Source organism: Pithys albifrons, chromosome Z, assembly GCF_047495875.1.
Source record: "Pithys albifrons albifrons isolate INPA30051 chromosome Z, PitAlb_v1, whole genome shotgun sequence".
In the NCBI taxonomy this organism is placed as follows: domain Eukaryota; kingdom Metazoa; phylum Chordata; class Aves; order Passeriformes; family Thamnophilidae; genus Pithys; species Pithys albifrons.
Genome location: NC_092497.1, coordinates 50528042 through 50600130, shown reverse-complemented (window position 1 = coordinate 50600130; position 72089 = coordinate 50528042). Strand labels below are relative to the sequence as shown.

Here is a 72089-nt window from a genome sequence, read left to right as displayed (position 1 = left end):
GGCGGCACTTTTCCTGCCATGCAGCCCGGAGAGTGTTGCATCTCTCGTAACACCACTAAGCAACAGCGTTTATCCCACTGCCCTGCTAGGTGTCACCTACCCCTCCCGTGGTGGCACCCACTGACTTAGTGCACCCCACTGTGTCACAGAGTGCTGCTGTCGATCCCTCCACACCGCCCAGGGTGTGGTGTATCCCATCGTATCAAGGGGAGGAGCAATCCTCCCCACAGCACTGCACACAGGTGTGGTGTACCCTGCTGCGTCACAAGGCGATATTGCCCCCCCTAACCCCCCACGGTGACCCCAGGTGCCATTTTCTGTGGTGCTGCCAAGTAACACTGCTGCTTTCCCAATACTCTCGAGTGGCAGTTATTCTGCTGCCCAGCTAGGTGGGACTGTCTCCACAGCTGTACAACTGAGTGGCACCCTCCCGCAGGAGGGTGGGCCACTGCCCCTGGCCCCACCCACTTCTCTGTTTACAGAAGTTGTCATCAGCCAATATGGCGGCCCCCATAGCTACAATCCTCCTAGACCTGGTGAGCAATTATATCTGTGGTCTCACATCACACAGCAGGCAATGGCAGTAGAAGATTTAGAATTAGTGAAAGCATTCCCTGTATTTTACTACCCTAACAGCCCAACTGCCTATGAATCTGTACCATTTCTGGTTCTGAAAGATGTGAAAAAAGCAGTTTCTAATATAGTCTTAATTCGCCTTATGTTGTAGGTGTCTCAAAGTCACTTTTTGTAGCGTACACATTCACACCAAATGGCATTAAAACACAAGCTAACATGTATTTCACACACATACCAGCTTCCCTCTTTGAAGGCAAATGGGAAAGATGAATTAGGAAGCAGGCAGAAGTTATCTGCTCCACCACTGGTATGCCAGTACTGGGCACATTTAATAGACTGTTTGGAGTTGGACCATATATTTCCAATTTAACACAAAAAAGAATTCCTTTACATGACTTAGGCATATCAAAGAATTTGGCTTTCAGAGCAATTCAAACCATCGCTAAAGTGTCTGAACCAACACCATCATTCACCCAAGTACAACAGAAACCCATAGAGCCATTCATTGATTTTGTTGAGAGACTGAAAGATGCAATTTCAAAACAAATTAAAAATCCACAGGCACAAGACACACTGTTTTTGAAATTGGCCGTTGAACAAGCAAATTATGATTGTCAAGCAGTATTAAAACCCCTGAAAGATCCAACTCCAACGGATATGGTCAAAGCTTGTAAAAACATAGGATCACATACATACACTAAATCCCTTATAGCAGAAGCCACGGCAGTACAACAGCAACCTAAGGAAGCTACCACTGTAAACAGACTGGACATTTCAAAAAAGATTGCCTGATGCTGAAAAAATAAACAGCTGCAATACCACCCAGTTCATGTCCTCATTGTAAAAGATTGCTACTGGGACAGGAATTGTAGATCATGTTTTGATATAAATGGGAGGTCACTCTTGCCCAAAGCAGTTAAAAGTTGACCTCAGACACAGAGAAAGAACACTACAAGAACAGAAAAGCATTTTGGACTCAAGGATTACAAAACAGAATCCTCAAGGCCCTCATAGATAGTCTACTTACTCATGAAAAAACTGCAAAAGCTAGCCTGCACCTGCTTGAAAGCAAAAAGACACTTATAGCCAGAACATATCATCAGTTTCTGACCCATTGTTTTTTACATTTTAACACTGACCCTAAAAGGAGTTGGGTAAACTTTTATTTATAGCCAAAAATATTCAGAACTGTCAATAAAGAAAACTTTTTTGACTATTGATTCTTTTCCAGGTAACTGCGGATATTATCTGTGTTAGCATGGTCATATACCCTAACCACTCTGTTTTAAGCATATGTTTTACAGCTTTGCCAGTCGCTGTGTCATGATCATCTCCATCATTGCCATCATCCTGATCCATCCGGTCATGACTTCATCACAACCTTGTCCTACACTTCCTCCTCTCCCCTTTTAGCCCAGGTTTATTTTCATTAAAAGCAAAAAAGAAAGAATTGTGGGAGAATGCTGAAATGGACCTTGGAGGAGAACAGCGCGAGCAGAGCAGACGTGACCAGCCGCATATATGACTTTGGTTATGGGAGTTTAAAAGATATGCATTTTCTCTGTACAGGTTTAAGTTCAGAAAATTTTCTGTATCACTCCCCTTCCTGCATTATTGTTACCCTGTCCCCTGTCTTCTCTGGAGGCATTGTTCACCAGTGACTCATTGTGCTGCTCAGGTGCAGGCATTGTCTCTCCCCAGGCCAGGATAGCCCCACCTGGAAGCGTTCCCCGCCCTCGCATTGCCAACGCGGCAGCAGCGGGAACTTGCCAGGGCTTGCCCCTGCTGGTCTGAGATGAGCTGGGGCTTGCCCCCGCTGGTCCAAGCTGGGGTGGGACCACTCTGCCTCGTGTCGCTGGTGCTGCCTGTCAGTTTCCACCCTTGTCCTAACCATATTAGTTATTGCACCAGTCTATCACCAGTTCCTGGGTTTCTATTTGTCATGGGTTCACCTAGGTGGGCCTAAATTTGGTTTTTTGAAGTTCAGACTAGGCCTGGAGCTGTCAGCTGATTCGAGCTGGGCTGAGCTAACAGCTGACTTCTTCTAGCCGATAGTAGTTTATTCCATACCATATTACAACATCATTTTCCAGGAAAGTAGAAGCCAGTGGGAGTGGTTTGGTCAGTCACCCCACAGCATTCTTGCCAAGAGGACACACACGGTGCAGTCCCAGGAGAGATGGGGAGGACCAGGCCCAGCACTGGCCCAGCAGTTGTTTTGGGAAGTAAAATGTTTGCTGTGGGTTCTTCTCTTTCTGCTCATGTCTGGCTCTCTGGGGACTGAGTCTTTTAAGATAATTTGGGGTTAAAATAGTGAGATTTGTGTGTACTGAGAAGTGAGAAATTGTTCCTTGCTGTTTCTAACTTGTGTGAGTGTATATTTGTACTTTCTTCTAATTGTCTCTTTCTTTCTGTAAAAATGTATGTAGTTTTAGCATAAATGTGGCTTGAAGGTTTTTTTTCCCCTTCCCCTCTCCTTTCCTCCCTTTCCTCAGTGTTGTGAGGGAGGCTCTGATCCTGTACATGGAGGGTTGGCAGTTTGCCAGCTCAAACACTATTGGCTTTGATCCTCTTGTTTTCCCATTCATTAAACGAGCACTAAGTAACTCAAGCCCTTATCCTATCCTGTCCCAGTTCCAGCACCTTCCCCTCAGGGCCTTATAAAAGCCTCATGATTGTGCAATAAACAAGTTCTTACTACGAGTCTCTTCTGAGTGAACATCTCTTTGTCTTGCCCCCCGCTCAAAGGACCTGTGGGGACCATCTCTCCTACCCCCCAACACTGCATGTCTCTTCCTACAAAAGTTGGTAGCATTTAGACATTGGATTGAGATTCCTATATGGTACTCTCACTTGTCTTTTCAACTCTGCTGTTTTCATAAATTACAGATGTCAGTACAAGAATTCCCTTAGTTAATATATTGACTTTCATTTAGTAAAACAAAGGGCAAGCAATCAGACTTGATAGTAGCCTCAATCCTGACCAAGTCTGGGTAACAAGCCTATGTTGCTTTCCTTTCCATTTCACGTACGCCAAAACTCACTCTATAGGCCAAATAATTAGCTTTAATTCAACATGTAAACTTGTTTTGATTTTCCCCTCTTCTCAAAATTTAATTCCATCTTTGTCGGCTCAGACTACGCAGATATTTCCAGCTTAACACAGACCAGTTGCAATTTCTTTGTTCCTCTGACCCTTGCACCCATATATTCCACCTGCCCATTCTTCCAGAAAGCAATCCATCAGGACAAGTTCTGAAGAATAGAGAGAGAGGAAAAAAAACCAACAAGAAGGTGATAATCTCTATGAAACAGATTTCTGTATTCTATTTTTAAAGCAGGGGCTTTGAAAAGGATATGCACGTCAAGCTTTGAATGGAAAAAATAATTAATATGTGAACTGGTGAGCTGCAAGGGTAGAACAGGAACCGTTCTCTTCTGTTTGTTCCTCAAAATACAACCAAATGCCACAGTTTTGTTAAAACATCAAAACTAGTCCAGTCCTTCTTTGTGAACTAGTTTTCTTAGCCATCTGTGGCAGAAACAATCTGTACTTCCAATGGGCTCTTCATACTGCAATAGACAGGAAATGTGATTGCTGGAAGGACAGGGGTTCCTCCATGAATTTCTGAGATAAGGGAGTAAAAGTGATGGAAGGTGCTCTGCTGTAGAAGGTAGAACTTCTAGTATGTTCTTCAACTATTGGTCTGGGACTCCTCTTGCTAAATATCTGTATTAGCGGCCTAGACACACATTGTAGAAGGTGCTACAGAAATTTGTATGTAACAGATCACAGAATTGCAGTCTCATTAAGGTTGGAAAAGACCTCTAAGATCTATTAAGTACAAGTTTTAACCCAGCATGACTGTGTTCATCACTAAGCCATGTTCCCAAGTGCCACATTCTCACAACACTTCCAAGGATGGTGACTCCACCACTGTCCTGGGCAGCCTGTGCCAGGGCTTGACAACTCCTTCAGAGAAGAATTTTTCTCTAATATCCATCCAAACATCCCCTGGTGCAACTTGAGGCAAATGCCTGTGGTCCTGTAGATAGCTGACTGGAAGAAGAGCCCACACTTGGCTACCGCTGCCTGTCAGGGAGTGGTAGAGAGCGAGAAAGTCCCCTCTGAGGCTCCTTTATTCCAGGCCAAGCTCCTCTAGCTCCATCAGCCAGTCCTCATCTGATTTGTGCTCCAGGTCCTTCCCCAGGTCCACTGCCCTTCTCTGGACAGTCCAGCAGAATCCCAGAATACTCTGACTTGGAAGGGACCCATTAAGAGATCATCAAAGTTCTGCTCTTGGCCCTGCACAGGACAGACCCAAGAATCACACCATGTGCCTAAAAGCACTGGCCAAACATTTCTTGAACTCTGTCAAGGCTTGGGGCTGTGACCTTCTCTCTGGCGAGCCTGTAAACTCCATAATCTGCAAACTTAATATCCCTTTAAGTGCTGCATCAAAGTCATTCATGAAGATGCTGAAGAGCAGAGGGCCTAAGATGGAGTCTTGTGGAACCCCACTACTGACCAGTTGCCAGCCTGATGTGACCCCATTAAATGTAACTCCTTGTTGCTTACCCGTTACATGATGTTTATTCAGCTGAGGGCTGGACATTTTGTCCAGAAGGATCCTGTGAGAGGCAGTTGTGAGAGACTGAAAAAAAATTTTACTGACTCAAAACAAGGTATGTGTGGAGGTGTGGGCAGATCAAGTTCCATGAAGGTGGAGTGGTGCTCTAGCCCCTAACCCACCTTCTTTTGACCCTCTAATGCATCTGTCAGTCACTGACACAAGGCAAGAAATTACCTACCTCCTGTCCCCAGAGCCCTATCTAGCCCTGAAGTGGCTATCAAACCAGAAGCCACACCTGGGTGGTGGGTGACCCTAAGAGGATAAAGCAGATCAAAATCACTGCATAAAGATGCGCATGGTCATGTCGCTATTCTCTCCAATCTATGGCAACTGACACTATGCTGCATCCAAGGCAGTAGCTGCCTCTCTCTCTCTCTTCTTTTCCTTCAAATTTACTCTTCTTGAAACTTGGGTAACTTAAAGCAGGGTGGGTTGGAGTTTGCCAATTCAATGCTTTATTAAATCTTTTATTTTGATTGAACATTGCCTTAAAATTTGCCAGCTTCCTCTATTTTATGAAATTTGCCAGTAAAAATGTTTAATCTCCTGAAAATGTTTGTCACGCTTCTCCCCTGAGCCTTCCTCCGGTGTATAAAAAACCTAAGCCCCTTTAAGGAACTTGGCGAATGAGTCTGGAGCTTTACAACAGTATTGAAGCCTTTACTGAAAGGCAGAAAGATTACATCCACTGGCTTTCCTTGATGGAATAGGTGAATTAACTTGTCATAGAAGGAGATCAGATTTGATAAACAGAACTTTCCTCTTACTAAGCTGTGCTGGCTGTGACCAATGACTGTGTTGTTCTTTAGGTGTTTTTCAACACCTCCCAGAACAATGTTCTGCATAACCATACCAGGCACTGAATTGAGACTGACAGGCCTATAGTTTCCAGGGTAATTCTTCTTGCCCTTTTTGAAAATTGGGACCTTAACCAACTTCCAGTCACCTGGGACCATCCTGGATTCCAAAGACTGTTCAAATACCAGTCAAGAGAAGCCAATCAATGACATCAGCCAGCTCTTTGAGTACTCTGGGATGAATCCCATCAGGGCCCACAGATTTATAGGGATCCCAGCTGGAGCAGCAGCTCCCTCACAGTTTCAGGGTCAACTGTGAGTTTATCATTCTCATAGTCATGGTCCTCCAGCTCAGCACACTGGGACCCTCTTAGCCTGTTTTCAGTGTTCAAGACAGAGGCAAGGAAAGCATTAAACAGCTCCACCTTATCAAAGTCCCTGTTTGTGAACTGATTAGCCTCTTCCAGGAACTAGCCAATGTAAATTTGACACTGCCTTTTGACATTAATGTATTTTAAAAGCCTCTTTTTCTTGCCCTCGAGTTCTGGCAGCTTCAACTCCAGTTAAGCTTTGGCCACACATGTTTTCTCCCTACTGAGCAGCATCTCTGTCTTGCTCACATGTCACCCAACCTGCTCCTGTCAGGTCTACACCTTCCCTTTTACTCTGTTTCCAAAAGAAGATTCTTGTTTAGCCAAGCCATCCTTCTGCCTTGTCTGCTTGACTTTCAACATTTTGGAATTGCCTTCTCCTGTGCCCTTAGGAGGTGGTTTAAAACATGACCAGCATTGATGGACCCCAGCACCTTAGAAAGCACTTTTTCTCAGGGACCTTCTTTACTAGTTCCCTGAGCAGACTGAAGTCTACACTCACATCCAGAAGTGGTTTTGCTGGCACTTTTCCTCCTGTCACTAGAGATTTGAAATGCTCTGGGGTTCCTGTGGCCAAGATGGTCACCAATTTCCACATGGCTCACAAGATCCTCTCTGTTAACAAGCAAAAAAAAAACCAATGAAGGCATTTAATAGTCAGTTCTTTTAGCACCTGTACCATGAAGTTGTCATCCACATGTTTCAGGAATCCTCTGAAGCTGTTTGTGCCAGCTATATGGTGTTCCCACTTAACATCTGGCAAGTTAAACTCTCCCATAAGAACACAGGAAGTTGATTTAGAGGTGTCTCTTAGTTCCTCAAAGAGTAATTCATCAGTGTCATCGTTGTGGCTAGGTAGTCTATAGTAGACTCCCATGATGACATTGCCATTATTTGTCCCTTAATCCTTATCCAAAGGCTCTCAACTATGCCATTGCCCAGCTGTGAGCTCTGGATATTCTAACCCTTCCATTACATACAGTGCCAGCTGCTTGCCTCTTTTGACCTGCCTATCCCTCCTGAAGAGCCCATAAGCATCCAACATGGCACTCCAGTCACAGGAGTCATCCTATCAGGTTTCACTTTTGACAATGATGTCAAATCTCTAAAGACAGGGTCAAAGATTCAAGCTCCTCTTGTTTGTTCCTCATGCTGCATGCATCAGTATAGAATAATTTCAGGTGGGGTTTGTTGTAGCTGACATCTTGTGGAGCAGATGGAGGGATCCCACTAGCAGTCAGTTCCTCAAGTTTTGGCACAACATCCCATTGCTCATCACTGGCAAGCCTGGCATTTTCCATTTCCCCCATTTAAGCTAGTTTAAAACTCTACCAAGTCCTGCTAGCTTCTACACTAGAAAACTTCTCCCCCTGTGAGAGGTCCATCCCATCAGTTGTCGGTACAGTAGGTGTTGTATAGACCATCCCATGGTTAACCTAAATTTTTCTGATGACACCAGTCTTGGATCCACATGTTGATTTTCTTCTTCCTTTGAATATTATTCCTTGCTACTGGGAGGATCAAGGAAAATGCTACCTGTGGTCCTGATCCTTCAACCAATCATCCTGAGACCCTGAAATCTGTTTTAATTCTCCTTGGACTTCTCTTTGTTATTTATCTTATCATTGCTGACTTGAAGAACCACTAACAAATAAGAGGACCTTAGCAGATTGGAGAGTTTTCTAATAATGTCATTACCTGAGCCCCTGAGAGGCAGCAGACTTCCCTGTGAATTGGGTCCAGTTTGGATATCAGGCCCTCCATTCCTCTTAGAAGAGTGTCACCTTAGAGAACGATTCTTCTTTTCCTCTTAACACATGGGGTTGTGATGTGGATGTAAATGTGTTGCCCTAGCTGGCCCCTCCATCCAGAAGGACCTTCATCCACCTCATCAGTTGACTGTCTTTCTGGTTCCAGAGCTTCATACCTGTTGTAAAAAGTGCCAGTCCTATTTGCCATTGTCTTGTTTTCAAGAGGAACTTTCCTCCTAGTAGAAGCATTGACCAGCTTCCAGCCCTCCTGTTCAACAGACCTTTGACTAGCTACTTGACAGGGTCCACCTGCCTCTCTATTACAATAAAAGTTAGAGACTCCTGAGACTGTAATGCCTCTGATTATGAGTCATCAGTCTCTCACTCATGCTCTCAAATACTGCATAGTCTATGCACTTCTTCCTATAGTTCCTTTATCTGACAGTGCAGCTTATCCACAACAGCACATTTTCAAAAGGAATGATTGTTAGCATCAGATGCAGAGAGCCATCAGGCACTTCTGATAGCTTGAGACCTGGAGAACTATTATCAACTATTAGGTCTGATTGGTTGGAGACCTCTGATACAGCTTGTGCATTGACTCCAGCAGCTGGAGAAATGAGTTCTGTGGCATGTCAAAACCATAGCTGAGAGACAGCACCTTATTAAAAGTGGGGCTGAAATAATCTTTATGCCTTTCTTCACCAACTACTGGGTCTGTTTGTTGCCTCTCTTGACTGCTCCAAGATAGTCAGAAAGGACCACTTGCTCCTCACTTTTGCTGTTCACTATATTATCAGGTCAATTACACTCCTTAGAGCCATTTAAATCTCCCTCAGATGCTCCTGGCAACACCCCCTCCTTGTCTGATTGGCTGCTAAGGGCTCCCAAGTCCTGATGAGGCTGGAGGCTGCTGGTTGGGTGTCCCTGAGCTTGGAAACTTCCCTGTACAGCTTAATCCAACGCCCAGCCCCCCAAGTTACCTCAGTCACCACTTCTGCTGCCTTGCCAACTAACAAGTGTTTCCTGTGATGGGCCAAAACCCGAACATGATCAGAGATGAACAGAAAGGAGAAACTGAGAACATGCATGGTGGAAAGAACACAAATATCCACAGCAGAGTACTAGGAGCAGTAGTTCTGGCAGAAAAACAATTGTTGCTATTTGTTATGGGTTTAGCCAAGTAGGCCGAGAAGTTAGGCTTTAAAGTTCAGATTAGGCCTGAAATTGTCAGATGACTTGAGCTGGGCTGGGCTAGCTAACAGCTGACTTCTTCCAGCCAATAATATTGTATTCCATACCATACTACATCATCTCAAAGAGTGTAAAATCCAGTGTGTGGGAGTGGCTTGGTTCGTTCCATCATGGCTGCACTAAGAGGAGGACATCTAGCAGCTCCTCTACTACGCTAGGCCCTGCTCCTGTTGTCTCTACTTGCATTTTGTTTGCATTCAGGGAAGTAGAAATATTTTGTTGTTATACTTTCTCTTTCTTGCTGAGTGTCTTTTGGAGTGCTTGTGAATTTAGAGTAATGGGCTTTGTATTAATTGGGGAGTGGGAAGTTATTCCTTGTTATATATGCATAACCTGTGTAAGTGTGTGTTATATTGTAGTTCTCTCTTAGTTTTCTCTTTTCTGTATAAATACATGTAGTTAGTTTCAGCATAAACCTGGTTTTGAGGGTTTCTCTTTCCTCTCCCTCTTTTTTTTCCCTTGGCTGGTTGGGGGGCGGAGGAACCCTTTTCATTCTGTCCTGAACAGTTGGTGTTTTGCCAGCTCAACCCAGGACACTATTGCATGAAGTCCATACAGGGATTTAAAAGAATAGGAACCATTCGATCACCTGCTTTTATTAAAGGAAGATGAACCAAGATCACCTCAGCATCAGAATGATGAAAAGGGGAGTTAAGAGGAGACCCCCAAAGCTTAGCTAATTCAGTCTTACAAATCATATGTTGCGAAGGCATGGTTTTTCATTTATTTGGACAAATGGCAGCATTGTGGACAGGTAAGACCCAAGCCAAGACAGTGTTCATGTACAATTCTCATAGTTTCATCCCAGCCAGCAACTCAGACACACAGAGCCACTTGCTCACTCCCCCACAGTGAGATGGGGGAGAGAAATGCAAGGGTAAAAGTGAAAACTCATGGGTTTAAATCAAGGCAGTTTAATAGGTGAAAAAAACCCTGTGCACACAACCAAAGCAAACCAAGAATTCATTCCCCTCTTCCCATAGGCAGGAGGGTACTCAGTTATACCCAGGACAGCAGAGCTCCATCATACCTTACTGTGACCTGTTCCCCACATCATCCTTCTTCCCCCAGTGTTAAATGCTGAGCTTGATGCCATATGGTCAGAGATATCCCTTGGGTCAGTTGGGGTTGGTTATTGCAGCTTTGCCCCCTCTCAACTCTGTGTCCCCTGGACCACTGACTGTCAGAGCTTGAGAAGCTGAAGATCCCTTGACTTAAGTTAAGCACTGCCCAGTAAAAATCTAAAACATCCTTGTTCTCAACGTTATCCTCATCCACAACCCAAAACATGGCCCTATAGCAGCTTCTGGGAAGAAATTAACTCAATCCTAGCCCAAATCAGCACAATAATCAATGTAAACTGAGTATAGACTCCAAAAGACATTTCTAGCCAAGGGAGAGAGGTCAGTACAGGCTCCTATATGTAGCATACCAAGCATGTTTCAAGACTGATATACATGACATTGTACAAGCTGGCTGCCTGAAGACAGGGAAGCAAGACAAATCTTCCAGCCCTCTGTTCCTCCAGGATTTTTACAAGCTTGGTACACAACCCATGCGTCTCCTTATCCACATAGCTCCTTTATCTGTTCACCCTTGAGGTTTTTTTCCCTCTGAATTCCACCTGAGGTCAGCTGAAACAGATTTCCAGCAATCTTAATAAAAAGAGTTACAGATTTAGTAGCAGCAGTTTGGGTAAAAAAAAAAAAAAGTCGAAATGTTTCTTGTTCTTGCCCATTTTCTGATTCCTGTCACCAGATTGTGTGGAGACATGGCTAGCTGAAAAGGGACATGTAGGTATGGAACAGTTAGATATTTCTGGTACACGGACCACAGAAATGTAGAACTTAGCACATCCATTGTGCAGACGAAGCAGAACTAACTACCAGAAACCACCAGCCATTGAAAAGCAGGATCTTAAAACAAGAAAGCAGGATCTGCGAGCAGACAAGTCGTCTTTAAGTTTAGCAATGTTTAACCATAGGAGTCTTAAGGTTGCATACCTTTGCTATCCAATCAGGGGCTTAGAATTATATTATGTATAGCTTAATTATCATATGCATGAAGTAATTATCATTATGACATAAAAGAACTTGTTGCTTGATAATAAATCGAAGCTTGCTGATTCTCATATTGAGTGTCTCATGCTTCCCGCGTCGCGACAAGATTGCAAGCATTCACAGCAAGGAATATTAGCAAAAAAAGTCAACCTGGTAGCCTATGATGAGGAACCTTATTTCACACATCAAATCTTCTAAGCCAATGTGAATCAAATTACTTACTTTTACCTTAAAAGGAACGAACAAGACATCTTCATTACCGTTTGTCCATTCGTAACATCAGTTTTGTCACCACAGTAAGGAGATAGTTATGCAGAACATGATACTGAGCAGTGGCAGTTATGTTGTTCAGGATACTTCTGAAATCCTTCCTGAATTTAAAACTCAAGGAGAGCAAAGGCAAATGAATGTTTCGATTCTTCAGCCTTTGGGCTTTACAGTTGCGACTGGTGATTTAAAACACATAGCATGCTATTCATTAGTGAGACTGTTATCAGTATGTCTCCTTCAATCACCCCTTTCAACTTCTACCCTTGTTTCAATTCTGATCAAGTTCCAGACAGAAGCCAAATTCTTTAGGAAAAAGTTCATACTGAAAGAAGAAGGCAAGGAAAACTTGTCCTCACACAATTCTGCAGCACTTCAGATAAGCATCAGCTACAACCCTTAGTTGCTCCACCATTTGCAGAAACAATTTAAGCTGGTGCTTAAATTCAGTTAAAGCTGTCACTGGATTCCTTGGTGACAAATACCTTCTCCATTCCCAACAGTTCAAAGGTACTGTTTTTCTTCAGTGATCCTCATATCACCACATTAACATGAGAACATCAGGAAGTGCACAGACTTATTAAGCATCATCAAGGCTTTGTAATGAGACACAGCAATGTTTTATATGAGATCACAGTTTAAATCCAAGCACTGTTGACTTCACATTTATTGAAACCAGTCCTATTTTGTACAACACTGAGCATATAGTGTAACTCTGGGAACCACAGCTGTGACTTAGTTAATGATCTCAATAAATCCTACTTAAGCAGAGACAAGAGAATTATGCAAATGACTATTTCTGTGTCACATGCACTTGATAACTGAAGACATACCACAATAAGCTTCAGTACAAAAACCACCACTACTTTTTACACCCAGATATGTGAAAAACCTATAAGGGAAGGAATAGCATTCAGAATTCTACTTCAGAAAAGTTGCAGTTGCAGAACATTTATTCAGAACCTAATATTACAGGAAGCATACAGAAGGTATATGTACAAAAAATGTTGGTTAAAAACCCAAGAAAAATGACAGATTTTTCAAATTTGGCTGTGACTGTGAAAGAGAATGACTTCTCCAAACAGACCTTTCTAAAACATCGTGATAAAAGTCTCTGTCACTCACACTTGGCAGCTAGATAAGATGTCTTCCATCAGTCTCTTGTAGACCCAGGCATCACCTTTAAGCCGTTGTCGCCGGATACCCACTGCTTCAGATTTATTGAGTTGACATACTTCTAACTCAAACTCCATAGTTACTTTACCAAAATCAGACCGAGTTTGACATTTCAGGGTATAACTGTAAAAAACAAGAAACAAAACAGAATAATCATTGAACCATTTAATGGTTGTTTTGCAATGCAATTTTAAATGAATAAAAGAACTTTAAACAAAATATCCCATTGTTACTTAAAATATCGGGAAACAATTCACAATTTAGCCAACTGAGAGCTTTGTGAATACTTTATTCTCAGAGCACTATTGTTATGTGCAAGGACCAGCATGCAGCTACAATGTCCTACCCAGCCACAGGAACCCCTGCTAGCCATAGACTCCCATCCTATGAGCTGAAATGATGGAAAGTTTCCATGTTTTTCCTAGACAAGACCACTCTTCTCTCTGCTGGTTACAGCTCAGCTGGTATGAAAAAAAGGAAAATCTGAATGCACAGTTCGAATCATTACAATGGGAGAAGGTTCTGCTGTGCATTCCAACATCCTTCCAGATTCTGAGCGTAGAAATGCATCAGAAGCTCATGTATACTCTGATGTTTTACAATTCCCATTACTGAAATACTCAAGAACTCGAGAAAATGCATACTTGAAAGTGAGCACAGTGTTAATTTCAAGTATTGGGAACTCAGGAACCATTCAGTTTGATCTCAAGTAAGAACCAGTCTAACCAATCAGTACCTTAGTTAGTAAAACCTACAAATTAAAATAATCCACACAACAAGCGTGTGGATTCTGCACAGCCTTTAAAATACATGGATTTCTTGGCTAAAGGTTAATGTCTCTTAGCTGCCAAGAGTGAAGGTTTAAAGATATCTACATTACTTCTCCAAATTGTCCCATTTGGTCATATGCCTGTACCTTTTGTACTTAAAATTTCACAAGACACAGGCCGATGTGAATTTTGCCTAAGAGCTACCTCACTATTATCAGTTGATATCTGTCAAAGAGGTCTGCTAAAGCTCACTTAACATAGTTTTGCATTGTGTCGACAAGTTTTATTGTACACATTCATTTAGTGCTTTGTACTCTTTCTATAAGATTATTTTACAATGGTGCTGAGAAAGTTTAAATACTTGGCTTTATCAAGGATTGGAGTACCAACTATTTGAACAAATGTAAGTTGAAGTCATCATATTTACACATCACACTTACCCCTTCTGAAAATATTCCACATGCTTCTTTGAAAGAACAGTGATTATTTCATTCAACAGTTGGTCTGGATTCAGTAGTTGAGTAGAGGTAACATTGCAGTGTGCCTAAAAGTAGTCAGCTTGTTAAAACAATTTAAGGAATAAAACCATAAAACTATCTCTCCTAAAACTGAAAACATTGCAAAATGTTTTCAAAGAAATTTTCAGGACAGCTAACCATAGTGACAAATGCTTCAGCTTCACAAAACTATCACCCTGCTGCATGCCCAACAGTTGGGAGATGGCCTAGAGCTGACACTGAGTGCTCCTGATATCAAGGAACAGGCACGGCATCATGCAGCAGAAAAAAGGTGACTTACTACTCAAAAGTTTACTGTTATAAGGGCTTTCTGCAACATCTAGTACTTCATATAATGGGTTTATGCACCAAGTGACCTCTTGAACACCTTGCAGACACCTTCAAGTAACAAGAGGAAGCATATACCAATTATAACATACCAACACATCCTACCTAGCTTCTGAAAACAAAAGCAGCTGAGAGAAGACAAGATTGTAAAAGTGCTTGAGAAACAAACGTACGTTGAGGATGCAAAGTGGTGCTTGAGGTTCTTGTTCAGACTAAAATGTATGCAACTCTCTGACGTAAGTGCTGTAACACTGAAATACAGTTGTGTCTTGCCATGCTGTACTCCAGCGTCTCTAGAATTTTTCATGAAGCCATCAGGAATTTTGCATATACTATAGACAAAGGAACATGAGGCAGGAGGCTAAATGCATTTAGAGACAGAATATCTTCCTGTTGCTCAGGTTCCTGGACTATTTGCCCTGTCTAGACTCCTGTCCAATGAGTGGGGTCAGGTTTGTAGCCCAACATATGTCCTGAACTTGTAAGAACTGCCACCTTGCCTTTTGGAAAAGCTTGCAACTGGAATACAGTGGCTAAATTCCCTGTACACAGGCTGCAAAGCGAACAATGGGCTTATGACTGACAGACAGCTCTCCCTGTGCAGTTGGTGTCCCAGCAGCCAATCAGTGGACGAGACACATCACTGGCATCTACAGAACCATTTATGCCTTGGTTAACTACCTGCCCTCTTTCATGGTAATCACATTTTTCAAACATGTTGCCTACAGATTCAAGTACAAATTCCTCCTTGTATAACATCTCAAGTATCTATGTTGCATTTGAGTGATGTATACAGAATAACAGAATAGCTACATTTGGAAGGGACTCCTGTAGATTATCTAGACCAACTCTCCTGCCAAGGCAGGGTCACCCAGAGCAGGTGACAAAAGAATGGATTCAGATGGGTTTGGAATGTCTCCAGAATGAGAAACTTCATGACCTTTCAGGGCAGCCTGTTCCACTGCTCTGCCACCTTCAGTGGAAAGAAGTTCCTCCTCATGTTGAGGTGAAACTTCTTGTGGTTTATTTTATGGCTATTGCTTCTCTGTCACTGGACACCACTGAAAAGAGTTCAGCATCATCCTCTGACACCCCTTTGTGGTATTTGTATGTATTGATGAGGTCTCCCTCTCAGTCTTCATTTCTCCAGTTACTGGGCCTAGCTCCCAGTCTCAACTCAACAGAGACGCTCCAGACCCCTCACCATCTCTGTGCCCTCCACTGGACTTTCTCCAGTGGCTCCTTGTCTTTCTTGTACTGAGGAGCTCAGATCTGGACACAATAGTCCAGATGGGGCCTCACTAGGGCTGAGTAGAGGTGGAGGATCACCTCCCTTGACCTGCTAGCCACAATATTCCTGATGCACCCCAGAATCCCATGGGTCCTAGGCAGCAAGGACACACTGGTAGCTTATGCTCAACTTGTCACCCATCAGCAGCCCCAGGTTTTTCTTCACAGAGCTGCTCTCTTGTAGGTCACCCCCAACCTGTTTTGGTACTTGTGTTCCTCCCCATGTACAAAGTGCAGGACTTGCACTTGCTTTTGTTGAGTATCATTAAGTTTCTTTGTGTGCCAATCTCCAGCCTAACAAGTTCCCACTGAATAGCAGCACAGCCTTCAGGTGAATCAGGCAGTTCCCCCATCTTCAGGACTGAGGCAAAAAAGGCATTCAGTAATACTGCCTTTCCTGTGTCTTTCATTAACAGGACACCCAACTGATTCAAGAGCATCCCCACATTTTCTCTAGTCTCCATTTTGCTGCTGATGTACTTGCAGAAACCCTCCATGTTGTCATTGATATCCCTTGTCAAACTCAATTCCAAGTGGGCCTTGGCCTTCCTTGTCATGTTCTCGCATACTCTGACAATGTTTCTATAGTTCTGCCATTTGGCTTGTCCCCTTATTCCACATCTCACACATATCTTTCTTCCGTTTGAGGTTTCCTAGAAGCTCTCTGCTCTTCCATGCAGGTCTCCTTCCCCATTTGCCTGATTTCTTTATCTTGAGCTTGGAGGAAGTGTTGCTTGAATATTGACCATGTCTCTTGGACCTCTTTCTCTTCTAGAGCTCTATCCAATGGGATTCCTTTCACTGAGTCTTCAAAGAAGTAAAAATTAACTCCTTGAAAGTTTAAGGTTCTACTCCTGTTACTGCTTTGCTTCCTCCAAATGGGATCCTGAGTTCCACCATCTCATGGTCACTACAGCCAACGCTGTCCCCAGCCTTCATGTCTTCACCCAGTCCCTCTTGGTTTTAGTACAAGGTCCAGCAACACACCTTTCCTCACTGGCTCTTCCACCACTTACGTCAAAAAGCTACCTTTAATGATCTGCAGGAACTTTCTGGAGTGTGTGTGCTGAGCCATGTTGTCCCTCCAACAAACATCAGGTTGGTTGAAGTTCTCTGGGAGAACAAGGGCCTGTGACTGCGAGGTTACTTCCAGCTGTCCAGAGAAAGACTCAGCAATTTCCTCCTCCTGATCAGGTGGACTATAGTAAGCACCCAGAACAGGGCCTACCATATTAGCCTGTCCTTTAATTCTCACACATAAACTCTTAATTCGTCTGTCCCTGAGTAGAGCTCAATATGTTCCAGTTGCTCTCTCACATAAAGAGCAACTCCACCACCTCACCTCACCTGTCCTTTCTAAAAAGTACATGGCCATCCATGACATCATTCTAGTCATGTGAGCTATCCCACCATGTCTCTGTCACTGCAATGAGGCCATGACCCTGTGACCACATACCAATTTCTAGTTCTTGTTTATTCCCTATGCTGTGTGTTTGTGTCCAGAGAGGTAATCAAACATGCAGGTTCCCTAGAAAGGGTGTAAGAGTATTCACCATAGCCTTACATACCCTTGATGCAGTTAGCTCTATGATTCTCATTTTGAGAAGCAGTCAAGGGTCATATGTCACTGCACTGGTTGGTGTGACCTACTCCCCAGGAAGAAGCAATAGCATGAGCATTGCCACTTTGAACCCCACCCCAAGTCTTTCAGTTTAAAGCCCTTCTCATCAAATTGGCCAGCCTGCTGCGAAAGATTCTCTTGCCTGCTTTAGACAGGTGGATTCCACCACTTCCTAACAGGCTACAATCATTAAAGTAAAACCCATTGTCATAAAAGCCAAAACCTTCTAGATGGCAGCAGACATGAAGCCAGATGTTGATCTGCACTATGAGTCTGCATCTGGCCATCCCCATGTCTTTAACTGGTAGAATAGATAAGATGACTTGGTCACCAAATTCTTTCACCCATCTCAGCAGGGTTTATAACCCTCCTTGATTCTGCCCATATTTTGGCTTGCAGCGTCATTTGTATCCACATGAAAATGTAGTAGTGTGTAGTAGTCCGTGTTCTTGACAAGTTGGGATACCCTGTGGGAACATCATGGATTTCAGCTCCCAGTAGGCAGCAAACTTCCCATGACTCTTTATTAAGCAAACAGATGGGTGTCTCAGTGTGCTTTAGTAATGTCAGTGACTACAAGTATTTGATGTTTCTTCTTACAGTAACCTCTGCATTCTCTTGGTGCAGGTTCTCCTTGTTGGCCTTCCTCATGGACATCTAAAGCCTTTAAAGCATCGTATCTGTTTTTAGTCTGGATGTTGGAAGGTGGAGGTCGAATTGGAACACTGCTTTTGTGGGTCACCAAGGTCCAAGGTATCTCCTGCTCAGTGGTATCCATTGCAGGTGATTGGTTCTGAAATGACATCTCTATCTCTGTTTCAACCCCTCTAATACTGCACAGCCCATTATCTGTGTCTTATTTTTTGGCCACCTGCCACAAAAACCCAACAACCTCTTGTACACTTTGTGTAGATAGTAGCCTTTTCTCCAGTAGAAGTAACTGGGCAGCCATTGCAAGCTACCTACCACCTGTACTGGCATCTCCTTCCTTACCAGTTCCATCTGGATGGAAGCATCAGAGAGACTTCTCAGGGGCTTCTCAGTAGACACATTGGTTTTGGCTACAAAACGAGGACCCACCATTATGGCAGAGACCTAGAGCACTTAGCACTTACCAGGGATGTGGACCTAGTTGCAAAGTACAGCATCCTCCCCACACACCAGGCCCTTCAAACTGCCATGCAAGCTGCTGCGCCACATACGTTTGCTGCACCATGTCCTGTTTGCCACCCTGTTCGGTTGTGCTCACTGAAGCTTTTAAATCTCCCTTGCTGCTTCTGGTAATGCCACCTCCACACCTGGTTGCTTGCTGAGGGCTTCTGTGTCAACTGATTATTCTGTTCACTACACTAATATCATGCCAATGCCATGTGATGTGTATTGTACAAAGCTAATATTAACCTCAGGAGTCAAATTCAGTTAAAGCAAATTATTAATGAAATATTAAAGTGCTCTGTGCAACACACTACCTGAGGAACTGCTTTTTCTATGGCTTCTTAAAAAAGGATAAATAGTCAATCAGCTCAGATGCACTGACATCAAAACTTAAACAATCAAAATTACAGGAACACTGTGAGAAATTGTTTCACAAGGTGTAGTTATTTGGGCTCCTCCAAAATAGACATATTGCTCCTGAACCAGAGAAACCTAAGCCAGAAATGTTAGCATTTTCCAGTGAGAAAGCTAGCTGTATTTCTATATGAATAACATGATGAAAAACTGTCACCTAGGGCTCCCTGCTTCCTTCACATTTGGTTTGGATGGGCTATAAGCAGAAATGGCCAAACTGCTTCCTGGATCTGTTGACTTGCCTAAGACCAGACTAACAGGTATCTCAGTGTGATAACTGGGGCACTGTCTGGTTAACAGCAATGCAGTAAGAGAACTTTACTGTAGAATGCAGGTAAGACAAGTCACAGAAGCTGTCACAAGACCATGTCTGAAGCTATTGGATGTTTCTAATAATAATGTTATATAATAATTAATACAGAATATAATTTTTAATATAGTCGTAATACTTGTTCTCCTGTAAGACTTTTGCAGCAACAATACCTTAAGTTTCCTTGGACAAGCTCTAGTGCATCGTTTCTTCTTGCTAGGTGTAAGCATTGTGATGACTTTATCTAGGCCTCTTTCAAGACTTCCAAATACTTTGGCTTTTCTCTTTTTTTGGCTGCTATCCATGTGACCTAGGTTGAGATCTAATTCCACTGAATGACACCTGTTACATGAACAAATTAATCAGTTACTTTTCCCCTCAGTGTTAAAAAATTAATTATTTTGGACATGTCACTAAAGTACTACCAGACATGCCAGAAGAAAGAATATCAAATCTAGTGCAGTGTATTATAGGAGCTTCTGTTTTAAATTCAGTTGAGGTTTAAATCCAGAGGTGTATCTAGAAACTGTAGTCCTCTGGGGAACTGCAATAAGGTGGAACTTATGTTACGGAAAATAGGAATATATCCTAAAGATAATTGAGTGACATAGTTTTAAAACTTTTCTCTACCATTAATGTTTTCTAGTGAATGTAGAAAGGGGTTTTAAGAAGGCTTTTACCAAGAGCATAGAAATTACAGCTTGCCATTGTAACAAGGCTTCCTAGGCAGCACATGGATTAAGGGAGTCCTGCTCCAAAGCCAAAGTGTACACAAATAACTGGACACTTACCTTCTTTCAGGAAGAACCTCAGCTGCTGTCAGTTCATCTGTGTTTGTCAGGTTTGTGGGTTCAATTGGGGTGACTGCAGTGAGCTGGCTCTCTGAAAGAAAGCAACCAAACCAAACAGGTGTGTTTTTGCATAAAGGATTATCTTTTTGACAGCAACATTTTCTCATTATTAATAATTTATTTCAAAAATCAGATCCCTTTTCTATCTCAGGTCTGTATTTTCAGAATGATAAAATATGTTTTTAATACGACAACAACACTACCTCTTCTCTACAAATTAAAAGTGTGACTGATTTCCCTAGGGCTCTACAAGTCAAATTTTAAGAGTAACCAACGCAGTTCAATATTAGGAATTTCAGGATTAGAATTGCTTTCTTGCTCTCTTGCAATAAATACTGCACAAAATCTACTGCATTGAATAGTGTTCTTCACTGATCCATTACCCTTATACAAAGGGTATAAGTTTATATAGTCATGTTTAATACATAATGTAGATGCTACACATCAGCCTAAAAAGTCAGTGTCTGCAGAGCAGTTTTGAACATGCAGGATTAAACACTAAGTGAAACAGTCATCAAATGAATTGTCACAATCAAATGCAACTTCAACAGTCAAAGTTTCAGCTTCCCACAGAATTGCACCTGATCCTGAACAAAAAACCGTCAAAATTCCAAGAAATGCTTCCACTTTTCTACTTCTAGGAAAGTATTAATACTACCTTTCCTGAATCAAACGTCTTTCAACTTGATGTTATCACATACAATCTTAAGACAAACTCATAAAAGACTAGTCTTTTTATTGCAAGTCTTTAAACCCTGTATGAAGGATGACATTAAACAGCAGTAGGTCCAAGATCTCTTATTCCTTGAATCAGCATGCAAGGACTTACTGTTCCTGCACAATGTTCCTTAGCATTTGGAACAGAAAAATGCCCTATTGCCAGGAGCCCTTGGCATTTGAAGGACAGAGTTAACATTTACAGTTACAACTCCAAAACTTCTATGGTAATCATTGAAGGAAATGATAATGTACACACAGGATATGTACATGACTAGATAGCCTGAGGACAGAAATTTGTGGTAACTCAGATTCCTTTTCTATCTCAGACAGATTTATGAGTTTATTGCATAGCTGTAAGACCTATACATTGTTGACAGAAATATTTTCACTGCTACAATGGACTGTTCCTGTCAAAATGATGATCTGCAACCATAAAAATTCCAGAAGTTAGATTTCTCTTATAAGCAGTAATGAAAGCAGATGACTAAACGTGTGCCTTTATTTTCAGTCAAGGTAATCACAAAGGAAGAACAGAGTGTTGAGGAAATCATGTTCTCAATCTTCATGGAAAAGTAGAACCAGGTGCAAGTTTGAGGAACACAGCACTGAGCTCCATGTTAGGGTGATACTATGAGCAGTAATGACTCCTGCAATTAGCACACAAGTAATATGCCCTGATGGATGATTAAAATTCTTGCAACACCCTCCCAGATATACTAGAAGAAGCGGATGCAGAATAGAGCAAAAAGTCTTCCAGAAACAGATGTGTTTGATACTCAAGTATTGTGCTCACATTTGCGTTCCAATAATTCCCAAGCAAGAGATAAGTTATAAGCTTCCATCAGTTACACTCTGTGTACTGTACCTTTGAAAGCAGGTGCCTGAGAGGGTACAGCTTGTTCTTGTGTCTCAATCTGACTCTTTGCAAAAGGAATCTTTGAAGGAAGAAGCACAAAGGGCATTTCATTTCTTAAAGCTGACTCTGTCGCTACATTCTCTTTGTTTTTATGCTTCTTTGATGCCACTTTTCTTGTCACTGGAGTTGACAGTGGACATTCTGTAGCATCCAATTGAGCATCAGGCCTTGAATGCTACAAAAGATGTAATAAAAAGAGAAGAGGCATCCTTTGCTGTATTCTGACCACATTCAGGAATACTATAGACAATGAACTTCTGCAACAGGTTAAAAAGACCATACAGTACTTGCCTATAGAGCAAAATAGTTAAAAACTCTTCAATACTTCTGATTCCCTCCATCACTTGCTAATGAAGTTCTCAAGTAATTTGTCACTTCTTTATCTACTCTTCTAAATTCTCTCACTCACACATTGAAAACTGTTAATCACCAACTCATTGAAACACAGTAAGAATTTTCATTTCTTTTAATTGTAAAATTTTAGTTGCTTCATTGGATTTTCTTGTCCACTACAGACATGTTACACTTCTTTAGAGACTTGTGCAGCTCTAGCCTAGCTCTGAGACCTTGTTCGCTTCACCTGATTTTCTCCTGTCAGTTTTAAAATCCTCATTTACTCATTGTCTAGATGTTAATTTTATGCAAATCAGATGTCAAAGCTCAAGTTTTCATCAAATCAATCATGACCTACAGCTAGAGGAAGCCACAACATATGTTCAGCCTATATATTTAAAACACTTCATTACTCAGTTTGTACCTCTTTTTGGCTAGGGTCCACCAAACATTTAAATATACAGTAATTTTTATGTACAATATGAGTTTATTAAGAATAGCATAACAAACACCTGTTTTGTTCCATGAGTATTTTGAATAAATTCTTCTAAAGGAGATTCTTCAAGCAGTGAAGCTGTATCTGAAAATTCCATGGATCCAAACACACATGGTATTTCACTGCAATCTGGCATATCTTCAGGCATCACAATTTTTTCAGACTGAAAAGAATGATTTGGTTGAGATTCCACTGCGTGCTTAAAAGTAAGATTTCATCAGAAAAGCACCATTAAACTCTAAATCTGATTTCTTTCTAAGCTCTTAATAATGGAAGTTCCCATGATGGTGACCTAAGTTAAAAAACATGACTTTTAATATTGTCATTGTGGATTTGGCATTTGAATGAAAAGGAGATATGAAACTATTCTCAAAGCACTATTGCCAAGTCATCTTTCATTCCCTTTGTCAAGAAGACAAGCAACTCACAGAAATATCCAACTTTGAATTCAAGGCTTGGACTACAATCTCTTTTTACCAAAACACTAATAATCTGGAAAGAATCCAAGAAAAGAACAGAGCAAAGTTTGAAAGGGGCTGGATAAAGGTAAACACATATGTCCAAAACACATGACACTAAAGAATACACTTGGAATGAGCATTTGGAACCCTTCACCTGACCGGTAGCTCTCCCCCCGAAGAGCTGTCATTTATTAAATCAAGGGATTTATAACTTCAGCCAAGGTTGCTAATTGTCATGGCTCACACCACATACAATCAGATGCATATCAAAATATTCTTAGATTCTAACACTTTTTGTTATTTTCAGGAACTCTTCCCAAGGACTTTTTCCATACCGTTTCAGTGAAACTGCACACGGTCATTTGCTAGTCCTTGGATGGAATGGATACTATTTTAAGAAGTTATGTTCTGCTGGCAGGTAAGTTTCTGTTGGCCTCTGATCAAAGATATCACAATGAACAGATCTCTCATTACTATTGGAGTAGAGACAGAGCTCCCTTGTATGCTGCCAGACCTACCATGATGATTTAGTCGAAAGCTCTTACCAGAGGGCTGCTAAGTACAGCCAAGAATCTAGGAGCCTGATATTGTAGATGAAATCACTTTCCATTACAACATGAACAGCTAATTAAAATACCTTTGGCTCCTGTGTTCCAGATAAAATTCAGGGCACGGTGAATATTTTGCAATCTCCTTCTACATCAAATTGCTTGAAATAAAGATTATGTACAAGCTTGCGCCATCAGATTCAGAAACTGCTAAGTTAAAGGTTATGTTTGCTTGATTGTCTTTACATTAGACCACATCCATTGGCTCTTCTAGCTGGGTGTTTCTGCACATTCAGTTGATATTCACCCTTAGTATCTACACACAGGCAAGCTAAATGTGTCCTGAGTGCTGCTGAAGGACTAATAGATTACTGTATTGTGTAGGTGTGATTTTCACCATCACCTGGGGAAGCATAATGCATATGTTAGTTAGTAGCATTTGCCAGACCAATTTACCTAAGACATCACTAGAGATGAAGTAACTTCACAGTACCAGCACAACTGAACCTAGAGAATCTCCACTTTAGTCATTGGGAGTGCAGAAGGCTAACCCACTATGATCACAGAAATCACATTGGGCATACTCAGAAACAATTCTTATTCACAATCTGTGACACAGCTCTGGTAATCCTACCATTCTCATCTCAAAGAACCTATATAGGTGAACTGAAATGATTTAAACACATCCAACTCTGATACATAAGCAAGTACATATTCTGAGCACTTGCCTCTACACAGAAGACAGCATATTCAGACAATTTCACACACATGTCTCAGCTCAAGGGAGAATGGTTAATGGCAAGTCTGAGATTTCACTGATTGCTTTAGAGTTTGTCAAACAGACAACTATCACCAACAGCACATGTAGCTGTGTATTATATATGACACTGAAAACTATTAAATTTAGCCAGGTTCTGAAGTGCCCTATTTGCACTTTGCTAACAAATACAGGAATAGAAATTCCCTTAAGATATACAAAACTACTTCAGAATCCCAAACATCAGAAAAACAGCAGCAACAAATTTCCTTTACTCAAAATAAACAGGGTCCTCTCTAGGATTATGTTCTCAAAGGCAACAGATGAGAAAGGAATAGCTCTCTCTCACATAGTGCCCACGTCATCTTAAAGCAAGCTGCCCAGGTGACATGCCATGATGTTTCAGATTTTCCTTACCAAGATGAGTGAAATGCAGCCCAAGGTACAAAAATATATAGAGACAAATAAGGAGTACAGCAACAAGTTAGTAATCACAGAAAAAGATCTGAAATGACCACACAGGCCAGACAACAGTGGACTGGGCCTATTAATATGAGCTGCCAAGGATTCCATGCAGCACTTGCTGCATTATGTTCTGCCAGAGAGCTATTCCAGTAAAGTCAATCCATAAAAGGAGACCAGGTTGCTAAGTCATGTTAATAGGGCTGAACTTTTTTAATGACCAAGACTTTGGCTGATTGTGTATATGTTCTCTTTGTGGGAACCTTCTGGGTAGAAACGGCAATAGATGAGTTATTAACTTCATGAATAGGACATGGTTGCTGACACAAGATCATAACTGCAACTTTGTAAGAGAGTGAAACAATGGCCTATGGTTAAGTGAATAATGATCAATGCTTAGGTACGTTACTAGATAAAAATATAGAGAAACAATGTAGTTAGTAAGTGAAGATATAAAGATATATACGCAAATGTAATGCAAATAGTAAAAACCAATGCGAATATGGATTGAGCCTGGTGAGAATCGTGTGAACAATGTATTAGCCAAACATTAAGTTGTGAAACGTGCATTCAGCAGAAAATATAGCATAAAAGCAAAGTTTATATGCATAATAAATTGGACTTCCAAATCATCATATTGATGTATGAAGTGCCCATTATTCTCACAACCAGAGGCAAACTCTTACACTCTTCCTGATATTTAGGGCACCAGCATGTTTCCCCAGGTAGAGCTTTGTCAATGCAGGGCAGGATTTTAAGCAGGATGCTGTCCTGCCAGACTCAAGCTTACCTTGAGGCCTGATGATGGAGTGGTTCTGGCATGCCCTGTTAGACATGGAAACTTTAAACAAACACGTTTGCCACGAGCCTTCTTGGATTGAAGCAAGAGGTATGTTGCTGATATCTGGTCATATTTCCACTGGCACAGCAAGGAGAGAGAAAGAATATTTTTATCTCCTTTTTGGAAACCTTGCAAGTACAAGGCAAGCTCAGCCTTCTGGAAATTTCTGCATTTCTGCAAGTTTTTCCAGTTGATATGCAACCCTAAAGTTGGATTGCATAAGTGTAATTTCAGACTTCAGGTGATACACATTATGTGTCTGAGATCAAGAAACAGGCACTATAAAGGTTCTTTGCAAGTTAGTTTGTAGTTCCTGCATTTGCATGGAAAATAATGCTGGGGTCAGCATCTCTCTACTGAAGTGAAAGGCATATCTACTAATTCAGTTTATCCAATGTTTCAACCAGAGGTTTGATTTTTCGGAAGTCCCCCTACCCATTCTTCCCCCACAAACAGCACTAAGTTTTTGCATGAATTTCAGCAACTCTACTTGTGTGAGGAACATGAGCACCATGTTTGACAGGTTTGCAGTGTAGTGCAGGTAGTTTGAATTAGTTACAAGGGATTAGTAGACCTCCAGTAAAGGACTATGCAATTATAACAAACCTACTTGGAAGGACTTATCCCCATGTTGATAGATTATTCTGATTATTTGCTATAAGTGAAGAACATGGAGCATCAACTCCACAAAGCTATCACTAGTATTACACACAGTTTAGAAGTCTGCTTCTGCTACAGTTACATGCAAAAACCAACTGTTCAAAAAAAAAGCCCCAAAAACCTATTGTCACTGCTAAGTAGTACACGGAGCAGAAAATTCAATTTTAAGGAAGAATTTTCAGATTCAGATAAAAGCTGGAGTATGGAGCATGCTTTAAGTCTCTTCTACAGCCTGCAATGTTACTGCTATTTTTGTACAATTCTTCTAGAAGTAATCAGTTCAACTTTTGGCAGTTGTAGTCAAAAGTAACTCACTACTTTTAAAAAACTGTGACTAGTAACCCCAAAAGAATACATATTTTGTAGTTTACCTGGGTGTTGCTCTGATATTTCTCCTATTTTTGTCACGTCCTATTTATTGAACCATTTCAAAAGAAAGAGTTAACCCATCTGCTGGGTTAAAGAGTAAACGGCATCTGCTGTTCAACTATAAATTTCTGTAAAGCTGCTTTGACTTTCAGAGATTCAGAAGGAGTTTATTATACTGGGAAGTAACAGTAAGATTTAGGAAACATCATGAGCACAATTAAAAGAGAAAAAGAAATAAACAAATTTGAACTTCAGAACTGCAGTTACAAGTTACAGCCAGATTCTAAAGTTCTGCAGGAGCTCCTTAAATTTGAAAAGTAGTCTCATCCTTAAGAATATATAAGCATTAGTCCAATAACATGGTAGATTTTTTTACTCTATTACTGTATTTAATTACTGTAAATTACTGATATATACCTCTTACCTCTTTTACTAACTCCATTACAGTCTCCCTGCTCAGCTTGTGAAACACAGAAAGCTCTGTTATGCAGTCTGTGTCAAGATGTCCCAGCTGCAAGAACACAACGGATATTGAAGTGTGAGGTTTTCAAATTGTCTCATAATCTACAAGTCAGTGACACTGTCATGAAACCCAGTGGGCTGAGTCAATAGTCAACAATTATTTCAGACCTTATATTTCAAATGTTCAGTATCACAACTGAACATTGTAGGGAGTAGGCTGAAAAACTCATACAACTTCAACAATTTCCAGCCTGGCCCTTCACAGGGTAGAGCTTGTGAATTCACATAAGCCACCTGACAGTAGGTGAGATTTTTACTAGAGCAGAAGCTGTACTTTAATGCATCCATAAATATCCAAAGCAACTAGACATGTACATCTCTTCCAGATCCAGCAGTAGCACTGATACTGCGAGCAGAGTCAAGCTGTTCTTCACCTAGAGAAACAGTGGCATCTGGTGGTATTGGCTGCCAACATACATGAAGTTCTCTGCACTTTCTGCTGACAGACAACTTTGGTTTTTTAACTCTGCCTTCATCTCTTACACAGGCAGAACAAGTGATAGAGAGACAGGATGAATATTCTTTCAATGAGATCGAATTTTTATTTATGTTTTCAGTGAAGAGTACAAACAAATGATAATCATATCTAGCATTCTCTCCAGAATATAAGTGTTTTGCACCTTAAACAAAGTATCAAGCAGCTTGAAGAAGGAACTGGTCATTGATATGGAGGAATACTTCGTATTTTGATGAGAATTCACTTATTTTGCATATTCAGCTGCAGAATATGATGAAAACACATTTGAAATTTCTCAAGAGAAATCAAGAGCAAGTTAATAGTATTTTGACAGCTAAAAGACTCAGAGAGGACCCATGGCCACCTCAAAGTTCATCTCTGACGAAGTGCCTTCACACCCCCATATGGTGAGGATGGTAGTAAGCCAGTAAAGATTACTTTAAACACTTTAATATTCATCTGACCAGAGTACTTACTGGGTATTTACTTTGCCACTGAATAGCATCAGAATAACCTTGCATGAGCCAAGGGTGACTTAAGAGATGTTTGACTGTAATTCTCTTCTTTGGGTCAACCTGATGGGCAATAAAAATTAATGATACTTAAATTGTGGAGAAGTGAAAAAACAATTCATCTTCTACACAAAATGGGTGTCCAGAAGCCAAAAAATGGAAACCAATACTGTTTCAGAGCTTCACCAAAAGGAAGCCTACACTAAAAATGTGAGCTGTGAAGGACGGTTATAGAAACTGTCAAGTTATAATAGATGTCCCAGGGATATGCAGCATTGGCCATATTCTTTAAGTGTAGCCCAAATGTACATTCGGCAAGTTTAACTTTATTTACAAAAGAGCTTCTGATTTTTATAGTACATTAGAAAACAACCAAACACAGGGTCTTCAAAGAATTTGTTAAATCATTTAAACTTTGCTTAATAATTCCTATTCTCAAACATTTTGAAGCCCAAGGCAACAGTAATGATTTCTTTAAAAATTTCTTAGAATTAAGCTTCTTTTTCAAATGCTTTTCTGTTTTTTAAATGTTTCAGCGATGCAGCATTTTGACCAGTGTAACAGTACTTTATAGACCTATGCAACAGAAATAATATCTTTACCTGCAGCATTTGGTAAAGGAGCAGCGTACTACTAGGAGAGAGCCAATTCGGAATACTGTATTTTCCTCTCTGCAGAAAAGAAAAGAATTTAGAACTAAACTTGAAACTCAAAAGGAATTGCTAAATTACTTGGACAACAGTGTCATCTGTACTTAGTAAAAAAAGATTAGCAGGAACATGTGAACTTAGCTTTAAGAATTACTTGAATAAACATCATGGCAATACTAAAACTCAGCTGTGTTAGTAAGGAAAATGCCATGTTTGAACCACCAGCTGCAGTTTTCACCCACTCTGCTTGTGTGAAACTTCCATCTCTGCCCACTTTTGCAGCTCCTTTATCCATTGCCTTAGTTCACTGTATCAAGGCAACACTGAAGTTCTAGAAGTGCAAACACACTGGAGTGGGAATGACTGATATAAGAACTTTGCAACATGAAGATTAACTGAAATCACTACATTTCAAACACTAAAAACACACCACCCTCAGTATTAAGATATTCTTTTTTGAATAAGTTACATCTAACGCTAAACTTTTGATCTCATACTATGGAGAGGAGAAAGGCTACAGATCTAAAAGGTGAGGTTTTTTCAAATTATTTCCAGATGGTTTTCTTTAATTCTTGATTAGAAGACAATTGGAAACAGCTCTCAGAATGAGGTACTACAGTGGCTAAAAACCAAACCAAATTCACCATCAAGAATCATTGACAATCAAAATAACCGTTGTCAAATAATGCACTGACCCATTTTGTCATGGCATTTTTCATTCCACAGACAAATGACTCAATAACAAAACGGTATTATATGCAGCCTACGTTTCTAAGCAAAGTATGTATTGCTTTGACATTACCGGTTAAAGAATTTAAATTACATCTTTAGAGATACTACTAATATGTTACTTGTGAATAGTTTGTTGTCTGATTTACAATGAAGCTTTACTCTGAAACTAAGTAATGCATGTAATCTATATTTTTTTCTTAATACATTGCTACAGAACATGATGTAACAAACAACAATTCTCATCTACTGGACTGAGGACAATGCTGGACAGCTTGTGGTATCTACCAGGTGGATAAGATCATGCCAAATATAGGGTTTTTTTACAGCAGTTACACCACAGTGTGATTTTTCATTCAAAATACATTTATTCAAGTATTCCCAAATACAAAGATATGGAACATTTCAAGGCAAGAAACATGTAAGTCATATGATTCTAATTAGATTCAAACAGCATATTTGTCTTGGAGCAACAGGTCTAATTTGAGATTACAATAAATTTCAGAATTTGTAATGTGTGAAATTAAATTCCAGAACAGTGGGTAAGTGTTCTCATTTCAAGCAATTTTCAGTTCACAGTAACATAAAATTAAAACAAATTTGGAGTGAAAATAGAAATCCTGCATCTAAACACGTGTGGTTGTGACTGCTCCTGGACTAAGTTTTAAAACCTTTTCAGTTGCCTCAGCTAACTTCAACATGTTTCACCAGCAAATATTTCATCAGTCCAAAAAACTCAGGTCCTAGTTCCTGTCCATGTTGCACAACTATAACTATACAAAATCATCTTTGATGTTCCTAAGGTCTCCATTCCCCAGCTGAGCTCTTTGCTCAATGAATGCCTTAGGCACTCAGGTCATTGACCAGGTTCTGCATCTTGGCATAATGAGCAGCAGGAAGGGTTTTTGTGTCATGCTACAAGAGCGTGCTTATAAGTGAACACATTCTCATTTCTGGGTAGACAAGACAGTTCACACCTCAAGCAAAGAGGGAAAGGCAACTGAAGTCTATTGCCAACCTGTTTCCAGTTTTCAATGGCACCTCATCTAAATATTAGCACCTTTGCAACATAACCTCTTTGTATCAGATAGCTTTTGCTTTCTTCTTTTTCCATTCTTTTCTTATTTTTTAAAGTTCTCTCCAACAACTCAAACTAAACTTCATAGAGATCTTTTATCAAGGTATTCAAGTTCACTCCAATTCCAGAATAAAAAGCCACACTGTTTAAAGAAACTAATCCAGTGCTTTATGGAGCGCAGGTTGTTATGCGCTCTGAAAACAGTCCCTGTGCAGACCAGTGTCAGCTGCCTTCTGTCAAAGTGGCTCTTGAACACTTTCAAGGAGTTTTTTGGAGGGTTTTTTTAAACATATTGGACTCTAGGTGAGAGAAATAGAATGAGATAGACAAACCCAAATCCCTTACTCAACACTGCTGTTTCTCATCCCACTCACTTGGTGTAAGGTTTATCAACACAGGTTTTATGGCTACTCAGAAGTAGCTGGCAGAGTTGCATGTGTGATGACAAACAACATCTGTTTAGCTGCATCAAGAGGAGGTTACAGGGACACAGAACCAATGACTTAATTGTATCATTTACTATGTATTTAACTCATTTTGGAGGAGGAAAATGTAAGACTAGATGCATAATCTTGCTTTTCTGAGATATGAGAAGAGCTGACATTTAAGAACAGTATTTTTGGAAAATCCACACAATATGGGAAGAAGACAGATAAAGCCTCAGGTACAAAAATCTGTCCACTAGCAAGAAAATGCTTCTCGTGAAGCTCAGTTTCCTACTGTATCTTAGGACCAACCTAGAGCTCTGGAAAGGATGATGGAAGACAGAAACAAATTCACAAAATAATGATCAGAAGAATAGCAAACCATAACAAAATTCAGCAAATAAGCCTTTTTGCCCAAGGCACAACTCAACAGGTTCTATCATCAGAAAACAAAAGCATTTTATAATGCTTAGAGATGCCTGTTCCTTATGTATTTTAGCACCATAAATACCTACCATGATCTTCCTGTAGATAGCCATGACATTGTCATCGTCAAAGGGAAGAAAACCACACAGCAGTGCATACAGCAGTACTCCCATACTCCAAATATCTGCCTAAAAAATAAAAATGAGTGAGAGTTCGCTAGCCTGACCTGTCTAAAATGGCTTGAAGACAGGTAATACCATCTCTCTTTGGCAAAGCCCACATGCAAGGAGATGTAAGGGATGTAAGGAGAGCCACCATTAAAACCTCTACTTTGGACTTCCAGAGAGCAGATTTTGGCCTATTCAAAAAAATGATTCAGAGCATACCCTGGGAAACAACCCTTAAAGGCAAGGGGGTCCAGGAGGATTGGACATGTTTTAAGAAGGAAATTTTGAGTGCACAGCAACAGCCTATACCGGTGTGCTGAAAGGCCAGTCGGAGGGGAAGACGGACAGCTTGGTTAAATAGGGAGATTCTGAAAGAAATCAGGGATGAAAAGAAAGTTTACAGACTATGGAAAAAAGGGCTGGCTACTTATGAAGAATTTACAGATAGAGCTAGGTCAAGAAGGAAAAAAATTTGGGAAAGAAAAGTGGAATTTGAAGTAAATTTGGCTATTTCAGTTAGGGATAACAAAAAGTCCTTTTATAAATACATTGATAACAAAAGGAGGGGCAAGGAAAACCTCCATTCTCTGTTGGACTTGGAGGGAAATATAGTTTAGGAAGATGAGGAGAAGGCTGAGGTACTTAACACCTACTTTGCCTCAGTTTTCACCAGTAAGACAAGTGGGCCTCAATACAACTGTCCTCTGGAGCTGGTAGACAGGGAGAGGGAGCTGAATACCCCTCCTATATTCCAGGAGGATATAGTTACTGACTTACTGAGCCAGCTGGATCCTAACAAGTCTATGGGACCAGATGGGATCCATCCCAGGGTGATGAGGGAGCTGGCAGAAGAGCTTGCCAAACCGCTCTCCATCATCTTCCAACAGTCCTGGCTCTCTGGGGAGGTCCCAGATGATTGGAGGTTGGCCAATGTCACCCCAATCCACAAAAAGGGCTGCAAGCAGGACCCTGGCAACTACAGGCCTGTCAGCCTGACCTCCGTGCCTGGCAGGGTTATGGAGCAGATCATCCTGACTGCAATCATACAGCACCTTCAGGGTGGACAAGGGATTAGAACCAGCCAGCATGGGTTTAGGAGGGGCAGGTCCTGTCTGACCAACCTGATCTCTTTTTACGATCAGGTGACCCACCTGGTGGATTGAGAGGAAGGCTGTGGATGTGTCTATCTGGACTTCGGCAAGGCCTTTGACACTGTCTCCCATAATATACTTCTGGAAAAGCTGGTAGCCCATGGCCTGGACAAGTGTACCCTCTCCGGGGTTAGGAGCTGGCTGGAGGGCCGGGCCCAGAGAGTGCTGGTGAACAGAGCTGCATCCAGCTGGCGGCCAGTCACTAGCGGTGTTCCCCAGGGGTCTGTGTTGGGTCCAGTCCTGTGTTGCTGCCCTGATTCAGGTGGGTCTGAAGGACCACCTCGCAAGTTTCATTTTCACCTTAAAAGGACATGTTCCCAGCCTCAACCAATTGGAGTCAGACCACCGCACCTGGGGCGGGGTCACTTGAGGTCATATATACCTGTGTTTTTCAATAAACTTGGGATTTGCTTGAACATCACATTGGTGTGTGCAGTCTCACTAGGCCCTGGTTTGCAACAGTCCTGTTTAACATCTTTATTGATGATTTAGATGAGGGGATTGAGTCCATCATCAGCAAATTTGCTCATGACACCAAGCTGGGAGGGAGTGTGCACCTGCTGGAAGGCAGGAGGGCTCTGCAGAGGGATCTGGATAGACTTGAGAGATGGGCTGATTCCAATGGGATGAAGTTCAATAAGGTCAAGTGCAGGCCCTGCCCTTTGGCCACAACAACCCCCTGCAGCGCTACATGCTGGGCACAGAGTGGCTGGAGAGCAGTCAGGCGGAAAGGGACCTTGGGGTACTAATTGACAGGAAGCTCAACATGAGCCAACAGTGTGCCCAGGTGGCCAAGAAGGCCAATGGGATCCTGTCCTGAATCCAAACTAGCATGGCCAGCAGGACCAGGGAAGTGATCCTTCCCCTGTACTCTGCGTTGGTGAGGCCACACCTTGAGTGTTGTGTTCAGTTCTGGGCCCCTCAGTTCAGAAAGGATATTGAGGTGCTGGAGAGAGTCCAGAGAAGAGCGACAAGGCTGGTGAAGGGACTGGAGCACAAGCCTATGGGGAGAGGCTGAGGGAGCTGGGGTTGTTTAGCCTGGAGAAGAGGAGGCTCAGAGGTGACCTCAGCATTGTCTATAACTACCTGAAGGGAAGTTATAGCCAGGTGGGGGCTGGTCTCTTCTCCCAGGCACTCAGCAATAGAACAAGGGGGCACGGGCTTAAGCTCTGCCAGGGGAAATTTAAGTTGGATATCAGAAAAAAATTCTTTACAGAGAGAGTAATCAGGCATTGGAATGGGCTGCCCAGAGAGGTGGTGGATTCACCATCCCTAGAGATTTTTAAACGCAGATTGGATGTGGTGCTGAGTGCCATGATCTAGTAAATGGGCTGGAGTTGGACCAAGGGTTGGACTCGATCTCGGAGGTCTTTTCCAACCCAATCGATTCTATGATTCTATTCTATGATTCTATAACTCATGAAAAGTCACCAGATATCTGCTTTACCTTCAACATACAAGAATTTCACAAGCAAAAATGAAATAAAACTCATTAGAAGAGATTTTGTACTGAAATGTAATACTGATTACAACATCTGTCAGCACAGTTACCATCAGCTTGAAAGACCCACTATTCTCTGTATAGGCATGACAAGGTCCATGTGCCTCATATTGTAATTCACACTTCAACTATAATGCAAAAGGAGCTTTGAGAAGCACCAACTTCATGGAAAACAAAACAAAAAGAGAAAGCAAGAGTTAGAGCAAAGGGACAGTGGTGCAAAGGGCAGTAAAGGAAAACAGACTGACTCCATCCAACAGCAGAGCCAGTTAAGAAGTTTGAGTGAATTGCAACTGCAGCATTTTGGATGGATTGACAAAGACAAGCAGAAGGTCCTAATGTTCCAGACGTGGAATGAAAGCTTCATCAATGCCACAGTTTTAATTCTAATTCTACTACACTGCACAGTACAAAGAGCAAGTTTTCATGCACGAATTTAAAGTACACAAGATGCTGAGACTGCTTAAAAATTCACGAGAGTTGAATAATTAACAAATCAATGCTTGAAATACCATGCTAGAAAGAAGGAGTTTAATTTACTTTTGTGGAACACTAAAACACAGAGTAACACCCATAGACAGCAAAGGATTAGTGAGAGATGAACCGGCCAGCTGCAGAATCTGCGGCTAAGAGCACAATATGCTATTCCAGGTTGTAACTCTTCTGAGTCAGATAAGAGCCACCAAGGCGACTTTATCCAGTGGCATTGAAGAGACATACCAAAGGAGTGCATCTCAACCTCACCACCTTTAAATACAAAGGGGGCAAATAAAAAACCCACCCTGATCCACAGCTGTGCCACGTACCTCTGAGCCAATGTATGTTTTGCCCTGAATCAGCTCTGGTGCTGCATAAGCTGGACTTCCACAGCATGTGTTCAGATGGTAATCAAGGCCACCCTAGAACAAGACAGAAAAACAATGACACAGAACCTTTGGCTCCAACACAGTGTCTTTAGCAACAACATATTAGAGCCCTCAGAGGCTTCATTTTCATCTGGTTTCACTAGGCAAAAACTCTCCAAGACCATAAGTGTCCTGTAAACATTCAGATCCAAGCTGCTTATTCACCTGTTATCCCAGCAGCCTTTTCTGAAGCTCCTCCTCTGACAGGACTATTTCCCTTCATGACCACAAGGAGAAGACATGGAACTTGGGAAGCAGTGACCCAAGAGCTACTGGGCATGAGGTGGGTTAGATATTTATACCAATATTTAATGCAATAACTTCACAAAGAACCCCTAAAAATGCTTGCTTTTTAAAACCATGTTGTTCTGAGTGGATCAGAGTAAGATGACATTGTACCAGCAAGATAGTGGTTGCGAGGTGCTCTAACTTGAGTCAGATAAAACAATCTGAGGACTTTGGGTCAATAGGACCTTCTTCCAACTAAATTGTTTCTCATGAGCATCCACCTTGTAGGTGAAGCTGAAAAACAGATCAGCAGTGCAGAAGCCAACTTTAAACTTGGAAAACAATTCTGTACAAGCGTATGGATCCAGAGGCTTTGTAAACGAAATGGAATCTATTTGATTTGATCTGCAATATCTATACATAGACAAATCTTACGAAAAAAGACATATGCCATTGAAATTTATTGGGGAGTAAAAGAACACCAACATAACTCTTACAGTGCAAGCAGGTACTCTACACACAAGGTGATCTCTGCCTCTGATTGGGATGAACAATGAAGTATAAGAGAAAGCAACCTGAAATTCTGCTTAGAACATGCAGGCAACTGCTTTCTCTCATTATTAAGGCCCTACCAAGAAATAAGCAATGAGATAACAACTACACATACAGCTTGAATTCAGGGTGAGGCTCTGCACTGCACCTTGAAATCATGGCTGCAGTTTTCATGTGTGCACTTTACCTGATTTAGCTCTGCTTTGTGACTCTTACCTTTGGCTTTGCACAAAGTCCAAAGTCTATCAGCTTCAGATTACGTTCCTCATCAATCAGCAAGTTTTCCTAGTAAATGAAAAAGTGGTAATGAATTCTTTTGTAACTCAAGTCATTTCAGAAATGACATTTCGTTTCACATTATTTCTTCTTGCCATTAGCAGCTAGAATTTACCTAAAGCTCTCCTCTGGAGATTTTGACTGGTTGCTGATGAATATATCCTATATTCCAGATGGGGAACATGAGCTCCTACCTGCTGAGAAGAGCCTGGGAGTTTGCTAGACAGAAAGTTGAGTGTGAGGCAGCAGCCTGCCCTTGCAGAAAAGGCAGCCAGCGATATCCTGGGTGGTGTGAAAAGGAGCAGAGCTGGCAGAGTGGGGGAACTGACTCATCCTTTGTTCAGCACAGGAAGAACAGGACATTGGAGTTTCTGCCCACCCCCCAGCACAGGAAAGACACTAAACTGAGGCAAGCTCCATGGCTGGGCACAAGCCTGTCCAGGATGCTGGAGTGCTTTTTCAGTGAGGAGAGGCTGAGGGAGAGACACTTGTTCAGCCTGTGGGTGAGAAAGCTTCAGTGGAGACCTCATGGCAGTCTTTTAATTCCAACAAGAGGTGCATGAAGAGAGAGTCAGCCTGTCAACAGCAGCACATGGTAAGATGATGACAGACAAGAGGCATCAGTCTGGAGCTGAGGAAAAGTCTTTCTCCTCATAAGGAAGGAATAGCTGAATAATTTGCCCAGTTACACCGTGCCTCATCCTTGGGAGAATTCCAAGATGGGACTGCATAAAGCCCCCAGAAGTTGGGTCTGACACTGTTTGGAGCAACAGATTCAAGCAGAAGCCATTAGAAGACACTTCCCACACAAGTCATGACATGATTCTAGAAATATGTCAGCTCTCCAGCTACAAGCTGACTCCTTCAAAGAGGTGCGCTTGAAGGTTTTGTTTGGGGTGGAGTTCCTTGGAGACAGTATTTTCATGAACTGCCTAGTAAAATGCTTCTTTCTCAGTTGTCAGCATTTCTAAATGAGAGTAAACGTCTAACCTCTTCAAGGAGAAATAGTCTCAAGGCTTCCATTCCCTAAACCCATGCTTAACCCCTGAAGTGACAGAAAAGCCCTAGGCCCCATGGCACATCCCTCCCATTGTGCCCTGCCGAGTCTCCACCTGTTTAAACTGTGGGGGTCACCTTTTTGATTTGGGCTTAACAACAGACAAGTTTGCACAACAGAGAGGAAGCATAACGACTTCTCTGAGTACAAACTGTAATAAAGGATATAGCAAGAATGGCTAAGCACCAAAGGCAGATCTATGTCTGCTGCATGCTCAGTTGGAGTGCACTGTTCTGCTTCTCTTTCAGAGGAAGCCCATTCTTCAGATACAGACACATCCAGCTCAGCTGAGAAACAAAGCAGCCAGTAGAAATAATGCTCTTTAGCAAACATTAGAAAAAGAGCTCTACGCATAGGAGAACAAAGAAGGCATAGCTCACACACCAGCTCCATATAGAAAAATAAAACTAGGTCTTCGTTATTATTTGTGCAAATCTGACTACTGTTCAGACTTACTGGTTTGAGATCCCTGTGGGCATATCCTCGACTGTGCACATAAGCAATTGCTGAAACAATCTGCCGAAAAAATACACGAGCTTCCTCCTCAGAAAGGCGGTCCTTAGAAATGATGTAATCAAACAGCTCTCCTCCAGGACAGTACTGCATGAAGGTAGGAAAAAGAAAACATTTGAAATACAGTCATGAAATCTAAACACAAATAACCGCACTCTTCCCTTAGCTCCGCTTTATCACAGCAGCACCCATGCATGTCCCAGGCCAGCCTGCAACGGGCCCAACAAGCCCAGGAGTCCCACTGTTGCCTGATGTGTTGCAACAGCCATGTCACTCTAACATCAGAGGCAAAAGAAACTGCCTGGGAGTGACAATTCTGCGAGAGTTCTGAGATCCTGTGTATCCCACTGGTGCTATTTGTTTGGATCACATGGCGGGAATTAAAGTGAGTTTGCTAATTGCAAACAATGAAAAGTGGCTTTTACAATCAGATAGAACACACTGACAGCTTTATTTTTAAACTATGGCACCTTGGACACAGTTGCCATTGACATGACCCTCTAAGAATTGTTTCATTTGGACTCTGTTACCATCTACTGGTACAGCTAAACCCAGGGACCTTCGCCATGGCAGAAACACGGTTTCTTACCTCTAAAACCATGAATATTTTCTTGGGTGTCTCAATTACATGATACAACCGGCAAATATGCTGGTGACTCAAGTCCTTCATGGCATCAATTTCTAATTTAACACGAGGCAAGTCATCCTAAGAGAACACAACAGCAAACTGAAATTGCCAATTAGTTTGACAGCCTGTACACCAAAGCAGACTATTGCCACAACACTGAATGTCACAGCACACAGTCCAACTGCTCAAATTCCAACTGCCCAAACTCCAACTGCCCAGCTCCAGCACTGTCACTGCTCACATGCCCTCCTCACACACTGGTCAGCAAAACTCAGAGGGGCAGGTGTATAATTGCTACTGTTCTCATCAGCACTCAGTTTGAATTACTGTAATTTATTTAGTCATTCATTATTTAAAGCTGTAACTCCCTCAGTTTTACCGCTGAAGAATGTTCTCTTCACATGAAGGCACACAGGATTTGTGCTGCTCTGTTAACATTCTTTCAAGCCTAGAACATCCATCGCCAGCCTACAGCAACAGGTTGCAACTTTATTCCTGAGAATTCCACAGGAACAGCTGTTACCAACTTAGAAATATCTTTTGACTTACCTGTAAAGCAAGTTTGTCCATGATTTTTATTGCAACTTTTTCACCAGTGAGACGATGCCGCGCAAGTTTTACCTTTGCAAACCCACCTAGAATTTGAAACAGAAATGTGTAAAGCTCTGCATGGCGACAAGCTTTCTCACATGTGATCTCACAGTCGCCCTGAAGCATGTATCATATGCACAGTGTGCAGCAGCTTTGTTAGAGGAAAAACCGATCACTCCACCGCGTTCCAGTGACATTTCAAGAATTCTGTCCCGCTAAATACACCCTGGAAAACGACTCACAGGCTCCTCAGAAACAGTTAATCTCTGCTCAGTAAACATACAGGCGGACACATCACACACACCTGTTTGCAATCACAGACTGAGCCCACCTGTGCCGACTGTTCCGTGTAATTCATAGTACTTGAGAACTTCCTCATAGTCATCTCCAGCCATTCTGACACCCGCAAGGCCCAAGCAGCTCTTCTCGGCTCCTGCGCGGAAAGACGACAGCTCGTGCTCGCGCTCGCGCTCTCGGGCACCGGGAGCGGCTCGGCTGCAGCCCCGGAGAGGACGGCTGCCCTCACAGGCAAGTTCGGGACGAAGTCCGACAGGGCTGTCGGGCGACAGCCGTGAGCGGATCCTCTCCTGAACGGGGCCACCAGGAGACTCCCGATGAGACTCGGAGCAGCGACCCCGCAGCGCGGTCGCCTCAGGAGCCCGTTACCGTTCAAATCTCTCGTTTCCTGCCGCCGGGGTCCAGCAGCCAATCACGACACGTTGCCGGACCGGAGAGGGTGGGGACTGGTGGGGCATGCCGGGAGGGAGGGTGAGTGTGGCCTTGTGTCGCCATGGCGGGAGGGTCTCAGCTACTGACTCGCAGCTAACGGGACGTCCTCTGCGGCGAACAGTCCCTGCGGAGACCAGAAACAGCGCCCGTGACTCTCGGACAGCGCCTGCCCGCCTGTGGCCGCCGGACACCGGAGTGCGACCCGCGCCGCCGGGCCTGGTGCCACTCACGGGATGGCGGCCGGGGCTGCCCGCCCCTCGGGGTGCCGCTCCTCCCAGCGGCTCCGCGGCCCGTCCTGCCCCGCCCCCGCCTCTCTGCAGCACCGCCCCCGGCACGGCCGGGACTGGCCAGGCTGGGCCAGTGCGCGGCCCCGGCACGGCCGGGACTGGCCAGGCTGGGCCAGTGCGCGGACCCGGGCCCGCAGCAGCACAGGGCAGGTGAGGGCGTGATTGACACCCGATCTGTTTAGATGGCCAATGAAAGACAACAGATTCATTAACGCAGTATTGCGGCTTTACTCCGTACAAACAAAAAGCGCAGGCCAATCTCAAACATCATCTGTCAGTTTATGTAAACATGCAGGAAATGTGAGGGGGGAAAAAGGTCAGGAGATAAGAGAGAAAATGTGAAGAACATGAGGGGAGAAAAAGGCCCGAAATGTGTTGAGGAAAGGGTGGGAAACATGAGGGGCAAAACATAAGAAACGTAAGTGGAGAAGTGTGGAAAACAGGAAGAGGAAAAATGTTTTTTCTTCCTGTATTCTTCGGACAGCTCTTAGTCTCTCTGGCATTCACACTGGGACATGTCTTCGTCCATTGTCTTCCTTGTGGGAGAGTTCTTTGTCATTTTCCCACTGAGCCATGCCTTTGTCATAGTTGTCTTCCTTTTGGGACATGTCTTTGTCATGCTCTGTGGGCCCCTCCTGCCCCAGCCACCGCACGATACCATCCCCAGCACCGCCGTGGCCCACCCAGGCACACCCTTGCCACTGTGATGCATGACTGGCCTGAAGCAGCACAGGCCAGATGGAGATGCTGTCACTCCCATGCTTAGGTGGGCATTAACAGTCAACAGACTTACTAATGCAGAATTGCATATGTGATCTGAACGCACAAATAACATAAGCCAGGCTGTAACAATGTCTGTCAGTTTGTTTAAAAACACAGGAAATGTGCAGGGAGAAAAGGGCAGGAAACATAAGCACAAAAGTGCTGGAAACGAGGGAAGAAAAAGGCCAGGAAATGTGAAGGGAAAAAACCCAAGGAACTTAAGGGGATAGTGAGGGTTATAGCTAGGATTAGGGTTTAGGGTTAGGGTTAGGATTAGGGGTTAGGGTTAGGGTTCGGGTTAGGGTTAGGGTTCGGGTTAGGGTTGGGGTTCGGGTTAGGCTTCTCTTTTGTTTTAGGATTAGGGTTTGGGTGTCTTTTGACTGTTCATGGCACGGCATCATTAGCACCTGAGAGCCCAAGGCTGCCACCTTTTGTCTTGGCACAAAGCTCAGTCCCTGCTTGGCACCAGTGGGGCTGGGAAATTGCCATTTCTCAGCCAAGAATTGAAGGCCGACCAAGATCCCTCTTGGAAAAAAAATCGAAAGATGGAAGGTGCCAATCCAGAAAGGGTTGGCCTAGTTCTCTCTATTCTGCCACACTCGCTCCTCTCTCCGCTCTCGATACCTGGGTTAGGGTTAGGCTTATAGTTATGCTTAGAATTATGGTTAGGGTTAGGGTTAAGTTTAGGCTTCTCTTTTGTGTTAGGATTAGAGTTTGGGTGTCTTTTGACTGTTCATGGAGGAGCATCATTAGCACCTGAGAGCCCAAGGCTGCCACCTTTTCTCTTGGCACAAAGCTCAGTCCCTGCTTGGCACAAGTGGGGCTGGGAAATTGCCATTTCTCAGCCAAGAATTGAAGGCGGAGCAAGATCCCTCTTGGAAAAGGAATGGAAAGAGGAAAGGTGCCAGCCCACCAAGGGCTGGCTATGTTCTCTCTATTATGCCACACTCCCTCCCCTCTCCACTCTCAACTCCTGGGTTAGGGTTACGCTTAGAGTTACGCTTAGAAGTAGCGTTATGGTTAGGGTTAGGGTTAGGGTTAGGGTTAGGGTTAAGGTTAGGCTTCTCTTTTGTGTTAGGATTAGGGTTTGGGTGTCTTTTGACTGTTCATGGCACGGCATCATTAGCACCTGAGAGCTCAAGGCTGCCACCTTTTCTCTTGGCACAAAGCTCAGTCCCTCCTTGGCACCAGTTGGGCTGGGAAATTGCCATTTCTCAGCCAAGAATTGAAGGCAGACCAAGATCCCTCTTGGAAAAGGAATCGGAAGAGGAAAGGTGCCAGCCCACAAGGGACTGGCCTAGTTCTCTCTATTCTGCCACACCCCCTCCTCTCTACAATCTCATCTCCTGGGTTAGGGTTACGCTTAGAATTAGGGTTAGGGTTAGGGTTTGGCTTCTCTTTTGTGTTAGGATTAGGGTTTGGGTGTCTTTAGACTGCTCATGGCGCAGCATCATTACCAGCTGAGAGCCCAAGGCTGCCACCTTTTCTCTTGGTACAAAGCTCAGTCCCTCCTTGGCACCAGTGGGGCTGGGAAATTGCCATTTCTCAGCCAAGAATTGAAGGCCGACCAAGATCCCTCTTGGAAAAGGAATGGAAAGAGGAAAGGTGCCAGCCCACAAAGGGCTGGCCATGTTCTCTCTATTATGCCACACTCCCTCCTCTCTCCACTCTCGACTCCTGGGTTAGGGTTACGCTTAGACTTACGCTCAGAATTAGGGTTAGGGTTAGGGTTAGGGTTAGGGTTAGGCTTTGCTTTTGTGTTAGGATTAGGGTTTGGGTGTCTTTTGACTGTTCATGGCGGAGCATCATTAGCACCTGAGAGCCCAAGGCTGCCACCTTTTCTCTTGGCATAAAGCTCAGTCCCTCCTTGGCACCAGTGGGGCTGGGAAATTGCCATTTCTCAACCAAGAATTGAAGGCGGATCAAGATACCCCCCTTGGAAAAGGAATGGAAAGAGGAAAGGTGCCAGCCCACAAAGGGCTGGCCTAGTTCTCTCTATTATGCCACAGCCTGTCCTCTCTCCACTGTTGACTCCTGGGTTAGGGTTACGCTTAGAGTTACGCATAGAATTAGGGTTAGGGTTGGGTTAGGGTTAGGGTTAGGGTTAGGTTTAGGGTTAGGCTTCTCTTTTGTGTTAGGATTAGGGTTTGGGTGTCTTTTGACTGTTCATGGCATGGCATCATTAGCACATGAGAGCCCAAGGCTACCACCTTTTCTCTTTTCACAAAGGGCTGGCCATGGTCTGTCTATTATGCCACACTCCCTCCTCTCTCCACTCTCGACTCCTGGGTTAGGGTTACGCTTAGAGTTACGCTTAGAATTAGGGTTAGGGTTAGGTTTAGGGTTAGGCATCGCTTTTGTGTTTGGATTAGGGTTTGGGTGTCTTTTGACTGTTCAAGGCATGGCATCATTAGCACATGAGAGCCCAAGGCTACCACCTTTTCTCTTGGCACAAAGCTCAGTCCCTCCTTGGCACCTGTGGGGCTAGGAAATTGCCATTTCTCAGCCAAGAATTGAAGGCGGACCAAGATCCCTCTTGGAAAAGGAATTGGAAGAGGAAAGGTGCCAGCCCACAAAGGGCTGGCCTAGTGATCTCTATAATGCCACAGCCTGTCCTCTCTCCACTGTTGACTCCTGTGTTAGGGTTACGCTTAGAGTTACGCTTAGAATTAGGGTTATGGTTAGGGTTAGGCTACTCTTTTCTTTTAGGATTAGGGTTTGGGTGTCTTTTGACTGTTCATGGCACGGCATCATTAGCACCTGAGAGCCCAAGGCTGCCACCTTTTCTCTTGGCACAAAGTTCATTCCCTCCTTGGCACCAGTGGGGCTGGGAAATTGCCATTTCTCAGCCAAGTATTGAAGGCGGACCAAGATCCCTCTTGGAAAAGGAATGGAAAGAGGAAAGGTGCCAGCCCATTGTGGACTGGCCATGTTCTCTCTATTATGCCACACTCCCTCCTCTCTGCGCTCTCGACTCCTGGGTTAGGGTTACGCTTAGAGTTACGCTTAGAATTAGGTGTTGCAGCCCTGATTCAGGTGGGCCTGGAGCACCACCTCACAAGTTTCGTTTTCACCTTAAGAGGACATATTTCCAGCCTCCACCAGTTGGAGTCAGACCACTGCACCTGGGGCGGGGTCACTTGAGGTCTTATATACCTGTGTTTTTGAATAAACTTGGGATTTGCTTGAACATCACATTGGTGTGTGCAGTCCACTAGGCCGGTTTGCAACAATTGGTGGACCCCAAGGTGTCTCAGAACATGAAAGCCACCTGCAGACCTGCCTAGAACCTTAAGAAGTGGCCTCCGAGAGCTGCTATGCCCCAGTTTTTTTATGTGCTTTGTGGAGAAACCTCTGAGAGCTTCTGTCTCCCGTAAACTTGGGAGTTTTGTGTAGTGGCCTTGAGAACTGCTGGAAGAACGTGGACTGAAGGAACCACGACCTTCGAACCGGTGAGTTAAAGAAACATGGGAAATTGCAACTCGACTAAAACGAAGTTATTGCTTGATAAATTTGAAAAACTAGCTCGTGTTACAAAAACAAACATTGAAAGACAAGCATTACAGGAATTTTTGCATTGGTGCTTCACTCGAGGGTACCTAACAGATGCCATTTCCACGCTTTCCATAGAATTGTGTGATAAAATTGGGGCAGATTTGTGGAATTTAGTGCAAACTGCACCCGACAAATTTTTACAGCTCATTCCGTCATACGCAGCTATAAGGAAAATGCTGTTAGAGGTAGAACGAGCCCGTAAAAACCTCGAGCTACCGGAGAAAAGGGAAAAAAATGTCAGCTTCTACATAGCAGTTTTTCCCCTGAACATCCTTCTGCACCGCCGTGGGCACCGCCGCTCGCAGAAACGCCACCGCGGTACCCCTCTCCGCCCGTGCCGCCTGAGGGACCCCCGCCGCGGTACCCACACGCGGCACCGCCCGCTCCCGCTCCGGAAAACCAGACGGAATCACAGCAATCATGGAATCAAAGCTTTTCCACACCGTTCGTCACCGCAAAAAGCCAAGAAGTCGTCTTTGCACCGCCTTACAACTACCAAGAAACAGCCTATGCACAGCAAATGAGACCACCGGCTGCCGCTGTAGAAGCGGCCGGACCTCAGCAGCAACCTTGGAACCCCACGAGACACGCCGCAGAAAACCAAACCGTGAATGACTTTTATTGAAATCCTAACTCCGAGAAGGTGCGATGGGGAATGCCCTCAGACGAGAGAGACATGTGGAGGGGGGGACAAACCCCGTGGAGTTTCTCTCCCCCTGTCCATCCACCTTTGGCTTTGCCAGCGCCGCCGCTGCCGCCAATGCCGTGCGGGTACCTCGGGGCTGGGGTCGCCCCGCCGCCGCGCTCCCCGCTGCCCCGCGGATACGCCGGAGTCGCTCCGTTGCGGCAGGAGACTGTTGAGGTAGACATTTCAACAGGGCTACAGCCACTCGCCATAACCGCGTGGCCAGGAAAACAGAGACCACGTGATCGCAAAGCCCACAAAATCAAACAAAGGAACTGCGCGCCCTTACCACGAGGCGCAAGGACCGCCCAACCCCCCTCCCTACTGCATGCAAATCACAGCGCATACGCCAGGCACGAGTCCGCCGCAGCCCGAAGGGGCCGGGGTCGGCTCCGAATTCACCTGCTCCTGGGGCGGATCAGTTCCCGCACCACCCCCACCACCTCCTGCGTGGATCGACTACGTCATGGAGAGGGGAGAGACTCCTCCCCAGTGGAGCGGAGCCACCGGAGCTCCCCCTGAGCGTTCCCTTCACTGCGTGCCATTCACAGCGCAAGCGTCAGCGCCGGTCGTGCAGAACAGAAGCTCTGCAGCACCAGTGGGGACCCTCTCCCCGATAGCCTGCCCGCAGTTGCCAACACCGGCACTGGAACCCCCCGCGCCGGTAGGGACTTGCCCTGCACCGGCAACCTGGTACCTGCAGCCTCCATCACCGACAGCCACACCCACCAGCTGTATCCCAGAATGGAGAGCAACAGACAAAGAAGCCTCTGTTTGGGACATGCTGGGGGGAGCTGGGAATCACGATGTAGTAAAAAAGGGATTTGAAAGATCCAAAAATGCTGCTTTAGCTGTCTTTTCTAACCTTCCTAGAACAGGGAAGCCTCTGGTAACTCAAAAGACCATTTCAGAAGCCTTCACAGCTATGGTGAAGCCAGATGAAAAGCATCTAGCCACCATAATTCAAAGGGTAGTTAAATCCAGAGAGTATCTAAGTGTATCTCTTGCATTTGTGACTTGTCTTGTTGCTGCTACTAATCAAAATGTATGGATAATGCTTTCTCAACAGGCAAATCTAAAAAATTTCTGCTCAGATAACATGGTTAAAGCAGGAGAACCAAACAAAGTGTGCCTTATAGGAATACCTTATCATAACATCAAAGATTTCATTCCTTTTGGTATTGAGGAAGCAAAAGTGTCCTGCAGTGGTACTGGAGAAACCATAGCAAATATCATATTGCAATTGAATACTCCTTAGAGAGAGATCCGCAAGAGCTAAAGTTAGTAGGAGCTCTCCCTGGAAATGAGTCATGTGTTGAATTTCACCCTGTGCATTCCAGTGTGTCAGAATGGTCAAACAAACACTGGTCACAGCAATATTTTCCTGTGGGAAGCACAGATGTCACTCCTCATAATAAGAGTTGCACCAATAGCAGTTGGTGTTGGAATGTTATTGGTTCACAAAATACAAGTTACCCCAAAACAAGATTGGTTCACACAAAAGGTAACCAGAGAAAAGCGTTGCCTCCTGGATATTTCTTAATTTGTGGTAATAGAGCATGGCCTGGAATACCTGCCCAGGTAAAAAGTGGACCTTGTTACTTAGGCCAGCTGACCAGATTTACACAATCAATACAAGAGCATGTTAAGTGGTTTAGTCCTCAAGCTGAGGAAAACACCATAGAACATTGGAGTGATGCAGGACATTTGCTAGCAGCAGTTTTTTCCCCAGTTGGTGTAGACAGAGCATTACGTTTAGTGCAAATGCTTAACTACTGGGTGCAGGAACAACTAAACATCATTGCCAAAATGCTTAATGATTTCTCAACAGATGCTGATAGGATAGAACAAGCAGTATTACAAAACAGAGAAGCCCTAAGATTCTTGTTGATGATTCATGGTTACCAATGTGATGAGTTTAAAGGGATATGTTCCACAAAATTAACCAAACACTCCAAAGAAGCACAAGCAGTGAAAAATAATCCTGACAAGCTAACAGCTAACATTTCTCCTTTAAAGAAATGGGTTCATTCCCTAAGCCTAATAACCTGGCAAAAAGCAGCACTGATTCAAGGAGTATTGATCCTGGTTGTTATTATGATTTGTTTAATTGTTCTTATTTGCAGGACTAGTCATTAACTGTCCAATCAAACAAGAACAGTCCAGTTCAAGAGCATGTTGTTTAGCCTCTATTTTAAAATTCTGTTAACTTTCAGTTAAAGTGCAGTTTTGAGCTTATTGCACTGCCAAGTTGCCCAGCAGGCTGTAGGGATAAGGACACCTGTCCCCTCAGCTGCTGACCATTTTTTGCAGAATGTAAGTAGTTATGTTTAGCCTTTGTGAATTTCCTCTGTGAATTCACACTTGTTTACTGCTTTACCAAGAGTGTATAAGGACTAAAAATCAAAGCTTCATTCTCAAACCTCTGTGATGGCCACACAGAAGTTCTGAGAATGGACCTTGAACATAAGGAGATTTAGTTCAGCTGGACTGAACTTGCTTCTTTGCTAAGGGAAGTCACTCTGCACTCTTGGACACTTTGCACAAAGTTTAATAAAATTCGTAGTTTGTTTGCAGTGGTCTGTGCAATGACGACTGCACAGAAAGGACCACAATTTCACGCGTGAAAGAAAAGTTTCTTGTTTTGCACTAGTTGTAAGTTTGCAAATTCCAAACATACATGTATTAGTCATGTATTAGTTTGTGTTAGTTTACAAAGGTTACTGTACCTCCTTCCAAAAGTCTGTTTTGAAAAGAGAGGGGGAGGTAGGGATGTGTAACCTGCAAATACCCTGTTAAGTCTTGAATTAGCAAAATTTAAGACTTTCAAAATGTTATTTCTCAATTTTCAAAATTTTCAGCCTTTCTGTTCAAGTTGCAATATGCATGATGTGTATTATGTTGTTTGCATTTTTGCTTTGTTCTTTGAAACAAAAGGGGGAGATGTTGCAGCCCTTGATTCAGGTGGGTCTGGAGGACCACCTCACAAGTTTCGTTTTCACCTTAAAAGGACATGTTTCCAGCCTCAACCAATTGGAGTCAGACCACCGCAACTGGGGCGTGGTCACTTGAGGTCATACATACCTGTGTTTTTGAATAAACTTGGGATTTGCTTGAACATCACATTGGTGTGTGCAGTCCACTAGGCCAGTTTGCAACAATTAGGGTTAGGGTTAGGATTAGGGTTAGGCTTCTCTTTTGTGTTAGGATTAGGGTTTGGGTGTCTTTTGACTGTTCATGGCATGGCATCATTACCATCTGAGAGCCCAAGGCTGCCACCTTTTCTCTTGGCACAAAGCTCAGTCCCTCCTTGGCACCAGTGGGGCTGGGAAATTGCCATTTCTCAGCCAAGCATTGAAGGCGGACCAAGATCCCTCTTGGAAAAGGAATCGGAAGAGGAAAGGTGCCAGCCCACAAAGGGCTGGCCTAGTTCTCTCTATTATGCCACACCCCTTCTTCTCTCCACTCTTGACTCCTGTGTTAGGGTTACTCTTAGAGTTACGCTTAGAATTAGGGTTAGGGTTAGGGTTAGGGTTAGGCTTCTCTTTTGTGTTAGGATTAGGGTTTGGGTGTCTTTTGACTGTTCATGGAACGGCATCATTAGCACCTGAGAGCCCAAGGCTGCCACCTTTTCTCTTGGCACAAAGCTCAGTCCCTCCTTGGCACCAGTGGGTTTGGGAAATTGCCATTTCTCAGCCAAGTATTGAAGGCGGACCAAGATCCCTCTTGGAAAAGGAATCGAAAGAAGAAAGGTGCCAGCCCACAAAGGGCTGTCCTAGTTCTCTCTATTATGCCACACTCCCTCGTCTCTCCACTCTCGACTCCTCGCTTCCATGTTGTGCTGTATCCAGTGTCTAAAGTTACTCACCTACTGATGAGGGAACACTTGCAAGGTGTGTATTATGTCACTACTCCTGTGATCATCCAAGTCCACTATACCCTTTCCCATGCAACTCAAACATAGCATTCATGTAGTAGTTGCACTCTCTCTTCGTCACATTTTCCTCAAAGCAGTGCCAGCAGTAAGCCAGTTCCAGAGAAGCCTTGTTTGTCAGAGAGGGCACAGATGCCACCCAAAGTCATCAGTGGAAGGGAGTGTATGCAATCTGTGTCATCATCTGCCATGACAAAGCCCATTAATTGAAGCAGAATGTCATACACTCAGCTCTCTTCTTGATACCCCTTGTGTCACCTAATGTGAAGGCTTCTGTGCCTCCTGGTGAACCCTATGCAGGGCAGAGCAGAGCTCAGTCTTCAATGAGGCCACCTGTAGCAAAAGACTTCTTGAAAGCAGCACCAAAAGCTACAGCTCAGGCAACATAAGGAGAAGTAAGGGAGATGAGTACTGTGCTCCCAGAGCAGGCAGCACTAGCCAGCAAAGGCATATGGTCCACATGGCCGTCAGAGAGACAGAGTTAATCATTTGTTTGAGTTAGAGCACAAGCTCTATTTTAACACATACCCTGGTAACCAGGGTGCTACTGAAAACCAGTGTTGCCTGCCACACTGGTAGGACTTCAGCACACATTCAAAATTCTGCCTGAACTGGGCTTAATTAGGTCCTTTTCCCAAAAGCCCTGGAAAGAGGTAGAAGTGTCTCCGTTGCTCCTAATACCCTATACCATGTTTTACAGAGTGGATCCACTACCCCCTAGCAAATTTTAGTAAAAGTTGCTTCTCAAAGAGGGGAAAGAGGAGGCAATATCCACTCTGCCTCCGAGCAAATAGTCAAGAATACATAGGAACAAACCAGTGTCAGCCTCTATGAGACATCTCAGACAAGTTCAGCTCTACACTCCTTGGGTCACAAAAAGAGGAGAAAAAAATCTGAGCTGCTTATTCCATCTGGTAATAAAGTTTGACTTCCCCCATTCCCAAACCACTATTTCAAGGACTATTTGTAAAGAAACTACACTAGTAATTTGTGGAAAGGAGGTGCCACACCAGGGCCCTATAAAAATTTCTACACAGATGGATTTAGATTCTGAGTTTTAATGGTGCCAATGGACACCTGTCCATTAACACCTTGCTGCAAAGATACCAGAGGGAGCTTGGAGAGAGTCTGACTGATGGCATTAGATCAGACTCCCTGGTCCTCTTTAGAGATCAAACAGTAAAAATCTTGATTCCCAGTAGATGTCACCATCCGTTTCACTGATGGTTTGGTTTGGGGTTTTTTTTGTTTTTTTTTTTTTTTTTTTCCTTCTGATTAGTGCATCTGAATCTGAGCCTGCAGTGAGAGTTCAGTGATCCTAGAAGCAAACCGTCAGCTTTGGCCATTACTGACGACTGGTGTGAGAGCACAACACACTCAGGTCAGTACAGTGACACCACATTTTTGAAGGAATGAAGATGCAGAAGGTTTTTAATCAGCAGAGCCATAAAAAAGATAACAGTGCTAAATGGCCGCTGTCCTCTGTGTACAGGGATGGGCTGCATGGGCAGGACTTTGTTCTGTGCCCTTCAAACCCCCTGCTTTCAGATCAGTTTCTTGCCTGGATGCACCATGGGCTGTGTCACCCCTGCGTGTGAGGGGATGAGGTTACGGTCCTAGGCAGCAAAAGACAGCTTGCTCCACAGCAGAATTTCCTTGCCTGCAAGGTGGTAGAGAAATGAATGATGCCAGCAAGGCACTGGCAGCCCTGTTTCTCACTACCTAGAAGTCCAGTCCCCATTCAGAGCTGAGAGCTCTCATCTTTCCTGAGGAGATGTTAATAGACACACACACATAAGAACTGTAATGGTTATTTTCCATAAGGATTTAAGAATTCAGCATAGTCATTGTATCAGTTTATTCAAGAGATTGATAGTTGTCTAAACACACAGCAGGCTGAGAAAGATTTTTTTTCTTTCAGAGAAGAACTTATTTCTTGCTAATTAATTACAAGGGAAATAAGAATACACATAACTGTTTAAGCAGAGAAAAGCAAGCTAAGGGTAGAACGAAGGCTGGTATTGTTGAGATATGGTGTCCCCCAGGAACTAGGGCACCATTTTCAGCTCAGACACACGTTCTTCATGACCTTGGGCAATGCACACAGCCTCTCTGAGGCTTTTGTCAGTGCCACTTTACACCACATGGGTCAGAGGTGCCGATACATGGCATGTCACAGCCTGTCTGTGCATGTGCTCATTTGCACATGCCGTGTCTAGTGCCTCCCACACAATTGCAATGCCCTGGTCTCAGCTCCCCTTTTCCAAATCAGGCCTGAAATTGTGAATGGCTTCAGACCATCTCCTTAACAGTACTGGGAAAAATATGCATACATCAGCTTTTGACACAAAATCCAGTTCAGAGTCTCTGTGGCCCTATTTAAAATGCCACTCAGGAATATTTTTTAAGAGTCTAACAAGCTCCCTTTCTCAGACAGTTTGATCTGTGAAGGGGAAAATCTAATTGTAACTGCTCAGCAATGGCAATTTGTGACTGAAGAATGATGTGACATGGTGGACAAGAAGGCTCATCTTGAATAAGGGGTTAAACTGCATAGAAGAAAGAATGAGAGTCAGAAGAACTCCAAGAAGGGCTCCCATGGTGATGCGATAAGAAACAGTCCCAGCATAGTCTTGCAGCCCTCGTGAAATAGGATCAGTCAGGGGCCTAAGCACAAAAGACACATTTAGGCAGCAGAGAAGGGCTGGGGAATAGACCCACAGCTGGGCTGAGGTGGTCCATGCAGCCACTTTCGGCATTTGTGCTGGTGCAAGTGTGTATAACATATCTGCCTGTGATGCGTCTTTGCAGAGTCCACATAGAAATAATTGTTGCTGTACAATTCTGACTAGAGTATTGAGTATTAAGTTTTTCTTTTATATTTAAATGCAAGCATGTGTTTAATTCACCTCAACATGTACCATAAAATTTTCCCAGCTTCCACCATGCTAATTCCCTTTCCAATGAGTTTGTGATCCTGGATTCTCAGAAATAAAAGGCACATTCAAGAGACTGATGTCAAGCTCTGGACATATGCACAAAACATTCATGTTGTGACCAATAAGTCACCTTCTCTGACTAGGAAGGCAGTTACCTGCCCTTTCCCAAATGAAAAGAACTTGTGCCTCATTTGGCTGTGCACAGAACCATTGATAACTTCTGTAAGTACGGAAGGGTGTCTTATCAAGTTCAGTTTTTGTCTGACTTTCTCTCTTGCATCTGGAAACTTTAAAGCCTGCTCTAAGGAAGCTTTAACAGGAGAATGTGACTGCCACATGACATGAATTAATTCCTTTTTCACCTGACCTCCAAGCACGTGGTAAAGATTGGTGAATACCACACCTGGCAGCAGAGACAACATGTTTGTTCTGTTTTGTTCCTGTTAAACACACAGAAAAGTTTCATCCAGCAACAGAATTTTTCTTAGAGGCTAGAGTACAGATACTTTATTAAAAGAACTGTCTAATCTCATTTTAAAGCCCTCAAGTGTTGGTGAGTCCCAAACACGTTCTGTTGCACTAATCACTTGCCCTCACAGCCAGGTGGCTGCTGAGAGCAGCACCTGCTTTCTCTATGCTGACAGGAGGATCCTGACTGGAGGTAGACTTCTGGCACAAAAATCTCCTCCTCAGGGAAAATTAACCCTGTCTCAGTTACATCATTTCTACCAATGTTCTTGGAGCAGTTACTGGGCTCCCCCACTTTGTTCCTGGTGGTGGAAGCTGTATTTGCGCTGTCAGTTCACATTTGGTTTTATTGAATATTTGCAGAAGTCTCTGTTTCACTCTGAATTCCTCTGATGGATCCAGCAGTTAATTCTCTAATTTTTCAGCTTCTGGGAAGACAGCTGAATGCTTGGTGGGGCATAATCAATCCCCAGATCCTGCTTGATCATAGGGTGCATTCTGTAAGCAGGATAGCTCTTACTGACTGAGCCCTGATGGGAAAAAATGAGAGGCAACAGGAGGGCTAGAACATTTTTCGTAAAAGCTGAGGACAAAATGGCATTGTTCCCAGCATCTACTGTCTTCCAAGTTTGTATATCCTTTCTTCAGCAGCAAGTAGAACCAGAGTTTTACTGGATCTGTGTATTTCAAAAGGCAAATGTAACCCTTCGTATTATGGGAAGTCTGCAGTGGCCTGTCATTTCCATCCTAATACACCTCTGTCCATTTTTGTCATATCTTCACATGCAGACACTAGCCATGCTCCCTTCTGGGACGATGTGCTTTTTTGTGTCTGGGAGGCCTGTATTGCAATACTTAACCAAGGGTTTTCTGAACAGTGACCAGCCCTGTGGTAACTGATGAACATCATTTGTTGCACAGTAGTTTTCAACAGGCATTGCTGGGTTTTGCTCCTCAGCTCATCCCTTACTTTTTAAGGCTCTGTCACTGCTCATGGGGTTCATAATGACTGTTTTTCTCTCCTCCCTCATTTATGTCCTCCCACAAGACAATAAATCTCATGCTGTCTGCTTTCTCCCTCTGCATCCAGGATGATTTTCTACTCAATGACAATGAGACCTTTCTCATGTCCATTTAGTCTGTAGTTTTATAGCTTTCCTTCTGACTGCATAGTACTCACCTGCTGTTACCTCTACCTTTCCAAATTTTGAAACTCTCATGAAGTTCTGGGCTTGAGCTTGGCCTGGACTCATCACCACTAGGTGAATCTTTACCTTCTCTGTAACTTCAACAGGTTCAACTGGTCAAGCTTTCTCTTACTATCAAAGGAGAAAGCAAAATTCAGGTTAGAAAGCTGTCTTCTAACCCTTGAAGTACAACCACAATGGTAGAGATGGACTGGGCTTTCTGGAAGAAATAAAACTGGTCTGGTTCTGCTTACATTTTCACAAACTTCATAAGAGTAATAACACCACTGGGTTGAGCTGTGATTTTTCTCTGGTGAGAGAAATAAGATACTTATCCATGCCCATGGTTTCATCTCTTCAGAGGTCATTTATGCTGTACCACAAGCCTCCTGTCTCCTGACTCTGATTAATGGGTATGCACCAGATGACAAGACAGTTAGCCCTTTACTTTCTTTTTATTATGTCTGATTAGCTTCTCAGAAGACAAGAAAGTTACATGTATTCTAGCGGACAGGTCAGAGTTGACAATAAATGCAACTTGTCTTCAGCAAGAAGAGGTCACTTCTTATGTTTTAATTATCGGTTCTAACATTTCCCTGGCAGGCTTTGTTTGCTGCTCCTTCAGCTATCAGCAGGTGACTCAGAGGGGAGTTGGAGGCGGGGCTTGCTTATTAGCAGGAGAGTGAGAAGGCTTTAAAAACATCTCTAGGGAGCGCAAGCGACCTGGAGCGCGGCAAACAGTAGTGGGCAAACAGGGGCGTGGCACGTCAGTGAGGGCGTGGCACGGCAGTTTGCACGGCAGTTCGCACAGGCAGGGCGAACAGGCAGGGCAGAAGCCTAGGTATTTCTGCAGCCTTTTCTTTTTTTTTTTTTCTCCTCCGTTTGTTTCTTTGTCTCTTTCTTCCTTTCCCCACAGCTATAAGGCAGTCATGCCTCCCAAAAAAATGAAAGCTGTTGCTCCTGTTACCAGTAGAGGGGTGTCAATACAGACAGAACCCTCTAAAAAGGATGCAGCCACTCAGGCCTCTGGCTGCATAGACTGTCTGAGCCTGGACCTACTACCAGAGGACAGTATGAGAAGCGCCTGCATACGATGTGAGCAGGTGAACGATTTGCTGGGTCTGGTGGCAGAGCTAAAGGAAGAGGTCGATAGGCTCAGAAACATAAGGGAGAGTGAAAGGGAAATTGACTGGTGGAGTCACACCCTTTCCACTCCTAAGGAAGCCCAGCAGGAGGTGGTGAAGCCCAGCCCCTCCTGCCATCAGACAGACGGAACAAACCATAGGGATGGGGACGAATGGAAACAGGTGCCTCGTCATAGAGGCAAAAAAACCCCCTCTCGACCCCTTTCACCTGCCAGGGTGCCCTTAAAAAACAGGTATATGGCCCTGGACTCGGACAGTCTATTGGAGGACAGTCAGGAGGAGGATCTATCTACAAGATCTTCTGGTTACCCCCAGCCTACCGGACGGGTTACGACTACAGGTAAGAGGAAAAAGAGAAGGGTTGTTGTAATCGGTGACTCCCTTCTGAGGGGGACTGAGGGCCCTATATGTCGGCCAGACCCGTCCCACAGGGAAGTTTGCTGCCTTCCTGGGGCCAGGGTGAGGGATATTACCAAAAGACTTCCTAAACTTATCCAACCCTCAGACTATTACCCACTGTTGGTTGTCCAGGTTGGAAGTGATGACATTAATAAAAGGAGTAGCAGGGTAATTAAAAAAGATTTCAAGGCACTGACCCGATCTCTTCAGGGGACAGGAGCACAGGTAGTAATTGCCTCAGTTCCTGTGCTAGCTGGGATGAATGAGGAGAGGTTTAGGAAAGCCCAGCTTACCAATAGGTGGCTTAGGGGATGGTGCTATCATCAAAATTTTGGGTTTTTTGATCATGGCGCAAACTCTGTGTTGCCCAGTCTCGTCAAAGCAGATGGGCTTCATCTATCCAGGAAGAGCAAAAGAACTGTAGCCCATAAGTTGGCAGGGTTAGTTAGGAGGGCTTTAAACTAGGTTTGAAGGGGGAAGGGACGGCAACTGGGCTCTCCAGAGATAGGCCTAAGGGCATAGAGCCCGAGTTGAGAATGAAATCAATGGCCCAGCTGAAGTGCATGTACACCAATGCACGCAGTATGGGAAACAAACAAGAGGAGCTGGAAGCCATAGTGCAGCAGGAAAACTATGACATAGTTGCTGTCACAGAAATGTGGTGGGATGAATCACATGACTGGAGTGCTGCTATGGGGGGCTACAAGCTCTTCAGAAAGGACAGGCAGGGAAGGAGACGTGGAGGGGTGGCTTTATATGTTAGAGAGTCTCTTGACTCTGTTGAAGTTGAGGTCAGCAGTGACAAGGTTGAGTGCCTGTGGGCCAGAATCAGGGGCAAGGCCAACAAGGCTGACACCCTTGTGGGTGTCTGTTACAGACCGCCCAACCAGCATGATGAAGGGGATGAATTATTCTACAAGCAGCTGGCAGATGTCTCAAAATCTCCAGCCCTTGTTCTTGTGGGTGACTTTAACCTGCCAGATATCTGCTGGGAGCTTCATACTGCAGAGAAGAGGCAGTCAAGGAGGTTCCTGGAGTGTATAGAGGACAATTTCCTTCATCAACTGGTAAATGAGCCTACCAGGGGGAAGGCCCTGCTAGAGCTACTGTTTACAAACAGAGAGGGGCTGGTAGATGATGTAGTGGTTGGAGGCCACCTGGGGCATAGTGACCATGAAATAATAGAATTTTCAGTCCTCAGAGATGTAAGGAGAGCCACCATTAAAACCTCTGTCTTGGACTTCCAGAGAGCAGATTTTGGCCTATTCAAAGAACTGATTCAGAGCATACCCTGGGAAACAACCCTTAAAGGCAAGGGGGTCCAGGAGGGATGGACATGTTTTAAGAGGGAGATTTTGAATGCACAGCAACAGGCTGTCCCAGTGTGCCGAAAGGCCAGCTGGAGGGGAAGACAGCCAGCTTGGTTAAATAGGGAGATTCTGAAAGAAATCAGGGATAAAAAGAAAGTTTACAGACTATGGAAAAAAGGGCTGGCTACTTACGAAGAATTTACAGATAGAGCTAGGTCAAGAAGGAAAAAATTAGGGAAAGAAAGTGGAATTTGAAGTAAATTTGGCTATTTCAGTTAGGGATAACAAAAAGTCCTTTTATAAATACATTAATAACAAAAGGAGGGGCAAGGAAAACCTCCATTCTCTGTTGGACTTGGAGGGAAATATAGTTAAGGAAGATGAAGAGAAGGCTGAGGTACTTAACACCTACTTTGCCTCAGTTTTCACCAGTAAGACAAGTGGCCCTCAAGACAACTGTCCTCTGGAGCTGGTAGACGGGGAGAGGGAGCTGAATACCCCTCCTATATTCCAGGAGGAAATAGTGACCGACTTACTGAGTCAGTTGGATCCTAACAATTCTATGGGACCTGATGGGATCCATCCCAGGGTGATGAGGGAGCTGGCAGAAGAGCTTGCCAAACCGCTCTCCATCATCTTCCAACAGTCCTGGCTCTCTGGGGAGGTCCCAGATGATTGGAGGTTGGCCAATGTCACCCCAATCCACAAAAAGGGCTGCAAGCAGGACCCTGGCAACTACAGGCCTGTCAGCCTGACCTCCGTGCCTGGCAGGGTTATGGAGCAGATCATCCTGAGTGCAATCACACAGCACCTTCAGGGTGGACAAGGGATTAGACCCAGCCAGCATGGGTTTAGGAGGGGCAGGTCCTGTCTGACCAACCTGATCTCTTTCTACGATCAGGTGACCCACCTGGTGGATGACGGGAAGGCTGTGGATGTGTCTATCTGGACTTCAGGAAGGCCTTTGATACTGTCTCCCATAATATACTCCTGAAAAAGCTGGTAGCCCATGGCCTGGAGAAGTGTACCCTCTCCTGGATTAAGAGCTGGCTGGAGGGTGGGGCCGAGAGAGTGCTTGAGCAGAGCTGCATCCAGCTGGCAGCCAGTCACCAGTGGTGTTCCCCAGGGGTCTGTATTGGGTCCAGTCCTGTTTAACATCTTTGTTGATGATTTACATGAGGGGATTGAGTCCATCATCAGCAAATTTGCTGATGACACCAAGTTGGGAGGGAGTGTCGACCTGCTGGAAGGCAGGAGGGCTCTGCAGAGGGATCTGGATAGACTTGAGAGATGGGCTGATTCCAGTGGGATGAAGTTCAATAAGGCCAAGTGCCGAGTCCTACACTTTGGCCACAACAACCCCCTGCAGTGCTACAGGCTGGGCACAGAGTGGCTGGAGAGCAGCCAGGCAGAAAGGGACCTTGGAGTACTAATTGACGGGAAGCTCAACATGAGCCAACAGTGTGCCCAGGTGGCCAAGAAGGCCAATGGGATCCTGGCCTGTATCAAAAATAGCGTGGCCAGCAGGACCAGGGAAGTGATCCTTCCCCTGTACTCTGCGTTGGTGAGGCCACACCTTGAGTGTTGTGTTCAGTTCTGGGCCCCTCAGTTCAGAAAGGATATTGAGGTGCTGGAGCAGGTCCAGAGAAGAGCAACAAGGCTGGTGAAGGGACTGGAGCACAAGCCCTATGGGAAGAGGCTGAGGGAGCTGGGGTTGTTTAGCCTGGAGAAGAGGAGGCTCAGAGGTGACCTCAGCACTGTCTATAACTACCTGAAGGGAAGTTCTAGCCAGGTGGGGGCTAGTGTCTTCTCTCAGGCACTCAGCAATAGGACAAGGGGGCACGGGCTTAAGCTCTGCCAGGGGAAATTTAAGTTGGATATCAGAAAAAAATTCTTTTCAGAGAGAGTAATCAGGCATTGGAATGGGCTGCCCAGAGAGTTGGTGGATTCACCATCCCTAGAAATTTTTAAACACAGATTGGACGTGGCGCTGAGTGCCATGATCTAGTAAATGGACTAGAGTTGGACCAAGGGTTGGACTCGATGATCTTGGAGGTCTTTTCCAACCCAATCGATTCTATGATTTAATGGACTTCTTGCCATATGATGAACATGCAGAAGGGTGGACAGACCTAATTCTTCCAAAATGTTGCAGCAGGAAAATACGTAAGAGAAGTGAAAAATGAAAAAAAAAATATCAAAAGAGTCAGTTCAGTCCTGGGAGGGGACAGACAGCAGCAAAACTGCAACAAAGAAAAGCAAATCCTTATCAGCATATAAAAAGAAAAAAAATATGGCAAAGATAATAAAAAAACAGTCTAAATTAAGGTCTGATTACTCATTAATTGGTAGAAAGGAAATTTAGTCCTCCATCCATTCCTTCTTGCATGGGGCAAGGTTCCAGCAAAGGAGAGTCCAGCTCCATGAAAGAAAATAAAAAAGAATGTATGGAAATATGGAAAAGGACTCTGTCAAGGAGTCTGCTGTTTAAATGCATAGGGCCACTACAGGATTTTTATTTATGCTTTGCAGATGGAAAATGAGGCATTAAGGAGCAATGCAGTTTGACCAAGATGATGCAGAGAAAACATCTACAGTCTTGAAGTCGTTCAAATGTCAGCGCAAAATACCGTTTTGAGATAAAGAGAACATTTGAGATTTGAGAAGATATGGCAATGGAAACCATGAGAATAACTGCAAAAATTCACCCTACAACATGTCTCCTAATACTGTTTTCAGCAAATGCAGATGTTAAGATCCCATTCTTTCGTAATATCAAGATAGTGCAGGCTTATAGTGACACTTCCTTTCTCTGGAGAGCCTTTGAAATTACTGAGCCATCTGTCTGTTGCCATCTGTTGTTGCTTTGGAAATGAATTTGTCAGGTCAGTTGGAAACAGTTTTCAATAAACCAGTGCTCTGAAGGGTGATGCACAATTGTAGTCGGTGGTGTCACCCTCCTATCACGGTGCATCTGTCTCCCAGGAATTCCCAGCTGATGCCTGCTTCTTCTGCAGGGAAAGTACTCTCTTCTAGCAGAACTACTGCTGCATATGGTGCATCGTCCCCTTGTAGTGAGGCTGCTTGGCATAAGGACATGCGTTGCATCCCAACTAGATGCACTTCCCTGGGGCCTTCTCCCTACCATCCTCACACAGATTACACATGGGCACATCTTATACACCAACTCTGTGTGCAAAGGCCAGGCAGATCCCTCCAACTGTCCACCAGGGGAGAGGCAGACATAATTCCAAGGCCAGAGTATGAGTCTGCCTTGGATTCTCTCTAGGTACTGGAGAACAGAAAGACAAATGGAAAAGCCAGAGGTGGCAATGGACCCACCTTTTCTGGCAGTATATATATAGCTGTGTACTTAGAGCTGAGTCCCAGTGTCACCTCTGCCCATGAGGGTGCTCTCAGGATGGGGATTCAGCCTGTGTAGGAAGGTTTAGGGTGCATTTCATCTGTGTATATCCCTGTAAATAAGCAACAGTATATTTAGATAACCTGTGGCTCACAGAGGATGTCAAAATCTGCTCAGGAAGATATGTAGGCTGGAATGGGTTCCCTCAAGACTTCGTGCTGTCTCAGACCACTGCCAGCAGGAGTCACACTACCTCAGGCATTACATGAACATAAGCTGGAAGTGAAGATCTTCATACCCTTGCTGTATAAAGTTGGGTACACCCTTCAAATTGACTTGTTGATGAGGAGCAGGACCAGTTTGTGGTCACTATGATGTAATGAATGAGGAAACATGTGTGAGCTGAGCCCTGAGAAATATGCTTCTTTACTGTACGTGTAGGACCACACCAAATGTTTCTTCTGTATATAAATCCTTTGCGAGAGTGATCTGTCTCACAGCTATTGCATCTCTTTTCATATGCTGGTTAGATTCACAAAAATAGTCAGTCAGCAGAAGGGGAAACTTTCTGTATTTGTTTTGGGCACAGATCAGACTACACAAAAAGTCTCAATTTGAAGGTAGCTTTAGGTAAAGTCATAAAAAGACAGCAGCTGCTAAATAGCCACCTCATGGAAAATGGGTAACTGCTGGTCATTTCTCACCAGTTGTATATAAAAAAAAAATCCAGTGCACTTGAGCTCTGCTACCCTGAGAGTGAAGAAAGGGAAAGAGATGCCACTCTCTGTGTCTTATTCCATCTGTTTCTCCCCATTTGAAGCAAGGAGACAGTAAATTTCCCTATATAGCCCTTACCTGCATACAGTATCTGAGTAAAATGGTGGTGGGGCTGATCAAGATAGGGGCATATTACTGTCCTGCTCAGAAATCAAGTCCTAGGCACAATCTGATCATGCCACAAATGCAGAAGGGCCATCTGAGGGGACAATTTATGAAATTAACTGCATATTTCCTGCAGCGGAGAACAAAATTAAACAGACAATTCCCAGTGAATAACATGAGCAGAGTATTTTCTGGAAAGGCACACTACATGACCTGCAGCCCACTTCCCCAACACTGGCAGGCAAGATCCCCGAGGGAGAGTCACTTTTCCATATGGAGGTGTGGAAAGCAGACAGTGTCTTTTATGCAGAACTAAACAACTTAAGACTGCAATTCTATTCATTAATTTATATTTGTAGAACGAAATTCTCCACTTTCTTCCCCCAAGTACACACTGAATACATGAGCTGGTTCTGGGCAGAGCAGGAATGGGATTGAACAGCAATTCACTGAGAAAGACATTATTTGGGCAGGATCCCACTCACAGTGGAAAATCAGAGCAACAAAAAATGCCCAGATACTGTTCAGGTCAGATTGTAATTCTACTAGTGCTGTCTTTTTCTTGGTTTGTGCTCTCTGCTTGCTGGTTTACACCTTCTTCTCCACAGACCAACCCCCAGAGATTCCATATCTGCATGCCCTGCTCTATTCACAAATTACACGTTTTTTACTCAGTGTTGAACTACAGGTCTCTATACTCTCTCATAGTGTGACTTTGAAGTTTTTGGTAAAGAAAATCCATTTTACTTCTGAAATAGGAGGTAGATGTATTTTAAAAAGTTCCACTAGGTAGAGCTTATGCTTATGCTGCTGTTAAACAGAAAAGCGTGGGTATTCATAAACTAGAAATGGGAATGCTGTCCAGTTAAAGCCATTTCATGATTTTGTATACTGATGAAGCTTTGTGAAAGTGTGTGCAATGATGTTAGTTTTACCCTCACTGCCAACACTGATGATCAAGTCTCTGCCTCAAACTTTATTACCCATCTCATCCTTTCAAGCAAAACAGTTTTCTTCCACTGTAGAACATCCCTGCTCTGTTACTGAATTGTTCTGTATCCTCTTTGATTTGTTGTGGCTCCTTTTCTTCAACACATATGATTCAGTTTCTTCCTTGTCATAGTGGTTTAGCAGTAGACAAATTAGTATTTAATTTGCTGTCAACACAACACACCAATATTTCTTGGTGCTCTGCCATTTCCAAACAAGTGTTCTGCCTTGCTAAGTATCATATGCCTTTCTTTTTCCTTGGTCTGGTCTTTTGTTTGTGTTCTTCCCCTGAAATACATCTTTAGAACATCTTCTTTACAAGCTATTCTGAGTGAGAAAAATCCATCTTCCAGAGAAAGGCTTAAGAAGGTCTTGTGGTTTAGCTTACACAAGAGAAGACAGAGTGACTCAGCTGCAGTCACAGACTACATACTTAGGGACCAGACTTCCAAGATCTGAGGTCTTGTTAATCAAACCTACACCCAACCCCAAAAACTCTTCCCACTCCCAAACTCCGAACCACAAGTTCTCACAGCCTGCCTAATCTCCCTCCACGCCACCCCCCATCAGTAAAATTTTGAACATGAATTCAGAGAAAATACGTACTTGGTGTAATAAGGCATTGGGATGATACCTCTCTCATATAGAAGAGTATGTATGCCTTGAAGATTTTAAGACAAAGCTGAGTTCAGAGTTTCAGAGTTGCCCCAAATCAGGCAGAAGATGAAGGCTTCCTATGGGATTTTCCACGTGCACTTTTCTAGCCTAAGCCTGAAAAGTCCAAGAGACAAATGAATCAGTCAATTACAGTGTCCTGTTAATGCCATCTCTACACAAAGACATTCGTTTCCCTGGTTATGAACATCCATCACACAAAGTTGATTGTTCCAGCACTCAGAACTTTCTACGTTGAACATTCTACTTTGGGTCAGGGTAAGCACCAGTATCAGCACGGCCTGGGGATGAACAGATTGAGAGCAGCCCCACCAAGAAGCACTGGTGAGAGGCTGGACATGACCCAGCAATGTGCGCTTGCATCCCAGAAAGCCAATTTTGTCCTGGGCTGCATCAAAAGCAGCATGGCCAGCAGGTCAGGGGAGTCTAAGGGAACAGGGATTGCTCAGCCTGGAAAAGCAAAGCCTTTGGGGGCACTTAATTGCAGCTTTCCAATACATGAGGGCAGTCTACAAGAACGATGGAGAGAGACTTTTTACAAGAGCATGTAGTGACAGACCAAGGAGGAATGGCTTTAAACCAAAAGATAATAAATAGGTTTAGGTTAGATATGAAGAAGAAATTCTTTATTGTGAGAGTGGTCAGGCACTGGAACAGTTTGTCCAGAGAAGACGTGGCTGCCTTATCGCTGAAAGTGTTTAAAGTCAGGTTGGATGGGGCTCTGAGCAACCTGGCTAGTGAGAGGTGTCCTTGTCCATGGCAGGAGTGTTGGAACTAAGTCTTTAAGGTCCCTTCAAACCCAGACCATTCTATGGTTCTATCATTCTATGATACTCTGTGTCAGACAGTAGGCAAAAAGGCTCTTTTCAATGACTAAATGATAGCTAAAGAGTCCCTCACCTGAAAGTGAAGGAGGCTAACTAGCAGTATCAATAAGGCCAACACAAGTATCCCAGCACTCAAAGAGTTACCCATGTGCAGTTACGGCCTTCAGGAGGAATTTCAATGGAGACATGCTATATGGTAGCTTTTTCTATTCCACAATTTGCAATGTCAATTGAAAGCCAGAGATGACAGCGATGATGGGCTGAACAGCTCAGAGGTATAATTGGATATGAAATGAGAAATTGTTTTGATGTAAAAGAATATCTCAGCTGCATGCCCTCATATATTTACTTTGCTGTCACCCTCTGCCCAGATCTCTTTATCATTGCCTTTTACAGAAGAGCTGAACCAGAGCTCTATCTTCTTTATTGTGTCTGGGCATTGATTGCTTTGATCGCATTGAAGTGTGGTATTGCACTAATGATTGCTAAACCCCAGCTTTGATGTTGGTTGCGAATGTACTGTTTTGCTGATGCAGAAAATGTAAATTCTTTTGGTTTCTGATTATGATCGGTCATGTTTAGAAGCAACAACAGCAAAACAGGGGAAGAAAGTGTGAATACTTAATGGAATAAAAAATTCAACTGCTGCCTGTTTTGCTGCATTGACTGTCAGACAGTTTCTGCAAAGAGAAGGCTGAATGCTTGTCTGTATGCTGAATTGGAGGGGTAAGGCTGAACCAAACTACAAGCAGAATTACCCCTGGGGGGCATTGCCAGCAGACTGCTATGGAAGACCACTGCAAAGGCAAACCACAGTGATTCCACTGGGAAGGGATGCACTCAGCTGGCTACACCCTACCCTGGGGTACTGATGGGTGTGAAAAGAGTCATGAGCTATAGTCTTCCCCAGTGCTCCCTATCACAGCTATGCATTGACTGACCAAGGTCCAGTGCTTTCCAAATTTTGTGTTTTATCTGTATTGGCATTTACACCATGCTTAGTGCCATTGTATCCAACTGCTTTACAGTACAAGAGAGTCCATTCTGTGACCAGACCTGTGAACAGTGAAAGCCAGCACTATTACAAGAACACACATTGCTTCCACGGACTTAATCCTGACAGACGTAGCTTCAGAAAGCATAGCAGCATAGTCATTGGGTCCTGCAGAACCAGCAAAGTCTTTGCACTGTGAATGTCTACCAATGTATCTCTTTTCTTTGGTTTCTAGCCTGAGAGTTTACTGATTACATTTACAACAGCTGCTGTCTGGCCTGAATCTCTGTTTCCTGCATGCCCTAAGGTCCTGAAGTCTTTGTAAGTTAGTCACAGATGACTACAAGGAGAAATGGTGTTTAGGATGGTATTTTATGACTGAGAGCTGATGTTCTGTGTAGCGTGGTCTGAGCTATACCAACAGCCCTAGGCAGATAAAAAGTTCAATAATAGCTCACCAAACTATAAAGCCCATTGTTTTTGAAAAAAGAACTCATCTTCCTATTTGCACCTAGAGCTTGCTCCATCACCTTGTTGCAGTAGATTAATTTACACCAACAGGAACATTGAAACAGTTGCATCTGTTTGTGACAGTTCTCTGAAGTTAACTGAGACTCAGAGTTTTCCTGCCACTACCCAGACGTTTCTTGCCCTGTGGGAGGGATATTGTTACAGAACTCCATGCACTCAGGATGCAGCAATCAGTCTCCTTAGAGAAAGCAAAGTCTTGTCATATGAAAGTGCAGTGAAGCAACAGTAACAACCAAGTGAGAGACTTACTCTGCCTGACAGCTCCATTATATGCTGCAGTAAATTCTTTGCACAATTTTAAATGTGCTTCACCTCATTTGGTTGTTTCATTTTCCTGAATTCTGTCATACAGACTTACCATCACAAATAACGTATTTCAAAGTTATCCTGATGATGGACAGTATTGGTATTTCCATATGCCTATAAATATTTAACATTAGGAAACTGTAACTTTTTGCTAAAGGTATCTTCTGAGTGTCATTGGCAACGCCTGGGGTTTTGGTTTTTTTCCCTATCTATTTTAAGGATAGTATTTTTGCTTCACTAATATATTTACAGTATTAAATAACTAAAGCATTTTCTGTGTTGTACCCTCCTTGGGATGACATTCAGCATGTACTTTAAACCAATATACAGACTTTACATGTGTAATGTGCTCACAATACAGTGGTCTGAATCTTGCAGACAAAACTATTTCATAGTATAATTATAACAGTTATTAAACAGTCAAAATTTCCAGAAGGAAACACTGATTGCAGTGACACTAAATCATGCAGAATCACAGTCTGGCTCAAATTGGAAGGGACTTCAGGAGGGCATCTGGTCCAACTCTGCTGCTCTAGGAGGACCACCAAGAGTCAGTTGCTTAGGACAATGTCTAGATGGTTTTTGAATATCTGCAAGGAGGAAAACTCCACCATGTATCTGGGAAATCTGCACCCATGCTTGGTCACCCTTGCAGTGGAAAAGAGTTTCCTGACAATCAGGAGAAACCTCCCATGTTTCAGTTTGTACCTGCTGTTTCTTGTCTTCTCAAGGGCACCACAGCAAAGTGGCTCAATACAACTTCTGAGTCTACATTTCTGTTAGTGTCCCCATGCACTGAGAGGACCGACATAAACAGAAGTATGACAGGATACGTTACAGCTCTAAAGTTAGGAATTTATCTACAAAACAACCATTTTTTGCATGAAGCTAATGACATAAAAAATGGTTATCTATGAAGGCAGCTTGTCGCAAGGGCCAGTTACAGAGGTATGGACTTGAGACAGGAAAGAATAGAGCTTCAAACACCTTTGTGGTGAAGACACTGAATTTTCATAGAATCACAGAATGGCTGGGCTTGCTAGGGACCTTAAAGATGATCCTGTTTCAATCTCCCCCACCACAGGGAGGGACACCCTCCACTAGGCCAGGTTGCTCAAAGACCTGTCCAGTCTGTCCTTGAACACTACCACGTATGGGGCATCCGCAGCTTTTCTGTGACTTTCTATAGCATCAGTCACATCAACAAAGTTGCAAGCTGATGGATGCATGCTCTAGAATAATTAATTTCTGTATGGAAAAGGTCAAAACTGGGTAATGTGCTTTCAAGTTCTTGGCATTTTTGTGTTGCTATTCAACAAACAGGAGTTGTCAGTTTCTGGAATTAATTCCAACTTCTGCCCCAAGAGAAAGCTTTGCCATTAAAGCTCCAGCTACAGGCATGACTTTTGCTCAGGAGAGATAACTACATGTCAAATGTTTCCACTGTCCAGAGTGTCGGATGCATTGTAGCGAATTTGCAGTTTAGGGAATATGACTTAATCTTCATTTATAGGTGGGATTAAGTACAAAAGAAATACTTCTGTATGAAGTATAAATTCTACTTTGAGGGGAAAATTATGTCCCACCTAACAAAGGCACAGATAATAAGATTTGTCAAAGGTGTCCCCCCGCTAAAAAAAAAAATTATAAATAGTATACCAAAATAAGAAAAGTGATCTTGATTTTCACAGGCACTCTTCCCCAGTGAAACATTATAAAATTCATGTTGCTCTTCCAGTCTTGTGCAAAAACCCCTGGAAACCTCTCTTAACAAGTGCAAAAGGGTACAAGCCAAAAGAGTGGACCACAAACTTAGGAAGCACAGTTTCCAGAAGAATGCTATTTAGCTGCAGACACTTCTAGCAAGAACTCTGAGAACAATGAGAAGTTCAAAAGCATTAATATAAGAGACTCCTGGGGCAAGAAGGGAAGGAGAGATTTATAAACAGCCTCAAAATGCATCCATGGGAAATTTGATCATAGCGGGCTGTCTTTGCTGACAACGGCATAGGCATAGAGGCCTCTTGGGCAGAGTCTGAAAGCTAACTGAGATAAATTTGAAGCAGAAATGCACTGTAAACACTTCAATAGAGAGAAGATAACACATTGGGATGGCCCAGAAAAGCATCTGTTCTTTTTTAAGCAAAGATACTGAACTTCAGGCAGGAATGAATTCAGATAAACTCTAACTTCTTGGCATGTTGCTGGTCATATGAACATCTGACTGATCTGTCACCTGTTAGCTCAACAGTAGACACTGTTTAGTTTATTTTAGCTATAGCAGAGATGTAATGCATGTGTTGGATCCTATGGTTTCTGCTGTTCAACATTATTAAGTCAGTGATAAATGCAGCAGTTACCTCTTCTCCTAGTTTAGGAATGGCACACCTAAGTTTAGCACTGGCACGAACAAGAAAACCACAAGCCATGCCCCTCCACTTTTCTCCAGTGGGAGACAAAAAGCAGAGATTCTGGGCTAAGAACAATTTACTGGAAACACCAATGAGATAATGAACAGTAAAAGCAACAATACTAGTAACAAAAGTGTACAGAGAGACATTCATATGCAAAAGTGCTCACCAACCCTAGTTCAATTAAAAAACAATGGCAGACAGATCCTCCCCAACCAAACCATAAGCCCCCAACCAAGCCATGCCCACCTTCTTTCCATGAGAGTGCCTTACTTTCATTCCTCAGGGATGACCCTCATCATTGAGGTGGTATAGAATAAAAATCTACATATGCCCATAAAGTTCAAGCTTTATCCCCTCAGAGATACTGCAAAAAATTGACTGTCTTGGTTCAAACACAGAAACCTGGTCTGTTGATGGCCTCCTTGAATGCTAGGAATATTTTTTTACATCTCCAAGAATAAAACTAAGTAACATGTCATAAGGCCACAAAGATGGTTTCAAACATAAATCAAGGCTCATGCTTAGGAAAAAAGACAGAAATGATTGTGTGGTCCCTGCTTCCCAAAAACCACAGTGCAAGAATGGTTTTTGCCACTCAGAAGTAAGATAGCTGCACCTATGCATGAATAGAAGTATATTATGAAGAACAGAGAAAACAGCTAGGCTATGGACATGAGGGGAAAGGCAGACCGCACACATCTGTCTGAAGAGCATTCATATTTCTGTAAAAAAAATGGGTGATAAGAGTATCTGCATTAGCCATCTGACAGCTGAGAGCAGATTTGGTATCACAGCTTTTCTTCAGAGCCCACAGACCCCACTTAACAGTGTACTGCTAACTCAAGAAGCTGACCAATTGTGCCTGTGCTATGTCTTATGCCAAAGTGAAGGACTGTAGAGTGGCTGGTTGGGAAGACATGAGGGTAGTAAGCAAGCACCTACAAGTAGGGGGAGATATGTTTAAGGCAAAATACAATGTACTCCTGAAGACATTCAGGATATCCCTAAGCCCTAAGTGTTTTTTCAAGAGCCTATAAGATTTCAAACCTATAATTTTTTAATGCACATGGTCTACCTTATTACATGGTAGCCAGGGAAATGTAAGATTGTTTATATTGGTTTAAGTTGTCCAAAGATGTAGTAATTGCCCCTAAGCATTTGTTCTGGGGCAACACAAACTCCAGTATTTTCAAAATCTCCTGTTCCTCCTGCACAGGTGGTCTCAATAATAAAGCTTTTGTTATTTGTAAATCTAACTGCTTCAAACCTACCAAAACCTAAAGCCCTCAAAGACATCCCATTGCACATAGAGGAGCGTTCATTCCCCTTGGCACAACCACCACATCTACCTCCACGAGGGCAAAAAATCAAGATTGAAGTGGCAGACCCGAGTAGAACAGCAATAGAACATCTTTACTTGGAACAGGCCAAAAGCTGCATGTCCTAGGGGAACTCTCTTCCTTGCCGGGAGGGATTCGGATGGACAAGCTTGCCACCCTGTGAAACCGCAGCAGCTGCAAAAGTAAACCAACAGTGCCCTCTAGTGCTGGGAATGAAAACCACAGCTCAGCTGAGTGTGTCGCTTGGTGGTTTCTGATCCGGTTATCCAGTGTGGCACGAAAGGAAGGAAAGGAAGGAAAGGAAAGGGAAGGAAAAGGAAGGAAACTATGAAGGCCACGGGAGGACTGAGCTCTCGCTAGCTTCACGAGCTACTCCTATAACTCAGTACCATGGTGATCCCTTCCCTGAGGTCAATGTTTTTGTAACATTGTGTAGAAAAAACCTATTCACAGACTTTACTTCCTGGCTATATTTTTCTTCCTTAGCCCAGGAAGATGTCATTTAGGCTTCTCAGTGGCTGGTATATCAGTTTACACATAAGGTGGATTGTCTGTCACCTTGAGGTCAAACATTTAAAAACATTGTTAAAATCTTTCTTTAATGTTGATTTGAAGTGACACTGTGGCACAATGGATTTAAAGAAAGGTACACTGGACAAACCAAGAACATTGCTCAGAGTTAATTTGCAATATGATATTGCCAAGACAAAAAATGTTTAGTAAAACCCTTGTCACAGAACGTGTAGTCTTTTCTTACATGACCCTTTCATACTCAGACCCAATTGCTACCTGCATGTCACAGTGAGCTTGGACATAGCATGGGACATTCTGGGGGAACAATAAATAACAAGAATCAATAAATTGTTATAATTTATACAAGTTTCTATATATTTTTAAAAAACAGTTTAACCACATGGTATAGCTCTCATGCACTCGTATATCTGCACAGTGGGGATTTAGCTGGTTGTCTCCAAGCAAACAGAGACTGCTATATGAAAGTTCAGGCTAAGAGTGACATGAATCATGTTGGAAAAATTACTGAGCTGGCCTGGACCCACAAAGCATTTAAAGCACATGATTCACATGCCTTCTTCCACCAAACAGAGTTCAGTAATAGCCAGAAATGGGCTAAGGTGAGTGTTTAAAACTTAGGAGTCTTGTTCCAATGTTACCAGCATTAATGAATCTTTCTTCAGGGCATGTGTTCTCTGGTCTGAAAAGGAATCAGAAGTCAGGCACAAAATTTTCTTGGCTCTTTCCTCTCTTCACTGGAAATAAATGCAATGGTGGAAACATCAAGAAGTTCTGGATTACCTTCACTGTGATGAAACTTGCTTCTCACTGCTTTTATAGCTGGAAATAAAACAAAGCGATCAAACAACAACTGAAGTAGTTGCACATGTGCCGGGGAAGGGCTCTAATGCAAGAGCCATGTGTTACAAAAATCAGATGCTTGAATCAGCCTGCAGAACACACTATATAGAGCTGAGAACAAGGAAGACAAGGGAAGAGAGGAAAGGCTGTCTGGACAAAATATTAAGTGGCTACACTGTTAAGCAGAAGTCTATGCAGGTAGGGGGAAAAGAGCAAAACTTTAGTTTAGCATAAGAATCCCAAAACATTAATGAACTGGTATAAATATGGTACTCTGACTTTTTCTACATCTACTGTCAGTAAAACTTCAGGGCGTGGGGGCTGTATTATCCTTGACTGTCTTGAGTACTGGGTTCTCAAAGGGTGGATGCCATCCATTTCATAACAGAGGAATAGGGTATCGCTAATTTTTTTTCAACTTGTATGATGGCTTAGCCTATATTTCTGTGGAAAAGAAGCTGAACAGTTTCATCCAGAGGAGGTGTTTTCTCAATTAATATATAACATGTGCTTCACTTGAGTATATTTTAAGAGGTAACATATGCTCTTCCAAAACTGTTTTCTGTTGTTATAGGAGCTATGAGTGCTCATTTAAACACTGTCTTCACAGAGAAAAAAAAAGGGCAATTAGTCTGTCTCTGTTAATCACTAAATAGCCTATTTCTTTTTGTTATCATGCTGCAACACAAAGACAACTTCATAATAGCCAAATTATGTTACTGCAGATTAACAGCTTTTCTATAGTCTCTGTCACATTAGTGTTCACTAGATGAGGCACAGTATCTCACAAGCAGTTAAAAGTATCATTCACAAAGGAAAAGCTATCATCTGGGGATGAAATGGCAGGTCACAGGCAATTGCAACACTCTTTAGTGCATTTTAAATTCCATCTTCATGAAGAGGTTTTAGAACACAGCCATCAACATCCCATTTTTCTCTTCATTAAAGAGCGGGATTTTCAGAATAACTCAATATGGGCCTAATTCTCCTCCTACTGATCCCAAGGGTAAAACACTCAGTGATTTCAGTGGCAGGAGGGTAAAGCAATTTCCTGTGCTTTGGAAATCCCACTTGCTGATACTCTCTCAAGGGAAAAACTGCAAATTCAAAAGGATAAAAGTCTTTATTCGTTATTAGTGAAGCAGCACAGGCTGTAGCAATGATCTTCAGGCTGCTCTCCTAGGGATACAGCCCCACCCAGACCTGGAACATCCATGTGCTAGAGCAAAGCTTCTCCTCTGTCCTCTCCTAGTTGTCTATGGCAGATTGTCGTCCCTTCTGCTGTGAGTTTCCCACAAAGTGAAGATCAGAATTTCCCAAGCCAAAATAGACAGACAACCACAAATTCCCCATGAATGCGTAGGTGAGATTTAAAATCTATCTGTAGTAAATTTTCAGGACTAAGACAGGTAACTTTTCAGTGTAACTGTGCAAAACAAACAAAAAAAAAGTATTGCCATAATGGACTGTGTGAATGTTCAGAGAGATAACCTACCCTGCTTGTTAGCAAAATCATAGATCTCATCCACCATTTTGTGGATACAGAGCCACTTGTATCTTTACTGGCTAGATAATATAATTTACATGGAAGTGCTGCATGGTCCTCTGCTGGACCAGGCAAGGGCCTGTGAAGATTTCCTGATGAATAAACACAGACAGGTAAATGGAGTCCAAGGCGGCAGGAAGGAGGAGCTGAGGTCGCTGAATAGGTCAGAGGTACATGAAAAACTTAACAAAGCACAACATCTTCCTGCCTTTGCAAGTACAAAGTACAGAAGCTGCTAGACTTGGACATCCAAAGCCATCCAAGACTTTTGTGGCCACACCATTGATGGCTTGGCAGCTGAAATCACAATCCTGCCTGCAGTCCTGTTATGCTGGCATTCTCAGTTTCTGAAGTCATCCCAGTTACTTCCAAC

General features: G+C 43.4%; 1 protein-coding gene across 5 annotated transcripts; it reads right to left on the bottom strand.

Annotated features, from left to right (window-relative positions):
- Positions 1-11531: 11531 nt before the first annotated feature.
- Positions 11532-39901, bottom strand: MELK (maternal embryonic leucine zipper kinase). Of its 5 annotated transcripts, XM_071580227.1 has the most exons (18): positions 39740-39901; positions 39405-39506; positions 39032-39117; positions 38444-38560; positions 37798-37941; positions 36225-36293; positions 35130-35222; positions 31594-31692; positions 28799-28867; positions 28161-28259; positions 27130-27216; positions 25626-25754; positions 22624-22770; positions 21728-21953; positions 20083-20173; positions 19465-19633; positions 14097-14200; positions 11532-13009 (listed from the first exon to the last, which is right to left on the bottom strand). In XM_071580227.1, the coding sequence occupies exons 2-18, from the start codon at positions 39466-39468 to the stop codon at positions 12832-12834; spliced, it is 1971 nt and encodes a 656-aa protein (XP_071436328.1). In that variant the 5' UTR covers positions 39469-39506; positions 39740-39901; the 3' UTR covers positions 11532-12831. The 5 variants fall into 5 exon arrangements, with proteins under 5 accessions (XP_071436328.1, XP_071436332.1, XP_071436329.1 ...); XM_071580231.1 differs by lacking the exon at positions 39740-39901 and having other exon boundaries at positions 39405-39735; XM_071580228.1 differs by lacking the exon at positions 39740-39901 and having other exon boundaries at positions 39378-39448.
- Between the last annotated feature and the right edge of the window lie 32188 nt (positions 39902-72089).

Bases quoted from the DNA above. Each gene is read 5' to 3' on its own strand.
- MELK (XM_071580227.1), bottom strand. From the start codon at position 39,468: ATGGCTGGAGATGACTATGAGGAAGTTCTCAAGTACTATGAATTACAC. The intron at 36,294-37,797 runs GTAAGTCTGAAC...TTCATTTACTAG, and splicing joins CCCACAGGGATCTCAAACCA to GAAAACTTGCTGATTGATGA. The intron at 35,223-36,224 runs GTAAGAGTCACA...GTCTTGTTCTAG, and splicing joins GACTTTGTGCAAAGCCAAAG to GGTGGCCTTGATTACCATCT.